Source organism: Glycine soja, chromosome 17 (assembly GCF_004193775.1).
Source record: "Glycine soja cultivar W05 chromosome 17, ASM419377v2, whole genome shotgun sequence".
Classification (NCBI taxonomy): Eukaryota; Viridiplantae; Streptophyta; class Magnoliopsida; order Fabales; family Fabaceae; genus Glycine; species Glycine soja.
Window position 1 is genome coordinate 39970677 of NC_041018.1, and position 56812 is coordinate 40027488.

At 31.9% G+C, this 56812-nt stretch overlaps 4 protein-coding genes across 8 annotated transcripts; all 4 read left to right on the forward strand.

Annotated features, from left to right (window-relative positions):
• The first annotated feature begins 6379 nt into the window (after positions 1-6379).
• On the forward strand, positions 6380-9684 carry LOC114391947 (NAC domain-containing protein 104-like). 4 transcript variants are annotated; one of them, XM_028352971.1, is made up of 5 exons: positions 6380-7119; positions 7421-7693; positions 8314-8398; positions 8901-9234; positions 9319-9684. In XM_028352971.1, the coding sequence occupies exons 1-4, from the start codon at positions 6676-6678 to the stop codon at positions 8918-8920; spliced, it is 822 nt and encodes a 273-aa protein (XP_028208772.1). In that variant the 5' UTR covers positions 6380-6675; the 3' UTR covers positions 8921-9234; positions 9319-9684. The 4 variants fall into 4 exon arrangements, with proteins under 4 accessions (XP_028208772.1, XP_028208769.1, XP_028208770.1 ...); XM_028352968.1 differs by having other exon boundaries at positions 6381-7119; positions 8314-8452; XM_028352969.1 differs by lacking the exon at positions 8314-8398 and having other exon boundaries at positions 6391-7119.
• Positions 9685-17953: 8269 nt separating this feature from the next.
• Positions 17954-23095, forward strand: LOC114392856 (probable E3 ubiquitin-protein ligase RHG1A). The gene is made up of 6 exons (XM_028354102.1): positions 17954-18224; positions 19377-21147; positions 21674-21724; positions 22032-22130; positions 22308-22448; positions 22640-23095. Exons 2-6 carry the CDS (start codon positions 19471-19473, stop codon positions 22769-22771), a joined length of 2100 nt encoding a protein of 699 aa, XP_028209903.1. The 5' UTR covers positions 17954-18224; positions 19377-19470; the 3' UTR covers positions 22772-23095.
• A 6111-nt stretch (positions 23096-29206) lies between these two features.
• LOC114392903 (transcription factor ALC-like) lies at positions 29207-32843 on the forward strand. 2 transcript variants are annotated; one of them, XM_028354156.1, is made up of 6 exons: positions 29207-29651; positions 30117-30206; positions 30285-30350; positions 30475-30540; positions 31784-32062; positions 32320-32843. In XM_028354156.1, the coding sequence occupies exons 1-6, from the start codon at positions 29331-29333 to the stop codon at positions 32395-32397; spliced, it is 900 nt and encodes a 299-aa protein (XP_028209957.1). In that variant the 5' UTR covers positions 29207-29330; the 3' UTR covers positions 32398-32843. The 2 variants fall into 2 exon arrangements, with proteins under 2 accessions (XP_028209957.1, XP_028209956.1); XM_028354155.1 differs by having other exon boundaries at positions 29208-29651; positions 30114-30206.
• Positions 32844-34607: 1764 nt separating this feature from the next.
• Positions 34608-37776, forward strand: LOC114391393 (probable BOI-related E3 ubiquitin-protein ligase 3). Its single transcript, XM_028352394.1, has 4 exons — positions 34608-34783; positions 34971-35071; positions 35400-35722; positions 37016-37776. The coding sequence occupies exons 1-4, from the start codon at positions 34707-34709 to the stop codon at positions 37541-37543; spliced, it is 1029 nt and encodes a 342-aa protein (XP_028208195.1). The 5' UTR covers positions 34608-34706; the 3' UTR covers positions 37544-37776.
• Positions 37777-56812: the final 19036 nt, after the last annotated feature.

Consider the following 56812-nt stretch of genomic DNA (forward strand, 5'->3'; position numbering starts at 1 on the left):
ATACTAAACATGTTGTTTGCCACCACTCCTATTAGCACTAGTATTTTGTTACAATTTTTGTTATAAGAATATTCTAGTATCTTTCTGTTAGTGTTACACTGTTGCCATCATCCAAGTTCTATATATATAGGGTGATGTGTATAATTTAGATTATTGAAAAATAATACTTAGTTTTTATTCATTTGTTTTGGGAGGTTCTTTCTGGTCATCGAATTCCAAGAACCACAGTTACTAAAATTCAGAGAACGTAACAATTTGGTGCTTTCATTGAGCTCCAATGGCTACCCTCCATGGTTGCCATGTCGGCCCAAACCACCTCTTCCCACGACAACCTTTTCACACAGCCGCCCACCAGCAACCATTTCTACAACACTCATCCCTTTCGTTTACATCCAGCTCAATCCCTTGGGATTGATTTTGAGAACACCCGTAAACGTTTGCTATGCTTGTTTGGTACCGAGGAAACTCTTCCTCCATCATCTCCTACCTTACCCCTGAAAATGGAAAGCAATTTCCATGTAGATGTTGTGGACTCCGACGTGGACTGCATCAAAGCAGCCATCGCAGAACTCCCTCAGTCAACTCAAACTCGTCGCTGTCGTCGACACCATGGCCACCACAATCGATGACCTTCTTCAGCGACTGAGCCTTCATAATCCCACTTCATATTTTCCATCTTCCGTCCCTGCGCAGGCACCGATACCAGCCGTCATCATATCGACTTCACCTCTCATGCCAACTCCACCTCCACGCCCCGCACTCATGCAGCAACATTCCACACCCTTGCCGGCTCTGCTTACCATTGTTGTTGTCCCCCTCCCTACAAACAGTAAGCCTCATGCATCCTCCGACCATCACTGCGCCACCATTTCCCAAATTCGCAAGGAGTACCCCAGCCATCGCATCCTCCCCTCGAACCTCCGCTCATTTCCCCTCGTCACGTTCGTCGCCAAGGTTAGGGACAAGGAGCTCGACCACTCCTTCCTCCTCACCTTTTACGCTGCTATCGACGCCACAAAATGGATCTACTTCCGCAACACTAACCTTCATTCACTCATTCCTTCACCCATTTTAATTTGGGATCCTGGTTCAATTTTTCAAGCTATGGTTTGAAGCCCCAACACCTTGAGGACAAGGTGTTTTTGATGGGGCAGGGAGTGATAGGAAGAAGGACTTATAGTAGGAAGAAGCAGGAGTGTCGAGCTGGCATGAGGGTAGTAGTTGTACCAGACATGTTGTCTGCCACCACTCCTATTAGCACTAGTATTTTGTTAGGATTTCTGTTATAAGAATATTCTAGTATCTTTCTGTTAGTGTTACACTGTTGCCATCATCCAAGTTCTATATATATAGGGTGATGTGTGTAATTCAGATTATGGAAAAATAATACTCAATTTTTATTCATTTGTTTTGGGAGGTTCTTCCTAGTCCTCGAATTCCAAGAACCATAGTTACTAAAATTTAGAGAATGTAACAACATGCCTGCCAAATGAGATGTCTGCATTTGTGCGCTGTATAAACCTTCCATGTTTCTTTCAATTCTACATATGCATAATTTCTTAGAATTGAATGAAATTCCATGAATTCAATTATTGTAATTAAGAGATAACTTGAAATAATTGTATTCGGAATGGATTATTGATCCAACTAAAGGGGAGAAAGATTTATGATATTGATATTTATTTCACTCAAATGAAGAAACATATTGTCACATCGGGTTGAGGCTAGGCAAATATCACGGAATTATCGCTTTGCATGTTAAGGTAGTTACTGTAGATCTTTGTATGTTATATATACTCTTGAGACCTATAGATCTTTGTATGTTATATACACTCTTAAGACCAATTCAGGAAATATCTAGCAGATTTTCTTTATTTTACCAAGGAGATTTAGCTCAATTGTTGTAAACCTCTTGTATTTGTTTTTTATTCTTATGAATATATTTTTTTTTTAAAAAAACTTCTTTGTTTTTTTGGCTTAATGAATAACAAGGAAAAGAGATCTTTTACTTACAAATTTTTTATCTGCTCAACAAAAAATCTAAGATAGAAACACTCCTTTTTGTTTTCTTGTAGCTTTTTTTTTTCTTTTGCTTAAGAGGCAATTTTTTTAACACCTTGACAAAAATTACAATTCATGCTAACGGAGAAAATTCTATGTTGTGTCATCTATCATGTATATATTTAATTGCAGTGATTATATGTTTTTAATTCTCTTTTTCATGCTTATCATATACATACATACATACATACATACATACATACATACATACATACATATATATATAAGTATGTGATCAATTTAGTGAAGCTTGATAGAAAAATAGAAATGTATGAGTTAAATTTGCATTGCGTGCTAAGTCGCAATGTAATTTATCTGTGTAAGTGAACTTTATGTGATGTTTACTCTGAGTACATGTATCTCTAGGGAGGTTAGCACAATAATCTAGGAAGTTAGCACATTAATCTAGATGTTTAAGTTAAGATTTATCGATTTTGACAAAAAGCAATTTTAACCATTTTTGCTTATATCTACTTTAGCCATTTTTGGCTAAAATTTCAAAAGCAATGACACCTATAAAAGGCATTGCTTGGCACGTTCATCATGGTTGTCCAAGTAGTTATTCATGTTGTCAACTAAACTTGTCAATTAGGCATAATCAAATTTCTTTTGGACAAAAGCCTTAGACCTTATCTTCATAAGTCTATAAAAACAAGTTTTTGAGACCTTTCTCCCTCATTTCTCACAAGCTCAGCCAAGGGAGAGAGAAGTCCATTTCTTTCTTCTTCCAAGCTTCATACAAGTGCTCTTGAGGTTTCTTCCATCAAAGCTTGATGAGGAGCTCTTAATCTTCTTTTTCTTTTTCTTTTCCTTAACAAATTCGTGCAAGCTTCTCATTCATGATTCCAAAATTTCATTTTGATTCTTAGAAGTTTGAGAAATCAAGGACCTGAGCTATTTTTTCATCTAAGTCATTTCATGGAAGCTTCATCAAGGTAAGCGGGGTCTTTCCACTTCTTGAATCCTAACCTTGTTGTCATTGAAAGCTAGGCTTCATTGCATCTTGGTTTGATGTTCTAATATTCGTAGTTGTTGCCTTGGCTGGAACTGGAGGATATGTTTTTTTTTTTTAAATTTAAAGTTAAAAATGAATTATTTGGGTGTCTAAACTTAGGGTTAGCCTTAAATTTTACTTAAATCTGAGATTTCTAACAAATGTCATGAATAAACAAGTTTTAGGTCATTTTATAAGGTAAAATCAGTCACAAAATAAAACTGGCAATGAGAATTGTATGGATTCTTTTTCTTAAAGTTTTGATCTCAAAAATGAGTTTGTTAGGTGTGAAAATATAGGGTAGCATATAGGATTCATGAAAAATCGATTCCCAGGACACAAAACACTAGAAATAAGTTAAAAGTGAGACTTTATAAAACTAAGCGACTGAGAAATTTTAGACGATAAATAGCTTAACATTGAAATCCATGTCTCTAGATAAGTTACCTTAGAATTATTTATTTTTTTGGAACTGTTGATTTAACTACTATATTACTACTGAGATAAACTGCAAGATCTGACAATTGATGTATGTTCTAGAATTGTGCTGATTCTCTGCTAATAAAATTTCTAAGATGCATGCATGTATAATTATTATTATTATTGGTGAATGGTAAAACTGACAGAGTTGAATACCGACAAATTATATTTGTAGCGTGCGAATTTACATTCTACTATATACATACATTGTTACTTTATCTGTACGTATTGTGGTTTGGGTTTGGGGGTGTCCGACCCTTGACAAATTATTTGTTAGGATTATTAGATGGTTGTAATCATATTTGTTATGTTGTCTGATTGTTTTGTGTGGCAAGTGGTTTATACCGCTTAAGGAGTCACATTTGGTTCCCTGAGAATAGTACGTAGGTCTAAGTCTTGTCTCTCTTTCTTGTTTGTTTCTTTGCACACATTAGTTGATGCATATGACACAAAGGCTATGCACTTGATATAGTGACAGAAGTCAAGAGGATTGGAGAAAGAGTGAGAAATTGGTGTTTCTATTTTCTTCTATGAGATTATGTTGAGAAGGTGGATGATGGACAAAAATACACTGTGCTATAATGGGCGGAGAGGTTCGAAGAACCTAGGAAAATTAATGGATGATGATTATTTGGCATTTGGTGCACTCATTTGGTGTAAGTAACTTATAAGTCTCACTTTGCTACTCCTGATGGGCTTCAAGACTATGCTTTTTGAATTGGGAACTTGAGGATCAGTGTACACTGTATTCGTATGAAGTTATCAATTCTAACTGTCATTCTACATAAAAGATTTATTGTCTGCAAGAAAAAAGATGATCATCTTCCTAAAAGCTTTGTGTTGCCTCAATCCTCCACCTTTTTGACAGTTTTTGAAGTATGTTGTGAATTTGATGTTTGACGAAGAACCGAATTATGCAAAGTATATATTACTTTTTTATGGAATTGTTAGTTCAAATCTAGACATTAGACCCATAAACACTAATGATGCATAAAAGCTTAAGAGAGGACAATTGCATGTGGAAGAAGAAGAAGATGATAAACAACCAAAGAAGAAGGTCAGAATGGAAATGACAATAATGCAATGGATTAGTGTGTATGATGACCACCAACGTATGAAGCAAGTATACCATTTCAATGTTGATGATGTGCGACTATACCAACACATTGGGAAGGGATATGAGGATGGGTTATTTATCAATAGTGTAGCTTCTTGTTCTAAGCTTTGGGCCTTTATTATGGATGTTGGCATCAGTTTCACTGCACAAGTTCATGAACTCTCATCTAAGTTTCTTAACAAGGAATGAATTATGGAATAGTGGGAAAATAATTATTACATTAGTGTCGTAACAGGATCTAATAATGGTAGTTCATTGATAGTAATGTCTAAAGGGACCCGATACTCACAACAAATTTATAGAATTAGTAAGTCATTCCCACTAAGTGGATCAATAAAAAATGGAGAGAAGGATTTTAAGTCATTGCTATGGCCATTGTTCAGAGTAGATGGACAATTGTAATGTCCTGTGGTGCTGGATTTTATTGTGAAACTTGATTTCTTATATCCTAATGACAACATTCATTGTAAGTGGGACAATGGTTACTACTGCTACATGGGATCAAACTACTTTTGTTCTTAGTGTTCCAAGAAGAAAACTAGCTGATCAAACTCAAAAAATACTATGCACATTTGTCTTTCCTAGTACTCGTCATGTAAAGGGGAAATGGTAAAAAAAAATGTATATATTGCATCTATATGTCATGGGGGAGCAATTTCATGAATTGTGATTTTTTTAACAATTAATTAGGACATATTTCTAAGCAATGATGGAATAAGAAGTAATTGATAATGTCAACTATTCAATTTATTTTAAGAAAAATAGATAATGTCAAATTATTACATGTGATTTACTCTATATTTATATTTTAATAGGCATAAATTTCAAAATTCTAAAAGTACAAATGTAATTTTTTTCCCTTCTACTTGTACTTTTTAGACATTTATCAACTGAATATGTATTTTTATTGGTCAAAATATAATAAAAATTATTTTTATACAATTATACCAAAAGACACATAAACTATTAAAAGTAAATATTTTCTCGTACCAATTAACATTCAATTTATAGTTTCTATAGTTTCTATCTTGACATTCCATGTATTTGAGAATTTGATTATTAATGATATGAGTTGAGTATGGTTTTGTCAAAAAAATAAATTAATATTTAATTTTAATGTTTAATAATGAATAAATTTCAAATCTTACTAATACAAATATGGAAAAAAATATTAAATACTTCTTCCATTTCTATTTATAAAACATAGTTAATAATATTTTTCTTTTTTATTGTAAGATTTTGTTTTATCTCTCTTGTCAAATATTTTTTTTATTAAAATATCCTTATTTGTTTTTTTCCTTCTCGTATGGAAATAAGAGAAAATTAATAGATTCCTAATAAAATTAAAAATATATTATAATTATAAACAAATTTAATTTTAAAAATTAAATCAACTAATTTTGAACTATATCTTCTAGTTAGGACAGAGGAGTATTGCACTATTTATTTCTTTCGAAGAATATTACATTATTAATCAGTAAAATTGTCGGAATTAAGAGAAACAGACACGCACGCAACGCGGCAACGCAAGCGCAAAATGCTAAGCTATGTCGCAGAACAAGCGGCATGCTCCGTCCACCTGAAATGTGTACATACAATTCCCTCCATTATTGGACAGTACCCTACACCTGCAAGCGCCCTGCCCGTACCCGATTCATCCCCACGGTCCAAATAAGGAAAAATTCCTAGAAGGCTTTCACTACGTGCTCCGCAGTCACACTCCGCACACGATGGATCCGCTACTCATCACCCAATGATTCCATCACCCCGCGCTCCACCGTGGCCAACACAATGGCGTCGTCACAGCCAATTAAAACGCGCCATGTCCCCACACTCACAGTCACCGGCGGGAGAGTGAACAAAGCTTGCAAAACACGATTCTCTGATTTCATTTTTTCTCACTACAAAACCACACTCACTCTCCTCCTCTCGCCTCTTTCCTTCTTTCTTTCTCCCATTCTCCTAAATTCCTCCAAAAACCCTAACACTCTCTCATTCTCAGTTTTTCTCAATCTTATGATTAATGGAAGACCACGCGCATGCTGCACTACCTCCCGGTTACCGGTTCTACCCTTCCGAAGAGGTTCTCGTCGGTTACTACTTAACCAAGAAGAACGAGAACCGGGAGGAGGGTTTCTACGGTTCTGATTTGATCAAAGAACTTGACCTCTACGATCACGATCCCTTCGAATTACCGGACGCTGCTGCTTGCTTTTCGTACGGTTACAAAGGGAGGAAGAAGCATTGGTTCTGTTACGCTAAAGAGACCAAACGCAGAAACAGAAGAAAGGTGAAAAGCGGGTTCTGGCTCCGGAAGGGAAAGGTTCGGGATATTTCCGACCACAACGGCGACGACGTCGTTTTGGGCACGAGGACGCGTTTCGTTTTCTACGTCGGCAATTCCCTGAAAAACGCTGCCAGAACCGATTGGATTTTGTACGAATACGCATTGGTTGACCGCTTTCTGGTACGGATTCGCCGATTGAATTCAAATAACACGAATTCGTGTAATAATTAGTGTGCTTTTGGATGAGCCTTTGCTAAAAATTTGGTTAAAATGTGACTAGATTAATGTTTGGATGTTAAGTACGCAAAAGTTACTTAAATTGTTCAAACTCGAAACAGATTTTGAAACTGTAATTAATTCCTCAATCTGAAACTAAATATGTAAACATTTTGCCTAGAATCAAGTTAACTGATATTTCAAACTTGCTACTGATTATTAATTAATTAAATGTGTAGCTAATGTGAACTTTTTTTGTTTGCAGGCTTCGTTTGTGCTTTGTCGTGTGGTGAATAAGCCTCCTCATAAGAATAGTCCGTCGGAGATCGGTCTGAGTTGTTGTGCTGAGGAGAGTGTTGTGGCGGTGGTGCGTCAGGTTGGTGTTCAGTGTGATGGATGTGCCGAAAGTGATGTTGTTGAAGCTAAGGTGTGTGATGAAGGCTTTGTTAATAGAGAGAATGAGATTGCTGAGAATCCAATTAGTGGTGAACATGGTGATCCAGCTGCACCTGTTTCAGTTGCTCAGGGAAGTCAGCCGGTAAGAAATTTAACTCTGATTTGATCTGTTGTCTTTTGTTTCGGCAAATTGCATGACTTAGGAAGCTTATCAATATAACTTATCATACATGATACATGTTTGGAAATGAGACACTGGAACATATCATACGGTTTTATTTCAAGGCAAAACTTAGATGTGGTATTGTTCATCAATCAAAATTGGAGTTTTACCTCAATTGGTGACCTTTACTGATTTTTAATGCAAACTTTTATCTTATAGATTAGCGAGGTGAAACTCTAGTTCTGGTTAAAGAACAACACCTAAAGTAATTAAGGGACTGCATTTATGTTTTGTCATTTATTTTATGTTTGGCATATTGTATGTGGAACATTTTGGCTTTTATAAAAGAGGTGGAACTGTGGAGAATAGAATTGAACCATTCCTTTTCATATTATTATGTGTTGTATGATTCTGTCTCCGTGTTAAATACTACCTTAGTGAGAAACCGTTGTTGCTGCTTGGTTGTGTTTCATTTTATTGTGCTGCATCTATGTTTGACACTATGAAATACTGCTGGGAAGGCTTTGTGTGTTGGTAGTTTTGTGTGTGAAACCAGATAGTTCCATTGCATTCATTTGAATTTTTTTTTTGTTTTGCAGTTGTCAATTGCAAACTTCTGCATCAGCAATTGCCTGAAAAATTTATTCAGAATTAGGGTCATCAATACAGGGAATCAGTCAAAATGTTTGTTGCAAGTACTTTTTTCTTTTAAATTTGGAAAGTTTTGAACTCATTCAGGTGATGGTGTTTTTTTAGATTGCATTTGCATGCATATTTTACTAGTAATATAACTTTTTTCTGTTGGATATAACATCTTAAGCCTTTAATTCTTTTGTCATAGTAAGTCACTAAAATATCAACTGCTTATATATACTCTTGGAAACTGGAAACACATACATGTGTTTTGTTTTATATATGTTTATAGTGATATTCTACTTTTCTGAAGGTGGAAAACACACTGGTTAGCAGAAAGCTCTACATATGCCAATTGAATAGTTATCATTGTTACTTGTTATTCCATCATTACTTAAAACATGTCCTATTTATTTATTCATTCATTCAGTTTTTAGCATATTCTTTTGCCCTTAGCCCCTTACACCCTTTTCAGTTGTCTTTTCATTTCACATGGAGAAAAGAAAGTGTTGCTTAAGCATTAAATTCTTATGTTTGCTATTGTGATTATCAGGTTCAGGAAAGGCTTTCTAAACTTCCCAGTGGCAGTGCATTGTTCGTAGGAGCTATGACATCTCAGCAACTTATGCTTTCCATTCTAGAGGAGGATTTCATAGAATTGGATGATATTGCATGAATTGATTGGTTTTAAGAGATTTTGTGAATTCTAATACTGCTCTGAGGAGTAATTATCACCTGAAACAATTGTATTCAGAATGGATTATTGACCCAGCTAAAGGGGAGAAAGATTTATGATAATGAGTAGCTATTATTCCACTCAAACGAAGAAACATACTGTCGAATGGGGTTGAGGCAAATGTCATGAAATGATCACTTCGCATGTTAAGGTAGTTACTATAGATCTTTGTATGTTACTCTCTTGAGCTACTTGAGAAAATATTCAGCAGTTCTTCTTTGTTTTGGGAATGCAGATTTTCTCCTGTGCCTACTGCAGGGCAATTGGCTCCAGAGGGATAGAGTTAGAGTTAGATATTGGTATTGGTAATTGGAATATGCGATTTACTCTAGTATGCTATGAGCAACTTCACCGTACTTCATGCTTTCATTGTTCCCTTGATCGACCTGTTCCTATTTAAATTTAATTAGCATTCCTGGGATCATCTGAATTTCCTATCTGCACCTTAGTAGCAAGACCTATTTGTTACTGTCTGTGCTACTTTCTTTTTCCTATATTGTTCAAGAGGAGAATCAGATGAATTCCAAATTGTAAGTGTTCCAACATAATGATAGTTTATGAATTGACTTAACCTTTATACTTTTGAGGTTATGCTGACTAATTTTATGTTCTTCATGGTATTTTTGTTTGGATAAATCTCTCCATAAATACTTATGAGAGAAGAAAATAAAAGAAAAAATGAAATTAGATTCTCGATAATTAAAATTAGTTTATGCATAAGTTAAAAATTAGCTTTTGGAGAAGTAATAAGAGAAAGCTTCTACAAATTAGCTTAGGAGAAGTTTTTTTCATTTTTCTTTTTAATTTTCTTCTCCTATTAGTGCTTATAGAGAAGCTTAAGGCCCAACATATATTCTGCAATCTGGTACCGTGCCATGTATACGGTGGTTTTTGACATTTGGATTTGTGTAGTTGTTGTTAATAACAATGATGTCTATGCCTCTGGGCATGGGTTTGGACTAGCTGTATCAAATTATGTTTGTGTATTGGTAGTTTGGGGGAGGATTTCAACTTGCTTACTGCATTTTTATGGGTATATTATGTAACTAGTTTCGATTTATTGCTACATGTGAGGTATAACTATTCTGTTTTTGAAAGTCATTGTATTCCCTTTTTTTTTTTTGGCTGAAAGTTTGAAGTCGGCCCTGAAAGGCATCTGAGTCGGGTTAAAATTCCACTTGATTTCAAGAGTATGTCCTATGGAAAAGTTCTGAAAACTAGGTACCAATGCATCAAGAATCATTTATCCATTGAATCCTGTGTTTTGTTGTGTCTATGACATTATTATGTGTGAGAGCAATGCTAGCAACACGTTCAGTGAATTTAACATGGGTCCCACTTAAAAATCATGACTCTTTTTAGTGGGTCTGACAAAGACAAAATTTTTATCCATGGAGTATACTGTAAATGTAAAGAGTCTGTTGTTAGCTTGTGCCTATATGGAAACTATGTAATTTATATCTGTTGTGCTTTGAAATGTGCAATTAATATACTAACATTTGGAAGTTCATATTTGGTTTGTGATGTGCTCTGTATGCTTTAACTTCAAGTCTCATTCAAAGGTTTCAGAAATCATGGTTCCTGAGATCCATCCGTTTCTCCCTAAATGTGACTTATTTAAATTTAAACATGGGAGTATCTTTGAGCTTCAGTAAAGATGTCAAAATTTTAGGCATACTTTAGATGTTGGACAAACGATTTATATTTTGCAGCAGTTATTCTTTCTTTTACCCAAAGCATTGGGTGTTGCGTTGTGTGCGCCTGCCAAGTTTGGCACCACATATGCAGAAATAATTTTTTTTGTTGGGTGGGTCGATGTAATGCCAAAAAGCATTGTTGTTGTGAACAGATAGATCAACTGGCCTCCTAACTTTTTTGTTATTTGTTTTTATTTTGTGATCCTCCTCAGCTCCTCTTATGCATTTTGGTGTTTCCTCTTTCAAATGTTGTTTAGAGGCATTTGTAGTTTAATGTTAAAATTATCAACAAATATCAGCGTCAGTTTACACATGGAATGAGATTCCAACAAAGCCCAGTTTACAAATGAATCTAGGCTTTTACTTCCTCTTCCTGCACCTTTTTTGCTTACTGCACCCCACAAAAGGCTTCAGACAAAAATACCCCTTTCACCATGGGACTAAAGTGAGAAATCAAGCCCAATAAGGTGATTACTATTTTTTCCCCTTGAAATAAGATATTCTCATAGTAAAAAATTATTATCAACATTATAATATAGAGATCAACGAAGTGAATTTTGTTTCTACCAATAAAGTTTTTTTCATATTAAGATAATTACTCACTAACCGGAATTCACTTCAAGATAATCTAAATAATTTCCAACTTTTTAAAGAAAAAAAGGACTGTGATATTGGAGCCACCGCTTGAAATTGAGATGGGTCAAATTATAAGTTATCTAGATTCTCGAGTAAGAAAGATTTCTAAAGAGTTTTATCTGAAAAAAAAACAAATAATGTTACAATACAAAAAAAAAAACTCTTAAAAATAACGAGTTTTATTTTCCGATATAATTTTTGGAGAAACAACTGTTCCACGTGGAGGAGAAGTGTGATTAAGGAGTAGTGTAATTAGAAGACAAAAAAAAATAACAATTTTTTTTTGTAAGATCTTTACGAGTAACTTTACTTGTGTAATATAAGTACAATAACTATTTAGAGTATTTTTTTGGGGATAAAAAATAGTTAGGCTATTTTCAAGAGATTTATGAACTGAGTCTAAATTGAGCTTGAGGCACATCAAGTTTTTTTAATTATCGATATAGGTTAGGCTAGAACTTTTATTTAAAAATATTGTTTAGTTAAGATCAAGTTTTTGGTCATTTATAAGATATTCTAGGCTTAATAACTCGACCTATTTAATTAAATATAAACAATATAATCATAAAATAATTATATAAACTTACATTATTATTGTTATAAATTTTTAATGTAATGTTACGATATTTTCTGCTGTATTTAAACGCTTAACCTTGCTATCAACATTATGTTGGTTTGACCGTTTGAGTTAAGGGCTTAAGGCTTATTAGTTTATTTAAAAGTAGTTTTTAAACCTTTTATTTTAGAGAAAGTAGTTTTTAAACCTATTTAATGAGTTTTCTCAAACTTTTGAAAAGGGTATGTGCAAGGGGCACGTGTAGCAAAAAATAACCATTAAAAAGGTTATATCTTCTCTTAAAATTTGGTTAAGCTTGAGTTTTAAATTAAAAAATTAGGCTAGACTCAAGTCTTTTGCAAGTTCTATGTGTTAGTTTTGGGCTAATTGCACTTTCTAATGCATGTTGAACATGAGCCTTTGTTTCATTGTGGATTCACGTTTAACATGTTGGAATGTCGATAAAAAAAGATACACCACAAAATAAATATTGGTACATGTAATTTTGATGTCTTATGGGAGTAACAAATTTAAAGCTAAATTTTGCAATTAAGATTTTTAGCTAAGACATTATAATTAAAAATAATGTGTGTAGGCATGGAATTCACAACTAATTAGCCATGGCAACGGCTAAACACCAACTATTTTTTTAAAATAAAATATTTGACTTGATGAAGGGACTATGTTCTTCGATTAGGTTTCTAATCCACTTCATATAATTTTTATTAAGGTTGGGGTACTAAGATTTTTATATTACGTTACTCCTACGATGTGTTGGACAGATGGATTAAAATTTTCAATTTCAAATTTTAGAGACTGAAATTAAACTTGCCTGAATTTGAAGGACTAATAAGCCTAAAAATTTTCATGTTAAAACATGGAATGAAATAGTAATTTTAAGTAATCAATAATCATAAATTTCTACCTAAAAAATCATAAAGTTATTTATCAATTATGTTAAAAATAATGAATGTTTTTACACTTTACCTTAATAATTTACATTTATAGATGCTTACCAAAAAAAATTACATTTATAGGTAGATAGTTTGTTTTGTTATTATAAGGACAATTTTTTCGTATATTTTATCACTTTTTTACAATAATAAGTTGCTTATGAAATCTTAAAACATAATTTAAAATTATTTATATATTTAATATAATTTAATCGTTCAACAAACAACTAATATACTACTGTAATACTGTGATATCTATAATTAGAAGTGCCCAATTGATATTTGTAAAGTTCTTATGTGCTTGTAACCTGTAGGTGCCTCAACATCTTGAATTCATCACCTAACCATTTGTCTCAAGTTTGATCCTTGTTTTGTTTTTTAGTGCCACTTATCAAAACGCATTATGGTCAAAGTTATCGTAACTAGCGCGTCCTCAACACTCTCGTCATGCCTCTATCTATCTCTTTTGTTTCCGTTTTCCCTTTTTTCTTCTTCATTAAATTTCAATGCAGATCCTATTTTGGTTTATAGCTTTGAAATTTTGTTTTGTTTTATTGGGCGTCCATGCCAGATAGTACCATGAATTATTAGATACAAGAATGCTTTCTCAAGCCAACTTGAGTGGTTCGAACTTTACATGTGTCTTCATCTTTGAACTCTCTGATTCTCATTTTTCCAGCGTATTTGGGTGACTTCAACTTTTAACTGGACTTTAATTTTTGGGAAATGTAGTAAATTAGGAAAAGATTCGAATCTATGTTCAAATAAAATTTGTATACATTTAATGTTAGATTGTAATTCAAACATAGTTACATCTAAAAGATGGTCTGAGTGATAAGACAAAGCAATTTCATTTTTTATTTTTGGAAAAAAATGTATTGCTAATTCTTATATTTTCTTTTGTCAATTGTGATCAAGATTATTATATCCTTTCACATGGATGACTTTAATCTTTAAACAACATTGAGTATTAATAAATTATTAATGAAAGTGGTATTAGATTTGGTCTTTTAAAAAGATTTTGTATTTAAAATTTGTGGATAAAAATTTTATTATTTAAATTTTCTTAAAAATAATTATCAATAAAATTGATAGATATTCTGGTAAATAAAACATGAGACTTTTCATTTTTTTTAAAGAATTTATCATGTTTTTTAAAGTTAGAAAAGGCTAAATTTACTTATTTTTAAAGTTTGATAATCAATTTTATTAATATAAAAATACATAAACCTTGAACAGATTTTACCCAAAATATAAGAACAAATCCCCCGTCTTTTCTTTTATAGCTGGGCCAATTAATGATACCCAGTTTCTTTCAAAGAAAGCTCGTTTTTAATTATGCTTGAAATGTGGTTGATGTGAAACAATCTTGGGGTCGAATGCTATTTAATCATCAATCTATTTCTCATTTGTAATTATATAAGCTTTCCCATTATCTCTTTCTCACAGTTTGCTATAGACCAGGGAAAAAATATATTATATATTTTGCTCTCTTTTGGCTATGAGGAGGGGAAAGAGGCCAAGTTAGGCATGAAAAGATGAAAAGCACTAAACCGTGTTTGAAGGCATCAAATTTGAAATTTCAACGAAGGTCTGCTTTGTTGTTAACACTCGAATTGATGCCTAATGATAATGGACTAACAGCTAATGCTTTAACCCTATGTATCGACAATGTAAATATTCTTACGTTATTATTCAATTATATATATATATATATATATATATATATATTATAACTATTATTTCTTGTAATAATTATTTAATTTTTTATTTAAAATAATATTTAATTGATTGATAATATAAAAATATTTATATCAGTATTATATCAAAAGTAATAGTAATACTTTTTTATATTATTATTATTATAATAGTTGGTTAACATTTTGGTCATATGTTTTTTTCTTCTTTTAATTATGTATGTTAACTAGTTTATTTCTTTTTTTTCTTTGGTGTAACCTTTTTACTCCGTATAAGTAATTTAAGGAGTCTAAATCGGTTAAATGTGACATGTGAGAATTATAAACTTTAATATTATATTTAATTTTTATGGATAAAAAGAAATGGATTGAAACATGTGATTATGTGACTAAACATCACTAATCAGATTCATTGGATTTGAGTCCAGCCATACTGTTCCATGTTTTCCCACCATTTCTATACATTTTAACAAAAAAAAATGTGTTTAATACAAATTTCTAAAGTCAATTTTAACTGTTATAATAGTTAATTCTACTGAAATTTGCAGTAAAGTAACCTTTGAAATAAATCCCATTAATTGTTTTAAAAAAGATTTAAAATTAATATTATAACCCTTTTGGGGGGTAAAATTTTAATGTGGTTCACGTTTTTTACGATACATAATCTGTATATAAAAAAAGTATATTTATTTTATGACAAATGAAGTAAAATTTGAAGGAAAAAAAATAATAAGAAACATTGTCAGTTGGCCGAAGTATATACAGTTTTATTTTTTCCTTCATGACCTTAAAGGATATTGGTGAAATCTTGACACTGCTACGAGTCATTATCCAATTTTTAATTATTCATACGAAAGCGTATGCAACAATTACGTAAAATATGTACAGAAACAGCAATATTTAAATAGACATTGTAAAAGCAAATAGCATGCATAGCATAGATATCATTATTTGTCATTTTTATGGTCAGTTGTATATTACAATAATTCGCATAAGGTTCCAGAAAATGTCAGAATCGTGGAAAACTTTAGATATTCGCTTATATAAATGGAGATCCATATTCTATTCATTTTTAATGGTTCTGTTGGTTTTTTCAAAGGGGCCATCACGCGTTGAGCCGTGAATCCAAGAGAACCAAAATGGATAGACAAGAAATCGATTTAATGGCCAAAAACTATATAATAAAAAATTTACATAGTGGTATAGTGGAGACAGATGGAAAGCAAAGTAATAACCCCGTTTAGAAGGGTTAGAGAAGAAAAGAAGTGGGAGAAACTAGAAAGAGGTAGCACACAAAGATGACCAAGTTTCACAAAAAAGAATAAAATAGAATGCCCCACGATAGGAGCAATGTCACACACCGTTTAAACTTTAAAGAAGATCAGAATCCGACACATAGTTCATGGAAAAACAAGAAAATAAATAAATAAATAAATTAAAGACAAAGGAAAGTTCTTTGTGGTGGTGGTGGTGGAACCTTGTGGGGGGGGGGTCTTTAGGTCCATGTCTTCTCACCTCTTTAAAGCAAAGCAAAATTGATAGATAAATTGGTGGTATGCATCCCCAAACACCCAAAAGCTATTGCTAGTACCATATCAACATAACGTTGATAATATTTTTAAGTACATAGCCTGTTATTTTCTATTAAAAATAATTTTGTTCAAATTAAGTAAAATCATTATAATTATTATTTTCTCCTAAATATTTAATACAATTATATATTCAATACTCAAATTTAAAATTTTAAGTCTTGTATATATGAAAAAAATATCGTTTCAAATATATAAATTTTTTAAATAGATTTTATACATTGAGAAATTAATCTTTAATTTCCTGTTGAGAATATCTAAAGAGAAAAAAAAAAAAAAAAAGCTAGAGCTCCCATCATCACAATCCACACAACCACACTAGCTAGGCACACATTAACGCTTTGGCTAAGTTGCACCTAAAATTGTACCGACAAAAAATCTAGTGACCCTAGGATGTTTCACATTTGGTCATTTTTATTTACTATTCATCCCATGTAATTTCTTTCCCCAACCTAAACGAGGGTTATATCATTATCATATGTATGTGGGGAGAAAGACAACACAACAAAAAAAGTCTATAAATAGTTAGTCAAAATTCATCCAAGCAAGCACCAAGATTTTGGGCACAACAAATAGAGAAAAAAAAGGGAAAATGCAAGTCATCCGGTGTGGACCCTCGATATTATAACTAAAGCCACGTGCACTATTATTTAATTTATAAATAAAATGAATCCTAAGTCACAAAGAAGGGGAGAAAATAAAACTAAAAAAGTAAAACAGAAAAAGCAAAGAAAGGGAAGGAGCATGTGAGAGTATAAATGTGAATGGGATGGTAAAAGAGAAATAGTCATAGAGAGGTGGGTGCTTGGCGTGAAGGAGATGTAATGTAACCACAACCAAGAGTATTATTATTACTATTATTATACTACTTTAATGAAAATGTAAAACATGACAATATATAATTAAAGCTGTTGAATTGAAAATAATAGTATAATTGTATAATAATAATGAAATTAAAAGTTTTTTTTTTCCTTCTGTTTCACCTAAAATGACACTACTATTTGAATATATTAAAAATTTCTGGGGAAGTGGGGGCTGTGTTGGCAACACTGGTCATTTATTAGCATTATGTTATTTTGTTGTGTTTGGAGACAGAAGGCAGAGAGAGAGATGATGCATTTCTTAATTTCATGGAGAGAAAAATCAGAAAAAAGAAGGACCCATGCAATGCAAGCATCACCCATTTGGTAAGCTGCCAAACAAGGGCCAACAAGGGCCAACAGGCACACCCTTTCAACCTTTGGTCACATTACCAGTTACCTAAAATACTAGTATAATCACCAAATTACCATCATTAATAATTCACTTAATGCCACCAATAAAATAATGTTATTTGTGAGTGTGAAAAATGTAAATGATAATAATAAATAAACAGTAAATACCAATTAATTAGTTAATGGTTTGAGTGGTTTTTAATTCAATTTTCTTAGGTAATGTTTGGGATTTGAGTTGCGTAAATAAAAAAAAAATTGAAAGAAGAGAATCACACTAAAATTATTAGTCAGATTTTCTGAAAAAATATTAATTTATCACAAAAGTCCAATAAACAAAAAAAAAACAGTAAATATCATTTTGCAATAGAAGCTGGTGTCTCCACCTCCAAGGCTATGACTTTTGCATAAACACCCTCTCTCTCCTATTCGGCTGTTTTTATTTTATTTTATTTTATTTTTCTTAAAATTGAATATTACTCTCTCTTTAATCTCTTCTCTCATCTTTCCTATCTCATATTTTTGATATCATTTTCTTCTTCATCCTCCACCTAGAGTACCCTCTTTTCTCTTCTCTTTTCTTCTTCTTCCCCTTTCCATTTGTCAGTTTTGTTCTCACCTCTCTTTGTTTTTTTTTTCCTCCTCAAGTGTGAAAAGGGGAATAATAAATAAATCCAATAAAAAAAAAGAAAAAAAGCATCCACAACAAAACATGGGATGGGGTGCTTTCTTTGCTTATTCTCTCAGTTAGTCATCCTTTGATATTTTTTCTGATAGATCGGTGTTGTTTCGTTTTGTTCCTGTAAGTTTCCTGCACCCTTTTCTTCATTTTCCATTTGTCTGATCAGTCTATGGTTTTTCAGGATTCAAAACCTATAAAGTTTGAATTTTTTCTGGGTTTTTAATAATTTTCTTGGGGTTTGATTGGAGTATTCATCCTTTTCCTAATGATTTTACATGCTTTTTTGCCCCTGAGAAACTATGCTGGTTTTTGTTGCGTTGAATTGTTTAATCCATCCTGTTTTTGAAACGTTGCAAGAGTTTTGCTGATCTTGGCAAAAAAAAAAACATTTTTTTTGTTCTGTTTTGTTGATTATCTTTTGTAAAAAAGGAGTTGACTTTATTGTTGTGCTTCGTGATAATTGTCTTCTTTCTCTGCTGGGTCTGTATTTTCTTTGGTGTTAATCAATTGGTAATGCTGCATTATTGGGTTTTGTACTGTAGGGTTCCTTAGTTGATAAAAGAGGTGTTTGTGTTGTGATGTTTGTTGCTTGTGGTGTTTGGAAATAGTCTCCTTGTTCTTCATCCTAAGCTTTAGTGTTTAGGAAGCTTAGTTTTACATTGATTTTATTGGTGTATATGATAAAAATGTAGTATTCATTTTATTTGTTTGTGCCATAATCTAAAATTTGTATGGACAACGCATGAAGTTACTCTATTGTCCAAATATTGCTGTTGATGTATAACAATTTCCTGAAACAAATACAGATAATGTTGCTTCAACCTTCCTCCATTATGGTTTCAGCTTTCAACAGATACTGCCTATGTGTCTTGATATTGATGGAAATCTTGTATGCTATCACCTAATAAAGATTTTAATTATTTCTTGTTGCTTTCATGTTATGATCACCAGACTTTGCTTTCAGTGCTAGTTTATAAAGAGAGCCAATATAGAGCTCAAGTCCTGCTTCTACTACAATTCATAGTTTACTAATAGATATGCAATTGAGACTGGTGCATTATAAAGGAAGTGGGAACATTCAAACTTGGGATAACTGTTGCTTTTAGGAGTTTAGAGTTTGAGTGACAATAACATAATGAATTTTGAAATAATTATCCCAAACTGGGTTTCCACAATGATCACTATTTGATGTGACTTACGGTATTTTACTGTTAGTGAATAGGGTATGTGCATTTTCAATGTCTAATATTTAATTTCCTGTTTGTTGGACAGATCTGCTAAGCTGAGTGAGCGTGTTCCTTGCTGCTTTATTGAGGAATTCCTTTCGTATATTTAATTTGAGTTCGGAAACTTTTACATATCTCCAATGCAAGGGCAGAGAGGTACAATTGGTTCCTTGCCAGAAACCATAGAATTTGATTGTGGATCTACATCAAGTGCTGCTACAGTTGAACCACATATATTCTGGAATAATATGCGGAATCCTGCAGAAAATCAATTTGTACTTTCCCCCAGTGATATAAACCCATCTCACATGAATTCTATAAACAATGAATGGCAGAACTTGAGTGGATGGAGCATAGGTGAGCCAAGTTCCAGTAATACACAGAATGGGGTTGCCAACAATGAGCAGAAAAGAGAGCTAGGATTATTGTCTTCATTAAGTTCCGGTGCTATAGCTGGTCCAAGACTTGAAGAAAGGCGCTTTGAATCAAACAATGCCTTTTCATTGGACAACGTCAATACAAGTCCTATGCATATACGCAGCTCCAGTTCTCACTTGGTGCCACAGAACCTCAACTTAAACGCAAGTTTAGCCGATAGTGGTACTGATAACAGCTATCATGTGGAACGACCTCCTAGCTTGATCAAGTCTAGTGGACCGTTAAATGAGCATGTTGCACCAACAGTTGGTTCTGGTCCTTTTCTGCTTCCTTCTGGAACTGCTAATGGCTTTTTAGGTGAGGAAACTGATGGTAGGCCAGGTTGTTCTCTAGACACCCGCCGTGTATCTTGTAAAAGAAAGGCTGTTGAACGAAATGTTGGACAATCTTCAGATGGTGGAAGTTCTAGCTATAGTCAGCATACAGATGGTAGTACTTGGAACACTCTTCCTACTCAGGCTTATGGGGGGATCAGTTTTAACAGATCTGCCCCAACGGATCAGGTAAATGCGAGACTTGGCCTGAGTACGGGGGATGGATCCTCTGAAAGCATTCCTGTGTCAAATGTAGCAAGAAGCTCAGGAAGTTTCCACAGAAATTTTCGTCCGAGGACAAGTCCTTCAAGTCAACAAATTTCTGTTCCTCCCACTGCAATCTCAAGTGGGAATGTTATTAGGAGTTCTGGTGTTTCATCACCCTCTCCTATATTGCAACGATTTCATCCTGTTGATAATTCTTTTGACTTGAGGGCAGTGCCACCTGTTGATACTATGGTTCCTCAAAGTCAGCCCCTTGTTATTCATGTTCCTGCTTTACCAAGGAATGCACAGTCATTCAGGTGGAGTGGTGGTTCCAGTTCAACAAACAACCATTCCTCAAACTCAGTTATGTGTGCAGATAGAAATAATCTACCAAATGAGGAAGCAAGCTCAAGAAGTATGCCTAGAAACATTATAGAATACCCAATGTTTGTGCCTGCAACCAACTTAAGAAACGTTGTTCGGAATCCAGCTAGAACTTCAAATAATGCAAATTTAAGTATTCCAGGAAATGTTGGTTCTTCATCGCGGACAGGCTCAAATCCAGCTGTCAATCCACCACCTGCCTCGGCGTGGGTTTCTCGCCCTAATCCTCAGCAGTATCCGCGCAGATTATCTGAATATGTTCGTCGGTCCTTGTTTTCTCCTGGTTTGGAAGCTGCTGGAAGTTCAAGCAATAGTTATACTCCCTTCCGTGGTCCTCCTACTTCATCTGAATCAAGGGGACTGTCATCTGGGGTAAACCCGTTCGAGAGGCAAGGTGATAGTGAATTTGGAATTCCATATTCGTTACAATCTTTGGTTGTTGCTGGTGAAGGAAGTAGTAGACTTGTATCTGAGGTCTGTATTCAGCTCTTTCTTCTCCTGCATATCATTATTATTGTAGGTGTAACTGCTGGAAAAGATTGATTCTTTAATATGTGTCTTAGATGTAAGCTGGCATGTGTTCTGCTGCTATCAGCCTCGTTTTTTCTTTGAAATAGCACTTTTTTGTTGAAATTATATATTTGATCTTAGGATCAGGAGTTATTTTAAGGAAAACTCCAGGCTGGATGAGGTAAGGTTTTGAATATAACAATTGGTAATGATTTATAGTAAAGTAAGCAAAATAAAAAGTATAGGAGCAAATGTGATTAGACCTTACTCTTATGGTCAATCATCACACTAGGTTTGATTGAATTGCTTGAGTTGCCACTTTGGTTAAATTTTTTAAAACAATTTAACTTTTATTCTGAATATAAGCCAATGATACCTTCTGAAGACAATTTCCAAGCTCTATTACTTTAACACTTTTGGGAGTTGCAATATTTTTATTTTCTTTTATAAATATTGTTCTCTTGGACCTAACACATCTGCTTTTGTGCAGCTGCGCAATGTGTTGGGCCTCATGCGTAGGGGTGGGAACCTGCGATTTGAGGTTAGTTTTATTTCAAATTAATGTTGTATGTTGACAATGCACTGATGTTGAGTAAAGCTTTCTTGGCCCCTTTTTTATCCCCTGATCCGTCTCTCTATGCAAAAAACTGAGGGTGAACTTGAAAGTTTTAAATTTCTATGGATTTTGTTTTGATTTGGGGAAATTGCATCTGCAATCAACATCAACCAGCTTGAAAGTGATATGGGTTGCTATCTGTTTATTTCATCTATTCTTGGTTGCATACGAGCTATTTGAACTGATATATTTATACTAGTATTGTAAGATGTGTGGTTGGATTCTATGACAGGATGTTATGATCCTTGACCCTTCAGTGTTCTCTGGAATTGCTGATATTCATGATCGACACAGGGATATGCGACTTGATGTGGATAACATGTCCTATGAGGTAAAGACTTAAAATTACTTATTTCTACATTTGTATGCATATGCATATGTTTTAACACATTACACATGTGTATATATACTCCTCTGTGTCCTTTTGCCACTTTGCTTGTATTAGAAGTTGATGCTTGATGCTTTATTTTATGAGTTTCTTATTATGTAACGCTTATGGACATAATAGGAGCTATTGGCTCTGGAAGAACGCATTGGAAATGTGAGCACTGGATTAAGTGAGGAGATTGTATCGAAACTTTTGAAAAAGAAGAAGTATTCAGCTGAACCAGATTCTCAGCATGAGGCAGAACCATGCTGTGTTTGTCAGGTAAACTTAGCTAGCTGATTCTTTGTCCTCAGCATGCATGTGCACATAACACATTGGCCTTATTCTTATTATACTTTGAGTTATGATTATTTTGTTCATATACACATTGGTCTTATAACTTGAGTTATGATTAGTTGATTACTTTAACATCTTTCATATTGGTCTTATAAGTTGAGTTATGTTATGTGCAGGAGGAGTATAAAGATGGGGATGATTTAGGATCACTGGATTGTGGGCATGATTACCATAGAGATTGTATTAAACAGTGGCTAATGCATAAGAATTTGTGTCCCATTTGTAAGACAACGGGCTTGGCAACCTGAGACTTGTATCAAAAATATTTTCATATTTTCTCTTAGAAGATGAACATTGAGGTCAAGGAAAGTGGCACAATTTAATCAGAAAATTCTGCTGAATTGTAGCTGAAGTCTCTGGTGCTTTGCTGCTTACTAAATGGCCCATCTTCTTAAGCCTTAGCCAAATTTCTTATTATCAAATTTTTTGTTTACTTGTAGAAGCCAATGATCTCCGGTTAAAGTGACACATGAGATGATTGGTGTGGTGGATAAAGGAACATTTCTTAACTGTAGTTGACAAGGCTTGTTTTACATTTATGAAATTTTTTATACATTGCTCATATTATTTTTGCTCTTGGTCGATTTATGTGTGATTGATCAATGGGTTAAACTGGATTGGTATTTGGTAGTATAGCGCAAGAAAATGGTTTAAATAATGCAAGATTGAAACGGTTAATCATTAATGTAAAATATCTGTCATTCATTGTATTTTCTTTTAAATAATTTATTTGTGACAAATTTAGGCTGTGTTTAAAAAATAGTTTATTTGGATTTATGATGTCTTCATAAGATATTTTAATCTTGTTTCAGAAAGTTCTTTAGGATAGATTATGAAAATAGCCTATAGCTTATATACAAATAGTTTAATTATATTTTCTTTTCTATTGTAGAAATAGTTTATACAAAAAGCATTTCCTTGACTAAGTACAAATTTAATAAATACATAATTAGGTTGTTTAATCAAGGTTTCTTAATGTTAGTTTTATTAATAAAAACGAGTTTTAAGTAAGTTAGTCGATTTTATTTAAAAGGAAAATTCGAGTATTGTATGGATTTCTTAAAATTTAAGCTTTAATATTTTGTTCGGATTAAGAATGAAGTAGGGGAAACTGGGGAAGGGGGTAGGAAGGAAACAAATAAAAATGATAGAAATAAAAGAGAAATAGGGTAAAAAAATATAAAAAGGAGAGGAATGGAAAGATTTCTCTTCACTGATTTGGGTGAGGGGAAAAGAGAGTAAAAATAAATTATATGAAAATATTTTTATATTGATTAACAAATTGTTGTTTTTATTTTATTATTATTTCTAGAAAAAAGTATTTTGATATTATTACTTTTATAGTTTTATGTTATTTTTATTTTTTAGGCAATATTTGTAAAGTAGAATGAAACAGAATATGGTGAGAGTCATGAATATTTGTAACTTTTTCTTCCCAATTCTCCTCCAAACAAAGGAAATAACTAAAATCACTCCTAAATCTTTCCTTCCCAAATCTTTTCCTCCTAAATTAACCAAAACATAGGGTAAGTCTTATTCATTTTCACAAAATTTACATATAAGGTGAAAAAAGTTAAATCTTATAAAGATTATATTGATTATATATTTATTTAATGTATAGTCTCACTACACTTTTATAAGAAATATTACATTGATCATATCTTTAGTTAGTGTATGATCTCAACACACGTTTTTTAATACATGAGACTAAATATTTGAAGTCTGAAACATAATATAATCCCATGACAAGGAATAAACATCTAGAATATAGACAAAGTCAGCATTAGGAGCGGGTGTATGTGTGTTCTTTTGATTTTTTTGAGCTGTTAACCCCTCTAAGTTAACAAAAAAAAATCTAAAAAATAAATTCTGATATTATTTTAAAATTTAAATTCATGACATAACTCAATCCCATAGAACTAATCTATTATATAAGAACTAACTAAGTCCTTCAAGGACTATATCAATCATATTTCAACTTATGTTAGATCTCAACAACATTCTTTGCCATATCATTATTAGATTTTTTTATTCCATCTAGATGCATAAATATTGTTTACATATACCTAAATACACATATTTACATCAGTTTAATGATATGATTGTACAAGATTTTTCTACATAAGGTAAAGTTAATGCATAACTAGTATTGTCCTATCAGTACTTAATTTGTGGTTATGCTTTTCATAACTAGTTTCTAGTGAATCTATGAATAACGGGAAAAAAAAAGCACACAAAACTTATTGGTCAACACACTAGGCAAAGGAGGTGAGTGTCTTTATGACATAAACTCTACCCTCACAAAACCAACCTATTAGACGAGAATTATCCAAGTCCCATAGGAATTATATGGAACATATTTTTCAATTGATGTGAGATCTCAATAACATTCTTCAACATATAATTATTAGATCTTTTATTCCCTCTAGATGCATAAACATTGTTTACATATATACCTAAATACACATATTTACATAGTTTTAATGATATGATTCTACAATATTTTACTAGATTTCATACACAATCTAAAATTAATATGTAACTAACACCATCATATTAAATTTAATGTATGGTTCTGCATTTCGGAACTAGTTTCTAGTGAATTTGAGAATAACAAAGAGAAGTAACCCACCGACACACTAGACAAAGGAGGTGAGTGATGAAGAGAAATACATTGGGCTGCCAAAGGGGAAAGATACACTAAGAATCATTAGAGGTGGGAAATGCATGGTGGAGTTTAATTATCCAAAAAAGGGTGTGAGAATGAGAGTGATGTGCATAAGGGAGAAAGAGGGGTTCACTTTAGGAAGAAGAGATAGGTATTTTAGGTATTATAAAATTGCCAAAAAAAAAAAAGGATTTGAAGAGAAAGATTGAAGAGGTACAAAAAGAAAGAGTTTCCCTCATATTGTAAAAAAGCTCAATTGTATATTAGAATGAAATTAGAAAAGGCTTGTTTAGCAATGTGGGCTTCAAACTTAAAAATTGAATTGGTTCGCAGGCCCAATAATAAAAAAATAAATTAAAAATTGTAAACCAAATAAAAAATTATTAAAATATGATAAAAATAAATTATTTTTAATTAGAAATACAAAATATGTAACATAAGATTAATGAAAAATATAATAAAACATACAATAATTAATGAAATAGTAAAATTTAAAATAAAACTTAATTAATGAAATAGTAAAATTTAAAATAAAACTTTTGTTGCATCACTTAAGCATCAAATAAAATATAATTCTTTAAATATCTTTGTTTTTATATAAAAAAATATAAATATAAAAATTCTAAGAAAGAGGTCAAATATACTAAACACCAAGTATTAGCTATCTAAAATTTTAAGGATCCTAACCACAAGAGGTAGTTTTAAGTAAATAAAAGTGTAAAATATAAAATAATAAATAACATTAAAAAAATATTTAGTGCAAGGGTTGGCTTGTTAACTCGCGAACCAAACTCATCTAACCTGTGAATTAAATGGATCGAGCCAAATAAGCTCACATTTAAATACACAGACGTTTTAACTAGTTCTAATCCGCTTAGTCCCATATATCCATATTATTTATGAAAATACATGTAAGTTTTGCTTGGTAGAATAAGGAACATTAACCCAATTCTTTATTTTTAAATTATTAATGAATATATCAATAACAATGTAACTAATTACAATACAAAAGACGTCTAATTTATCTAAAAAAAGATGTCTAATTTTTTGTTGCTTTAGCAGTAAAAGCATACAGTTGAATGCGTATCGGTCATATTCTTGTAACTTTGCTGATAAAAAAATATTGTAATTTTATTTCATTTAGGATTGCAAATATTTTCATATTACAGACAATTTTATTTGAGGTGAAAATATATAATATAATATTGCAAGACTAGTTTTTCTAGTGAGATTTTTTTATATGCACGAGAGTTGAATCTAAAAATTTCATTTTAAATAAAAATAGAATTGTTCATTCGTACCAAACTGAGTTCGTCAAAGCAAAACAAATACATGTTTCTGTAAAATAAACTTTATATTTTTCTAATTTATTATTCATATTTTTTTAAAAGATAAAAGACAGCTTTTATTTTTTTCGAGAGATAAAAGACAGGCATTCACCCATCAATTGGTAGTTTTTACTTCTTTTTTTTTTTTACAAAACAAAGTAGTTTTTACTTCTTATATAACTGGCTAACATATTTGTAAGAAGAATTAGACATGTACTATCTGAATTAAGTATTTTTTTATCAACCAAAATCCGTTTTTTAGATAAAGGTTTTCAAACCGAATTACTACTTAAGGAGTATCTTACAAGTAGTAATAGTAGTATATTAAAATACAATATTAGTTTTTTTGGGAGTTGGGAGGAGTTAATCAAATACTGCTCACCAGTCACCATAAAGGGAATGGCAAAGGGCCCATTAGTAAACTCATTGGCATTCAAGCCCATTATTTCCTTTATTTCATCCAAATATATTCTCTCTCTAATTTAAAACATATGTGATATTATCCAAAAAAAATACAAATATGAGATGAACAATAATTTGATTCAATTATAAAAAATTCAAATCATAGCATGATAACATCATTTATTTTGTTTTTATTACTCGTTATTAAAGTATCTAAACTACTAGCCAAAGACCAAATCCGAAATTCCTTGCTTGATTTTTTTTTTTTTTGAAAAATTTACAAGTAATAGAGGGGGAAAAAAGTAGTAGGTGTTTTGTATTGGGAAAATTTTTGAGCAAACACGCTACCAAAAGTAGCCTCGGGAATTGCACATTTTGGCTCTATAATAAATTGGTCTCGTTTGGTTGGATAAGACGGTGAAGATTACTATGACGTCTTTTGACTTTTGAATTTTCTTCTTTTCATTTGAGAAAAAATGATTATGTATCAACATTGTAAATTTTTATATATAATTATCTGATCATAATTTATTATATATAATAAATTTATTAATTTTTAAAATAATTATTTTAAAATAATTTAAATAATAATTTATAATTAAATGATAATATAAAATTATTTTTTTACTTAACCGTGTATAAACATTAAATTTTTTTCGATATATTCTTTTATTTATTTCTTCACTTTAATTTCTGAACTTTCTGGCAGGTTAAGGCGTTAAGCATTGGAAATCCATGGTCAAACTAATTATACAACCAACAAAATTCAACACGGCAAGATAAAATACTTAACGCCAATTAACTGTTTCTGACACTGCAATAAATAAGTAGTTTTTTCTGGAAGAAAATAACTTAGCAGACTACCAATGATATTTTTCTTATTCACAATAAATTAACATTTTTGATACGTGAGTTCGTATTTATTTTATTACGAATTCAATCATTGATGCCCATCTTCGTATTGAGATAAAAAAAATCTTTTAAAATAAATCTGCGAATTTTGAGTACGAATTATATATATATGCATCAACATGAATACACGTTTTTTATGAGATACTAAGGTATATAATAGGTTCAACTAAATATGAACAAATTATGATTTTTTGTGCACACTAAAAAAACTTTATGAATTTTGGTTTAAGTGTCTCTTTAATTTACAAGTCGGTAAAATTAGTTTTAATTTAAAAATACCCTAAACACTAATTTTAAATATTTAAATACGATTGATTTGTTTAAATTAATTTCAATAACATGTTTTAAATGAAAAATATGTATCGCGATATCTGAATAACTTTTCTTTTATGTAGAAATCACCGAGCCAAGAATTTTACCATTCGTTTAAGTTTGACTTTGTGCTCTCATGTTACATAACTAAAATTGTTTAGCAGTACATTGATCTTCCCTTTTATAACCACCAACATATAGATACACGACTTTTATTTAGTTTTAAATAAAAGAGAAAGAAAAAAGTTTAATTCTCCATACATTATCAATAAATTAGAAATCATATCAAATGTGATTCTTTTTAAGTAATAATTATAAAAAGTTAATAAACTTGTTATACACCATCTATAAATGAATGATATAAAAAAATGTTTAAATTAGCAATAAGAATCGAAAATGATAATAAAATTATGTTGAAATCCACACAAAAACAACCACTAGTCGTTTCAGAAATTTATAGTGAGTTTGATCTCACCATGTTACCAAATACTATTCATTAAATAGACTTGATTTCTCTAAAGAAAGATAAAATAGATTATCACAGTTATTTAAAAATTATCTGTTAATTTTCTTATTAATAACTAAATCATTTACTATATATTATGGTGAGTAATTTTTTTTGGTGTATATTATGGTGAGCATATTATTATGTAAAGTGAGTTACTCAGTTTAAAAATGCTATTTTAAAAAAATATATATATATTTAATTGAAATTTGATATCAAACATTTTTTTATTGAAGGATATTTTGAGGATAATCTTATTAAATAAGACTTTGTTAATTAAAATTTGCTTATATTAAAAAAAACCCAGAGATTTTTATTATTTATATTAAAAAATGGAAGTGTTACAAGTTCTAATTAAATTTTAAGAGAAACACATGTAAATATGCAGCAAGGGAAGTGATAATAGAGGCGGGAGAGAGAGTAATCAAATTGTAATGACAACAGTAAACGACCTCGTACAAACAAAACAGTGTAATAAAGCCAATTTAAAACGTTAATCCCGCTTACACAAAATCCTCTTGTCCTATTCCTATTTGCTACTATTTGCAAGCTTGCTGAGCAGAGCATAGCATAACAGAGCACACCACCACCAACATCAACATTCTCATTTTCTCTCTCTCTCTCTCTCTCTCGCTCTCTCTCTCTCTCCAAGTTGTTTTTGGTTTGATCTTTCAAGTTCAATGGCTGGTGACGTAGGAAGAGCCTTGCCTCCTCCTGATTCAGAAGAATTCTCAACCTTGTTCAGCCAACTCCTCCATAATTCTCCCCCACTAGGAATGGACCCCAATCATTCACCTCCTGATTTCACCCCACACAACAACACCATCGACATCAACATCAACAACAACATCATCAACAACAACAACAACAACAACAACAACAACCCTGTTCCTTCCTCTCCCTCAAATTTCAATTTGTCTGACCCCCATCATTACATCCCTGCCTCTGATGCCACCACCTTCAAACAACACACCCCTGATTTCACTTCTTTTTCTGTTGAGGTACCACTCCTTAGCCTTTCCAATTCTTTTTATGCTTCCCCACAAAAAAAATGTTTTATCACTTCCACACACCCTTTTAACCCAACTCTTCAATTTAAATATCAAAATTGAAACTTGCTCAACATCAAAATTCTCTATTACTAATAGTCAAGGTTTTAAATTGCGGTCACGCGGTCGCGTTTTTGTGGCGATCCTTAATATTCTAGGAAATTGCAGATAAATATGGCGGATGTCAACGCAATTGCGGTTGTGGAGACTCAGAAAAACCTTGATGTTATGGAGAAAATCGTAGTAGTAGACTATTTTTTAAAACCTTGCTGATAGTTTATATGTTTTTGGCTTCAAAGCTTTAAGGAAACTTAGAACACAGAGTTTGGTAGATCTTTTGAAAATTCAAAAATTGCATTTTTGGATGGCCTTTTTTCTGTTAGTGAGTGGAAATTTCTTTTTTGTTTTTGATAGAAGAGTGTGGAGGCATCGAAACCTGTCCCACCACCACGTTCTTCTTCGTCAAAGAGGAGTAGAGCTGCAGAGTTCCATAATTTGTCTGAAAAGGTTCTGTTTTGATCTTTCAATTTTATGAGAAACCTTCCTATTTTTCTTAGTTCTGATTGATGATTTTGATGTGTGCAGAGAAGGAGGAGTAGGATTAACGAGAAAATGAAAGCCTTGCAGAATTTAATTCCAAATTCTAACAAGGTACAATATCTCTACATATATTTATAATCATTTTCCTCTTCAGTAAGTTGATTAATCTTACATAATATTCTCTATTTTTAGATTTTTTTTTTCTTGACGAGTCCTTTGTGTTTGCTTCCGATAGACAGACAAAGCTTCAATGCTAGATGAGGCCATAGAATATTTAAAGCAGCTTCAGCTTCAAGTGCAAGTAAATTTTCTTTCATTCGGCTTGTGATATTATCTTATCACTCCCTAGTTGGATATGTCTTCTGTTCTATACTTGACTCATGTGCATTCTTTTGTCCTCTGCATTTAGTTACTTATTTCACAATAGGATTTTCCTTTTCATGAATACTTTTGAGCTAACAATACATTCTCTAGCACAACCTTTGGAATACCCTTTCAATTCTTATTTAACGAGCCTTACTCATAATTTTATAGTTTCTAATAAATCTTTACCAATAACAAAGTGTATTAGAGAGGAGAAATTATTTTTTGGTTGAGACTATAGACACATGGTGGTCCTAAACCATAAATTGATTTATGTTAGATAGTGTGTTGTTAGCACTCCTCATACCTTTTTACTATCAACGAAAGAATGGATTTTTCATCGAGATTTTCCAATGAGATGAACAGTTGAGAACTTTAAAACCTGTTTTGGGCAGTGCAATCTACATATCATTCTGCTAGGCTGAGTTACAGAATCAATAAACAACAAATATTATAACTGTTTGTTCGCATGCTCAACCATGATTTGGCATGGAGGGTTTCTTTTGTTAGTCACCAAAAGATAAACTTTACAACAGTGCTACATAACTTGAGAGGGTCAGTTAACTCTTGAATATTTTTGTGCTACACATTGTCCTTAACTACGGCATGTGCCGTTAATGTTAATGAAACAAAAGACTAAATGCCCATTGTGGTCCTTCTAAAGTTGTTTCAATTCTTTTTGGTATATTTTGTGACAAACCAATTTTTCCAAAAACTTAAGTTGTTAGGTGAAGATACGTGTATGATTTTTATATTACAGTTTTAACAAGAGCCCTTGCATTTGAAGTACGAATGATTCTTAGGTCTATTTTACCTTGTACTGAAATTCAATTTTTTATTAGAAGAATATAAACAACAATGATCAAACTCTAGACCACTTGGTAATCGAAGTTTTGATACTAATGCTACGAACCAACTATCCTAAAAGTTGAAGTTGTTAGGCAAAGACACGTGAATGCTTCTTATATTACATCTCGTAACACATTTTAGAGTTGGTAGAACATGTTGAACCTATAACACATGCTCAAGCGGCTTCAATATTAACTGATTCACTTTAGTTAATTGAGGGTGAAAAAAGAAAAGAAAAGGCTTTGAAGTTGTCATGCTACATTTAGGTTATTTGGTTCCATTACTCTTTCAATGACTAATTGTCACTTTAGTACTTGTGATTGATTCTGCAGATGTTAATGATGAGAAATGGTTTGAGCTTGCATCCAATGTCTTTGCCAGGAGGACTAAGACCTATGATAATGTCTCAGACTGGATTGAACCTTGATGGGAGTAATGGATTTCATAATTCTACCAGTGCAATTGCCTCATCTTCAAATGATGAAAGCTTAGTGCGGCATGCTTTTAGTTTTCCAAAGCAATGCAGCATCTCAAATCAGTCTATTGGTGTACCCTCAGTGACAAACATAGCAACTTCGGATACCTCATCCACTTTTCATCCCTCTATTAAGGTTTGTGTTCAATACTTCAACCTTTCAATATCATATTACGTAGTTGTAATGATGGAAAAATTATTATATGATCTAGGATCATTATGAATCTATAGTTTTGACCAATCTTGATATGACACATAGCTGAGTTTATTTATTTTTAACTCTATCATAAATTGAAAAACTCAACTATATATCACGTGCAAATTCGTCATTATGAGTACTTTATTTTTCTTAATATGTCAAGCTTAACGACTCTTCTTTGTGCAATTTTGAAGGATGCACTCTACGGCAACATGCCACAACTGTTTATGGATACAACAACGATGGGAAAACCCTCTCCAGATGTGTCTTAAACGGCTTGATTTCATTGAGGGATAAAAGGATTTTTTTAGATGGCAAGTCACCTCGTAAAAGGGTAGCTTTGTTCAGGCATTATAATCTACATTTAAATCTGCTCCCTACATGACACTCCATTGGGTTGTTCCTGGTGCAGTTTAATTTGTAGCAGTTTGACACAATCTTTGTGCCATTGTTGACACTTGCATAAAAATGTACAAGTATTTTATAACTTCATCAATTGCAAAATGCAGCTAATGAAACATTCTGCAACAAGTTGCGACTGACTTGTGATAATTTTAGATCTGTTATATTCTTGGATGATTAGATATATTTAACAAACTGCATATCGATGTACAATATGCTAGAGCGGAGAAAACAATATTGTGATCTTTGCCACTACTTTCTAGGTTCAAGAATGACCCTACCTTATAATATCAGTTAATGTGTTGCATGGACTGTATACTGATTAATTTCCATTTAAAGTTGACACAACTACACAGGGCCTCTCTAATGCAACTAGAACAAAGCCAAATGTTAAAAAACTATTAGTTTCGGTTATCCTTTAAGTTGTTAGGCTTGTTATAATCTGTGTGTGTTTGGATACCACAAGAAATCGATTTCGGGAGCAAAAACCGTGGTGTCACTGTAAATTTTGAGAAGCAACAATGTGTTGCTTTAGCTTCAACGTGGGATCGGCCACGATTTTGTTTTGCCGTGCCACCACCCCAATTGTACAATCTCAAAAGAGTTGGTGGATAATTTTTTTTATCCACAAATGTTAGTTTAGTTTTGTCAGAAATGTCAGTTGATAGGCTGCAACCTCTCCTCCCTCTCTTCTCCCTTCACTCTTTTTCAACCACCGGATCAATCTTATATCTCCAGAATTTTCAAATAATCATTATAAAATTAGCATGGAGGGAGGGAAGGAATGAAATTACTACCATCTAAAGTTGTCATTGTCATAAACAAAAGAACATCAAGAGAAAGAAGAGAAGAAGCATGTGACCTTACAATGAAAAGCATGAACTGTTGGCAACAAATAATACTATAATGGAAGAAAAAAACATGCAATGAGTAACCCTCTTACCTAGCTAGGAAGGAGTTTGTGTAGTGTCGGGAATGAAAAAGACTTGGAGCATGAGATGAAGATTTAAGGCACGCATGCATGTTGAAGAAAAGACACAGAAGGTAGAGGTTAAATTCCTTCTATGGTAGTAATCACTTTACACTAATGATCAATAATCATGTTCCATCATCACTACCTCTACCTCTAAGTTCAGACGCGGTCCTCACCCTACAGTAAGATGTGTTGTGAACGAGTTTATCGATTTGTTCACAATTCTGAAACCCGAGCTTTCCCTTAAGCATGTGGGCTATACATTGTTCATTTTTTTGTGTGAATTATTTTACAACACTCAAAGTAAACTAACTTTTGTAAATGCATTTTACTATCTTACGGAGCTGAATTTTATTGTAAATGTATATATATCTTAAGGTGGTGTTTGAAAAAGTTCATTTTAATTTATGAGAATGACTGATATATGTGTTTGAAATCGCGGTGAGTAGTAAGAAATTACGTTTGAAATGTAAAAATGATAAATTATTAGCTTTTCAGTAAATGTAAAAAATCACATTTATGATGTGAAACCAAACATGCCATATAACTTTTCCGTTAATTTTTGCTAGCTTATTTTAATAACTCTTGAATGGATATTGCTCATGTTTGTTTTAACAAATGAACAATGATATCAAACTGGGTCGTACCATTAGAGCTAGCTGAAGTGATACTTACGTAAATGGGATAGTTGCATTTAAGGGACAGATACATAATAATCAGAAAAGAAAAGATGTATATGGGATTCATCAGAATTAGAATTTCATCATTTAAAAAAAATGACTGCCCAAGTTTAATGAAGTTACAAAAAAACTGATGTGTCACACTAAGAATCATATAAAAATTATAAATAATAAAGTTGATGAGTTGCCCCATAACTTTAGAGATTCTCTAAGCTTTATAAAGAGTTTATCAAAATAAACTATTTTTAACTTAACTTATGATTAAGCTCTTATTTAATAAAAAAAAATATCAAACAAATATTTAATTAATATTTACCTAAACGTGTCTAAGAAGCACATGTTGTTCGGTTTTTATTTTGGGCCAGATTCTCAAAGTTGGGTTAATTCAAACGTTTTATTTTATGAGTGAATAATAAAAAAAAGAAGCATGAGGGGCAAGTGTGGAAATTAAAAGAAACTTCTGCGTCGACCACCTCGTCATTTCTTCCTTTCCATTTTCATTTCTCGGTGTTGTTGTTCTTCATCCATGGCTTTTCCTCAGCACCACTTCCAACAGCACTACCAAACCCAACAGCAACAACAGCCACAAAACAAATCCTTCAGGTTATTAATCTAAGTACCCTCTCAATTTTTTTTATTATTGAAATCCCAAACCATTTCCCTTCCTTTCCACCCTTCATTTTACCAACCCTTTTTGATATTTTGTTTATTTTTACAATTTCTCTTTGCAATTGAATCTTCTTTGCTTTTCTTTATATTTACCCCCTTTATTGTTTTCTTTTGCTTTCAGAAATCTGCAAACAATCGATGGTCAGATGTCACAGCAGGTGGCGTTTTACAACCCTACTGATTTGCAAGATCAATCCCAACATCCACCCTACATTCCTCCATGTATGTAAATTCTTCATCTTTACCCTCCCTTTGTTCAATTTTGGTTCTTTTGTTTTTTTTTTTTTTACATGGGTTCAATGCTCTCGAAAATCTCAACTCTTAGGGAAATGACCCTAGCTAGGTTTGTTGGTGGTACCCTTTTGGTCATTTTGAGTCAAAGTTGTATCTTTTGTGTCGTATGATGATTCAACCCCTGGAAAGTTTAGATTTTTGAAGTATTTTGTGTGTTTTTCCTCAACATTTCTTATGGGGTTGTTGTGGGGTTGACATAGTAAGTTAAGTCCTAGATTTTATGTGTGATGTTTTTTTTTTGTTTCTGTTTGTTTAGTTCATGTTGTTGGGTTTGCTCCGGGTCCTGTTCCTCCTGCTGATGGCAGTGATGGTGGAGTTGATTTGCAATTGCAATGGAATTATGGTTTGGAGCCAGAGAGGAAGAGACTAAAAGAACAGGATTTTTTGGAGAACAATTCTCAGATATCTTCTGTTGATTTCCTTCAACCACGATCAGTGTCGACTGGGTTGGGCTTGTCACTAGACAATACTCGCCTGACATCCACTGGAGACTCAGCTTTGTTGTCACTCATCGGTGATGACATCGAGCGTGAGTTGCAGCAGCAGGATGCAGAGATAGATAGATTTCTCAAAGTGCAGGTAAGCTTTGGTTTTGATGTCTAGTTTGCCATTTTATTGGTTACTTGTTCAAGCCTTCAAGGTAAACTATTATAAGTTAAACCCATTTATTACGAGATTTGATAGACTCCTCCATGATTAGAGTATAGAACTCATTATTTATGCACACCTGATGTATCTTCTATTGTTGATACTTGATAATTGGATCTCTTAAGTGTTTGATTGCACTAGACTAATGTAAGTATTTCTTCTGTCGCTAATATTGTGTAATTTGTATGAAGCATGCACTTTCTGTTTTCTCCTTATATGATTAAAGGAGATACGTATTAGAGTGGGATGTAAGTTATATGGAAATGGAAGCCTGAGAGAATTCTCATTCATAATTCTCATTACATGGTGCTGAATTATCATGATCAAATGAAGAATCTGCCTGCATCCATTCTAGGCATTATACACCTTAAGTAAGATCTATTCTAAGACGCCGGCTACAGTGGGAGAGTTGCACATGTCTCCCACCGTGTGCAAGTTTATTAACACCACTAGATCTCTGTCTTCTAAATTGATGGCTAATATTCATTTCTTTTTTAATTTCTTCCCTCCCTTTTCCCTATTTACCCTCTGCCTCATCTTTCTCTTTCATACGCCCATTGCCGCGGACCGCCATGTGCGGGCAGTGGCATTTCGTTTTCCCTGACAGCATTCCACCTCCCCTTTCTTTCTCTCTTCTTCCTCCCTCTTCTCCAGATCTACAAATTTTACTTACCAAACCAACTCGCAAAGCCATTCAAGAAATCAGCCGCATTTTGTTTTTTTTTTCGGCAGCGTTCTGCCCCCTTCTCTTCACCACTTTCCTTGATTTTCCTCTTTTAAATCCAACCGCTTCCCTCTCAGGTGCCACTTCTCTGATAACATTTTATAAAAATATTTATGATTAGTGAGGTTGATTCATGCTATCAAAAAGATGTGCATCATATGTGACATGCTCAATTTTTTACTCATGCTGGAGAGTAATCTCCCTTTTTCTTGCCTCTTGCTGTTATTGAATAATGTGTATCATATGTATGCATCACTGGTTGAATTATTAAAGAAATCTGATCAAGCTTCATCATTTTCTCTTATTCTGCACTGAGTTTATGACAGTATCAATAAACTGTTTTTCTTTTCAGTAATTGCTTCAATGTTCAAATATAAATGCCTTTTTTTACTGTGTTGGAACTTGTATTTTTAGCCTGATTTGGCATCTGTATAACTGAGAAAAAAAAACTTTCTCTACTTTGAAGATGCAACACTAATTAATATTCTCCTTTCTAATAGGGTGGACGTTTGCGGCAAGCAGTCTTGGAGAAGGTTCAGGCAACACAGCTTCAGAGTGTCTCACTAATTGAAGACAAAGTCCTTCAGAAACTTCGCGAGAAAGAAGCTATGGTAGAAAGCATCAACAAGAGGAACATTGAACTCGAAGATCAAATGGAGCAGTTGACTGTGGAAGCTGGTTCGTGGCAACAGCGAGCAAGATATAATGAAAATATGATTGCTGCTCTCAAGTTCAACCTTCAGCAAGCATATGTCCAAAGCAGAGATAGTAAAGAAGGATGTGGTGACAGTGAGGTCGACGATACAGCTTCTTGCTGCAACGGCCGTTCCCTCGATTTTCATCTGCTTTCGAGGGAGAACACCGACATGAAAGAGATGATGACATGCAAGGCTTGCAGAGTCAATGAAGTGACCATGGTTTTGTTACCTTGTAAGCATCTTTGCCTCTGTAAAGATTGTGAAAGTAAGCTTAGTTTCTGTCCTCTATGTCAATCCTCCAAATTTATCGGCATGGAGGTCTACATGTAACTGCAAAGTATACTTCTACTTGTGAAATCTCTAATTTCATGTTTTTATTATGTGTCCTTTCATGTAGCTTGTGTCTCAAGGACCATGACACCTTGTAACTAGTTTTTAAGATGTATTTGACCATAATGAATTTCACTTGCTTGAGAACAGTGAATTTTGAAAGGATGTCTAATAAAAACCATCAATGCATCGAAGCACGTGGTTGTAACACCACATGCATATTTGCTCGAACATTTACTACACATTCGTCAAATTTATTTAGCGTCGAGAGTGTATTTGGATAATACAGAACTGATTCTACCTTACTAAATCATGGTAATACCATGAAAAATTAATGTTTTTTCTGAAGCTATTTCAAACACTATAAATTTACGTGCAAGTTAGAAAGAATTGTTTTCATTTGATGTTTTTTTGTTTACAATCTGTGCGACTGAGTTTAAGGGGAGAATTATTTTTTTATATTTTATTTTTCTATTTTGCCCGTATTATATTTTTTAAATTTATTTATTTAAAACGTGATACTTGAGCAATTTAATCATACGTGTCATTAAGCCAAATTTAAAATGCATAATAATTAATTTTAAGTTAAATCTTAATGTGATCATTATTCTCCATAGTATTTGAAATTTGTTTAATTCAAGTGAGTTAAAATTTCTTAAATGTAACCAATGTATGTTTAGTTTAAGTGGTATATATTTAATTTTCTTTGAAAAAATATTTTGTATTAGAACTTCGTGTCTGAAAAAGAATTTGATAGAAGAGCTAATCTTTATTTTTTCGGGAAGGGGGTGAATTTAGAAGAAGTTTAGTTAGAAGAGTTAATCTTGTACTATTGTTAATCTTGTACTATTGTTAATCTTATTATGCCGTATTAATCTTACTATGCTATAAATATTTTTCACTCAATAGAATTGTCTCCCGGGACATTTTTTTTCTTCTGAATGTCATAGTCAGCTATATGCTTTCTGTGTGGATATGTTGTGGGCTATTGCTTCATGCACTCTTTATAGGCTTCAGGATTGACTAATCCAAAATATAAAATTACATTTCAGATTTGATACACCTTTTACATTTCGGATTGATCAATTTGAAAGGTAAAAAAACATTCCAAAGAGGTACAAGAACCATTTTTTGAGGTGCAGAAAGCAACAACCATAGAGATTCAACTCTAGTTGATAGCTGATATGATATTTCAGTAGTTAGGTTTTCTTGTGGTTCTAGTTTGGGCTTTTTAGCAGATGCTATTAGAGCTGCTCCCATATGAACTAAAGCCCACAAGTCATTCCACTCAACACTTTTCTTAACCCACTTAATTTCTAGCTCCTTCGTGTGTGAATGGTTTTTACTTTTTAGTCCCAACACACATTCTTTTTTTTCTTTTCAAGGAGAGCTTTTAGATTTCTCAAAGTATGAAGTTAGCTTCACAGCTACAAAACTGACTATAACAGAGCTGACGCATCGAACCAGGCTGCAAAAGATTTCTCAAAGCTTTGTTCTGCTGCCTAATTTTCTCACCTTTCAAATCATGTTCAGACTTTATCAGTGCATCTTATTCTTGCGTGTTGCCTCTCATTAAGCCCTTCACAGCTACAAAGCTGAATAGCAGAGCATGGAACAGTGAACCATTGGACGGTGTGTACTTTTTATTATTAATAGTATTCTAAAATAACAATAAAAATATTCAGTTTGATGTATTAAAGCGTGAAAAATGATAAATTAATCTTTCAAAAATTTTAATTTAATTATTATAAAAATATAAATAATTTAATGATAAATTAATTTTTAAATTTTATAATTTAATATTAAAATAATCTTGAAAAAATATATTTTATTATTAAATTAATTTTTAAATATTATAATTTAATGACAATTTATTTTCATAAATTTAATAACAATATCAATTTATTTTACTTTTATATATTTAAAAATTAAATTTAAATTTTTATCTTTTAAAATTAATTTATGACTGTCTCAATGAGTATTTAATTTCACATAATATTAAGAATGGAACACATCTGAGTCGTTGAGACTTGAGATTTGGTTCTCTCCTTCCTCGTGTTCTCTTGGCCTCTTGCTTGTGTTAGTTAAAATCCAAAAAACCAAATCTTATATCTCTCTCCTCTACTCGAAACTATTGCGCAGCAACATTCTCACTCCCTAGCCTTCACACGACGTCCACTCTGCAAACAAGAACGAAGAAAACCTCATATTGCCATTGACGAAGCTGCATGCAACCGTCACTTCTCTCATCGCTCCTCAAGGAACTCGAAAGACAATGGTGCTCGGTGGAATTGCATGTGTTGTATCTTCTTTCTACTCATATAGGTACTATATGTTACTGCTATTTTCTTTTTGTTTTCTTGTCATCTTTTCTTTTTTCTTTCTAAAATTTGTATGGTCTTGTTTCCTCTAGATGCATGAGCGAGGCAGCTGACCATGTCCTATATTTCAAATTTTCAATGGTCGGTACAGATCTTCAAACTACGACTGGGATTTCCTTGATTTAGGGACAAAAAATATATGTATTTGAATGTTTATATACAATTCAATGTATGTAAGATTTTTATGTTAGTGAGCAACAAAAATCATACATTTAACGTCTTCATCGTCAAAAGTTGCATTGTTATAAACTTGCATTTCGCGTCCTACTAATTGTGGAATGAAATATCACAAACTTGATCCAGTGATTGAAGTTGGATCCTTTGACGGATTTTTCTTTTTGAGACTTCAGGTGTGAGACCTTGTTTTGTTTAAAAGAACGTTACATGAGAACATTAAAACATATTTTCTTCATCTATTTTGATTATTTGATCATTTTAGTATACTAACCAATTGATAGATAAGAAAGACATGTTGTGTATTGAGTTTTCAAAGTTGGAAGAAAGTAGTAGAAAAATAAAATGTGTGAATGTGTTAAATGGAGTTGAATATGACTTCTATATATAGGATACAAGGTTTAGGGTTTACGACTTTGGGTTAGGATTTAAAGCATTGAATTTCTTAGTGTAAAGTAAAAATGTGTCTAATGCATCGAGGTAAAGTAAAGGGTTTCTGATGTCATGACATAAAGCAAAAATGTCTTTGATGCCTTAGTGTAATACTGATGTAAAACAAAAGTGTTTCTTATCTAGGGTTAGTAGCCATGGTTCAGTTAATATATTAGGGTTAGGGATTGTGTGACAAACGTATGGTCCAGGGTCCAAAATTAGGGTCAAGGTTAAGATTCAGATTTAGTATAAATGGTATATAATTAGAGTTTAGGTTAGGTTTCATTGTTTAGCGTATTCATGCATTAAATTGCTTAACAAAAACACCCATGTGCATTGTTTATATCAAGAAAAAAACACTTAATAATCCATGAGGATAATTTCTGACACTTAGATTATTATATATATCGGTTGTTTTGATTAAAATAATGTTTCATTATTGTAGTTTTTATGTCAACGAAGTCATTAAGACAACTTTTGAGTCTCGATTCGGTCCTAAAACGCATTAATGGAGTGACCAACAACAAAAAAAATCACTGAAACTTTAAGATTTTATTTCATGAGGACAATTAAGCCATTAAGACAATTTTTGAGTCTCGATTCGGTCCTAAAACACATTAACAAAGTGGTCAAAAAAAGAAAAAATCACTTAAACTTCAAGTGATGCATCGACTGTCTTAATATATACTATATTTATAATGTTTAATGACTTGTCACATGCACTTCAAAAAGAATGACCAAGACCATTGCTTAGATAACACCTGTCAGACCTTAATTTCGTCCGAGAATTATCATTCGCTAATGTTTTAATTCTTGCTAATCGAAAGGTGTTGTTCGATACCAATTTCTGCACAAGGCATGAGATCGTTTGACGTTTTGGTCAAGGATGCAGAAAATACTCAAGGGGGGGGGGCAAAATGATCATTTCAAGCAATTTTCTAGACCCTGGCTCGCCTGGGTCCCCAAATTGCTCAGGGCTGTGAAGGAACCAACTCGCCTGAGCGAGCCAATTTCTTTAAGACTAAGCTCCAGCTCGCCTGGTGTTATATCAGTATCGCTTGTCTATCTCATTGCAGTGTCAGGTGACCCTTCAAAAGAGGATGAGAAAAGCAAATTAAAAAGTCAAATATCATTAGAGTCCATATGTTTTTTAATAGGAAAAATAAAATAAAAATGAATAAGTTACCTCTATTCGTTACATCATTAGAAACTTTATGAGAAGCCTGTTGAGGAGTGGTATCATGTAGAGGAGAATAATGAGTAGGTTAAGGATTAATATCATTTACATCGTATGATTCAAATGTCAAATCATTTACATCATCCAATGGATGCAAGGTTGATCCAACAGTGAGTGAGATCTAAAACAAAATTTAAGAGAAATATTTTGGGAGTTACTATTGGCTCCTACCTCCCTATGAAAAACTCATTCTTCCCTTCTATTTAAAAAATTTCACCCCTCCCGTTTTGCTCTACCCCACCCCCTTTTAGCACCCCACTTCACCCTTTTTCTTTTTTCCTTTTCTTTTTTCCCCAATCTTAACCATTTTCCTTCCTCCTCCCCGACCCAAACCTTTTCTTCCCAACCCAAAGCAACACTAATGATTGACCAAGACCCAATAAAATCTAAGGTGTATGGGGGTTATGGTTTATTTTGGACAGTTAGAGAAATTTAAAAGTATATTTTTGAAGCCACTTGATTTATTCGTTTGATTTTGATTGATGACACCATGATTTGATTGTCCTTCTCTATTCCTGACCAAAATGCATTTGAAGTTTTTGAACTGCTTAAAAAACTCTTCTTTTGATGCCACATAAACTCATTTACCACTTCACCAAACCTGATTAAGGTCTCAAATGCATACTTCTTTTTCTCACATCACTCACAACTCCAACTTTATCTTCGCCATGGATGCTGGCTACACAAATGCATGGTTTGATGTCGTCGTGTACGAGAATCAAGTGAGCCATTCTTGGATGCTAGGGAATTTGGAATCTCTAAAGGTAGGTTATCCTTCATTTTAATATATATTGCATTTACAAATTAAAATTTCAGCCAATATTGTTGTTACTTTAATTTTTTTGATGGGTATAATATCAAGTCTCAATATATGTTAAGTCATTTATATTGTTATGTAGGAAAAAATATGATGTTTCTCCTCGGGTTAACTCTATTCGTCTAAATCCTCTGTCCTCAAATCAAATAGTTTTTTTTAATCTTTATTGTGGTTGGTAGGTTGCATTAATCTAAAATAATTGTTTATATTTTATAGAATTTTGCATATCCATAATAAATGTTTCTAATTTGATAATCCTTCATGATTACTTTTCTTTAATATTTTTCATGCAGGTATGACATTTTGAATATTTATAATGTTTTCCATTTGACACACATTCATTGCCAACCTTATACTTAGGGTAAATTTGTTAGTTGTGGTATCTAAAGTTGCTATGTTGATAATTGCAAAAGCTTTATAAAATATGTAAACAATATGTTGTTTTTCTTTTATGTTGGTTATGAAAGATATGTTGTGCTTTAGTGTTGCTACCTATACATTAAACCACATGCTATTCTGCTTGTTAACTAATGTGTTTTACTCATTACAGAAGTTGGGGATAGACATTTTATCAATCTTGGCCAATAGACATTGTTACTGAAAATATTTGTAAAACAATTTTAATTTGACTAACCTTTGTTATATTGACTTAGTAAACAAATCTTGAGATATAACTTAGCGGCTACAAATGAAATCGGTTGGTAAGGGTATGAATATGTTTGGTGAGAATTATTTCTTTTTTGCTCATATTTTTTTGCTACATAACAATATGAATGACTTAGCATATCTTCAGTCACATGCATCCAATACCTCTACATGCTTCACGTTTTTGGAAAATCGTCACTAAAAAAGTTTTTTGCAATCAATAATCAATCAATAATCACTAAAATTAGTAAATATTTTTATAGAAATAATTATTTGTAAAGGAAAAAAAATCTCTATTGCCCGGGCCTCCTCCACATCAACTGATCAATATAATTGTTTTTGGCCCGAACAAAATTAGTGAAATGTAATTTAGATAATCATGTCTTATAATGAGGGACAAATGAAGTAACTCTTCTTGACCAGTCAAAATTAGTGAAACGCAATGTAAATAATCATAATCATGTTTGCCAACTTGACTTGATGTCTTGTGATTTAGCTGATTGATCATTGTTTTCAGGACACTTCTTTAATAATGATTTCCCAAACATGAAGCATGTAGAGGTGATTGAATGTTGGTCATTGGTCCCATGAGCTTCAAACTTTGGTTCTTGTAACTATTATAGACTTTTCAAGGAATATATATATATTTTAAAACTTCACCTATTCATTTTGAAGATTTGACTTCTAAATCTAGTCAAGAGAATTGCAATTCAATTGATGATTCTAACTAAAGGTTATAAAGATTTGCAACTAATTGAAGAACTAAAATTGGTAAAATTGTTTCTAGGATTTTCACAAACACTTAGAATTAGAAATTGACTTTTAACAAAATAATGAAAAACATTGAGGTTTGACTTCATCACACCATACTCTCATGTGTCAACTGTGATAAAACTCTAATTATAGCATTAATATTACCATTAACCCACAATTTTATTCTATCCCTAATTCCTTAGAGTTTAAGTTCCTTGACTAGACTATCAATTCTTTGAATTAGTTTAGCCAATAAACTTGCTTTAAGTAAAGAGGTTCTTAGATAGTTAATATATCTTACTCCATTCTTAGAATATAAGGTCTATTAGTTGTATTTTTTAATTCAAGGGATAAACATTAATTTTTATAATAATATTCACAGCAAAACAACAAACAATGGGAGACCAATCTAAAGAAAACATTAAGCATAAAAAAGACAATTATATTGAACTATAAACTTGAATAAGTAACTTAGGATGTTACATGAGAGTTGACTAGTTATATCAAATCCCAACAAGGGAAAATTTAGCTATTCATAGAAGTAAAAAGAAGTGAAAACGGTGAAGGGAGGATAAAACATGATGGAGAACCTATGATCAAGAGCTTCAAGTAGGCACACTCTTCCAAGTTGATGCTTCTCACATCCAAGTTAGGTTAGGTCAGACTCAATCTTTGGGTCTTAAACAATCTCTCTTAAAAACCTCTAAAATTGTGTCACATCAAGATATCTCTCGGTTAAGTGTAGTTTATTGCTCACTTAAGCAAGACAACAATCTTCAAAGATTTGCATTAGGAATATATGTCCCGTAGGTTGTAGTCTATTTAAGCAAGCTTTTGTTCCATCACTAAGATATTTCTAGAATCCTCACTTAAGCGCCAACCAGGCTTGCTTAAGAGAGACTTGATCTTCAAATTTGGGAGACTAGTGAAAAACTCTCTTAAGCGAGACTCTAACTTCACCATTGCCTTTGTTTTGAGTCCCACCACCAACATGATTGAAACATACTTTTGTTGTATTGATGACGTGCAAAAAAGAAAAATAGAAAGAGTGTGGGAACGGGAAACCAGAGAATGGGAGGGGAAGGGGTGCGAAAGAAAGAGATAGAACAGGACTTTTAAATGATGGGTGTGAGAATAGAAAAAACAGGTGACAATAACAATTCCCACAATATTTTATGATCGCACACCATGGTTTGTAATAGCCTAGATTAGTAGTATTGGGCCTTCTGTATAAATTAATGTATAGAAGTTAAAAGCGGACTAAGGATTCATTCGGCTCATTTTGTTTTTTTTTTTTTTACTTTAAAATTACTATTAAGTTAAAGTTTTAAGATTAAGAATTTAAAGAAAACTTTGAACAACTTTGAGCGTATTATTGTTTGCCTTTTCCCCCCTCTTTAATGCAATATATATCTGGGAAGTTTTTCCTCTTATTTTATTTTGGTCTAATAGGGCGGAGAAAGTAACGCTTTTCTTATAAGGAGGAGATGATTGATGAACTTTTTTCTAATCATGCCTTTAAAAGAGATGACAAAGGAAAGCGATATTCTTCGCCCATGATTATAACTATTAATCTCTATATCTTGCAATCTATTATTTTTATTATAATTATTCCCACCATTTCTTCTCCATTTTCACACCGCAAAATCCAGCTGATCTTACCCCTGTCATATTCATGCCGCATTGCCTTTTATTTTCCCTTTCTCTTTTGTTTTGTGCATGCTCTCTACCTCTCTTTTACCTTTTCTTCTCGTAAAAGGAAAATAATCATTTCATCTAATTCCTACATAATTTTTTTTAACAAATTCCTACATATAATTAAAAAATATTATAAAAAGTGGTGTTATTATTATTAAACAAAATAGAAATAAATCAAACGACACCACAACACATTCTCCCCATATCCATTTTTCCCATAAATTAAAAATATAAAACGCGTTTGTAAAAATATAATGTGTAAGAATAAAATATCTGTTTTTAGTCAAATTTAGATAGAATAATGATTTAGTAATTAAAACTAAGAAATATATTTCATGGACGTACAATTGGGTGCTAATTGACACCTAAAGAGAGAAAAAATAGAAAAATATAGTGATTATATGTCATTACTCTAAAATTAAGTTTGGGTATGTTTGGATATCCATTTAAATACCTCAAACATACTTTTGGAATATCTTAAACTCAGATATGTATCTTGTTTGGATTTTTCTAAAATTAATTCTGGATTAGAAGTAACAAATGGGTTGCTTTTAAAGTAAAAGTATTTTTGATTTGTATATTTACATTAAGTAAAAAAAATTGATTGGTATTATCTAAATAAATTTTATTTTATTAACATATTTATGAAAAAAATCCAAACATAAATCATGTTATAATTTACTTGTTTTTATACATGATTTAAACTTATATTTTCAAGTTTTAATCCAATCAAAGCATTTAATATATGTGTGCATGCCTAGAGGTTGTGTAAAACTTAAATGGATCTGATGAGTGAGGAGTGTACTTAAGTTCAATCATGCAATCTCATCCTTATTCCCTATAAAGCTGTTTACATATACTTTCTTTTTTGCTTCTTTCTCTTTGTGGGGTCTGTGGTCACAGCCTTCTATAGGCCTGCTTCCTTCCACTTTGTATCACTTTCTTTCTTTCTTTTTTTTTAGCACTGATATTATTATTATTATTATTATTATTATTATTATTATTATTATTCACCAGCTAGCTAAGTGAATTTATCTGTTCTTTTACAGTCAAAGTTATTCCTTCTTTAAGCTGAACGATGTAGCAACTTATGCCCACAGGCCACAGCTTCTGCTTTTGATGCATGGATATTACGTTCTGATGCAAAGCTTTCCTCAACCTAAATGGAACATTTGTTCTTTTGCAGGATGTATGTGTATAATTATTGATTAATGAGTGGCTTTATAATAGCTTCTGAAATTATGCACAAATTAATACTATAAGTTAGAATAATAAAGTACTCGTACCCAAAGGGAGTTGATCCAGTAGTCACCAATTTAGTCTATAGGATAAAAATGTGTGCATGCAGGAATATTCTCAAATGAGAAGTACCAAGTTCGAATTTAGTGGAAAAAAATAATAAGTTTTGGGAGGACGTAAATTGGTATAAACTGCGTTATTAAGAATTTCTTTGACCTTCAGTAACTCTAACGCTAACACGTTGTTGTACTAATTAAATAGTAAACAAAAGAAATAGAAGTATATTTCTGCATAATTTCCGTTAACTTACCTAATCTGCGGGTACGTATAATGCATTCCACATTCAGTTGCTTATCTATACTATATGCATACGAAAATAATTTCTAAAAGAAAATTTTACTCATGACATTTTATAGGGTTCTAAATAATTAATTGTTTTTAGTTTAAAATTTCTTTGGTACGGGTTAGACACTCTAGTAAGTTAGTTATACACCAGTTCAAACCCTGCGAACATGTTTTCTTTGGTACATATATATAGTTCTGAATCTTCTGATAATTTCAATTTCTTTTGTTATTTTCGTGACATTGCGTTTACCGTTTAATTATTAGCATAAGATTTGATTATTTTTTTAATTTTAAATTAAAGCTGAAACACTGATAACAATATTCACCGTGTATCTCTAGCTAACTTTCTTGTGTTGTGTCCACCGTCTAAAACTAGACCTATCAGCTTTCTTAGATATCCTTCTAATTAAGTTGTAGTTGTAGCCATTTATGCATTTATATATATATATATATATATATATATATATATATGCTTTTTTGGGTGGGACATGCATGAAAACAGCTTCATCTTTTGTTCTGCAAATAAAGCCAACTCCAAGCAAGCCCCGGGCGACAATAAGGTGTTGGTTTGGTTCCACTTTCTGCAATATTTATGCAGTCCTTGTCTAATATAATTAAGGAGAGGTATCATATTTACTACTAGCTACAAATCCACAATTTTTTAACACTGAAGCCCACTTTAATTGAGTTCGTGTGTTCCTCAAACACTAAAATTACAAAAAATGTTACATAGTATTTATGGAATTGATCAGGCAAACCGTCAATTAATCCCCTTGGTGGATCGTACGAGCGAGACCCGTCTCAGTTGGCAAAGAGAACTTTACATCAGACATGATTGACTTAGCCAGATGGCAAAGAGAATTGATCAGACATGTAAACAAAAAATATAAATGTATTTATGTTCTCCTAATTGATTAAAAATATTAATAAAAGTTATATTATCTATATAATATGTTTTACACACAGTTTTTTTTAATTAATTCCTTTTAAGAGTTTTAATTCATTTTATACGTTCCATATAAACATATAGACCTAAATAGTAAGGAAGCAGTTTTTATGTTAGAATGAAAATAAATAAATAAATTTGAGTCATATAATCATTATGATTGATCAAGATTTGAAATCAGATTAGTAATGATAAATAAACACTTTATGTCTTTATCATTATAAACACTCTTTCAACACTTTTTATTTTTATTTTTTATCTTTCTTCTTATAATATCATAAATCTCATTATATTTATATATATTTTTTTTCCTTTTCTTTCTCTCTAGACGTTAAATATTTTTTAAATCACATAAGCATATAGTTATATAACTTTAAAGAAACACTCACATAGCTTGTAAATGATTTTGCCATCAAAACATAATAATAAAACTCAATGCAATGCGATTTAGGATTTTCTTTGTTTCTTTTACGGAGAATCGATGATACGAAGATAATGAGAGTGATCAGTACTGCATGCATTTAGATAAACATGCAGATCAATGCAGCCATGCATGCATTATTGGATGGCATGCATCAGAAGAAAAAAAATGCACTTTAAGCAAATGCATGCTTTACAAAGTTATGGTGGTGAGAGAGATGGGTCATTCAACTACACGCAAGAAATGATGACGGGGACCCAGAACCTGAAGGAGGAGGATGGAATATCCCTTCAATTGAGGAGGAGCTTGCAGCATATCGATCACTTCAGTTGAAACAGTGGAATATACATGTGGATGTACGTGGAATATTTAGCTAGCAATCCCCTTTCTTCTTATTCTTCCTTTTCATTTTTGTTGGTTAGTAATCAACTTTATTGTGTTTTTTCTCTCTCTTTAAACATTCATCACCCACATTATCAAAAGAAGAGAAGGAGAAGAAGATTGTGAAATGCATGTGATCCAACAGACTTTATGTTCCCCGTTATTACCTCCTCCCAGCTATATATATAAACTTACAAGTCATGTTATTTTGAATCAAATTATAAGATTAATTTTGGTCGTTTAGGGTTTAATAACACTCAAAGTTCTTCATCTCCTTCTAAAGATATGTTGGTGGGAGTTGAACCTAGCTATATTCTCTGCCACAAGCTTGATTGTGCTAATATTTGAGTTACATTATTATCCCAAAAAATGTAAAATGTTATATCAGTCTCTCTAAAATTAAAAAAATTCAAAACAAGTTTTTAGTATGTCAAAAAAATCCTTAAATTTAATTATTTATTATCATTTTAATCTTTAAATATATATTAATATTATATTATTTAAGTCATATAACTTTTTAAATTTTAGATTAAAATTATTGATAAATTATATTTTTAAAGATTAATGTGATAATGTTATACACTTTTATAGATCCGAATGATGTTTTCACTACTAGAAAAATTGGATTTTAAGTCGGTTCTTATGGCCATGTCACGACGGTTTTCAACCGTCGTTAATGCCAACGTCGTAAAATGTATAAGCTATTTTACGACGGTTATGGGAACCGTCTTAGTATGTGCTAAATATTACAACGTTTCTTCCATAACCGTCTTAAAGTCTACAGATAAATTTGCGATATGAAGACGGTTACCATGACCGTCTTAATAGGTGCCAATTTAAGACGGTTTTTATGACCGTCTTAGATAGCATGTCAAGATTGCATACTAAGACGTTTTATGGGAAACGTCTTTGTATGTTATGCAAATTTACGACGGTTATGGGAAGCGTCTTTGTAGGTCTATATTACGTTGTCATTTTATGACGTTTTCGGAAACCGTCTTTGTATGTCTAAGTTTTTTTTTTTATTTTCTTCGTTTTATTGATGCATTTTTTTTACATTGATCTCTGGTACCTATAAATTAAATCAGACCATGCAAATTAAATAATAACATCAAATGAAATCTGAACAATAGCATCAAATGACATGCATCCTACATATATAAGTCCATGCAAATTGAATATCCTTTTTTGAATTAATGATCCTCTAATGTATCCAACATACAAAGTTGTAGCCATAATTGTTCTAAAAAAAGAAAAAAAATTAAAGGATGACAGCAAAGGCCTTACTTGGGTTAGTGCTAATGATGACAGCCGTTCCACCCAAATTGCAGCTATTTGGAACAAAATTCTTTTGATAATACTTCAAAAAACTTCTATGAATTTACACTGAAATACTAACCTCATACTCCAAAAAACTTTCTTTTAAGTGATCAGCATCAACAAAAGTGTCTGTGAAATCTACTGTCTCCAATAGATCAGGCATATTAGTAATAACAAATAATGTTCGAAAGCCACTTGTAAAAAAAAGAATTTACACTGAATCTTAGGTACATGTTGAATATTTTGAATGACTAACAAAAATATTCATTATTAAAAGTCTTATTCTCTTCTTTATCTTTTGTATTAATTTAACAATGAATAAAAAATTAAATTACTTTAAAAAATATACATATATAAAAAGTAAAATTTTAAGTAACCATATCTCTATCACATAGCCTTCTGCAAAATTACCAGGTTTCAGATATGACTGCAATTGCGTCACTGCACCAGTTACAAATAATAAAACACATCACTCATTTAAAACTTCATACTCTACTATCAAAATATGATTTACAGAGGAAAGCATAGTATATAATAAACTCAAGGATACTCATAATTTACAAAGCAACTCTTGTTTAATAAGCCAGTAGAAAGAAATAGAGTACACTACTTGCAATAAATATTGTTAGAGAAAAAAATAAGTGAAAAGAAATAGATCAATACATTGCTTAAAGGTATTCTGTATACATTTAGAACAAACTTGAGTCTATAACTCCCCCACAAGAGGGCAATACATGAATTAATAAAAACTAATGCAATTGGTTGTAATTTTTATTTAATGATTAAAAACTCAATATTCATTCAGCAGCACAATAACAACAATCAATATATACACTAATAAAAAAGATAAGTGAGGACTGATTGATGCTTACTCAGAAGTGCCACACTGTGGCTAGCCACTTCCCGATACAAGAAGAACACGACGTGGAGCAGCCACTTCACTCATCTAGCCACTTCCCGATACAAGAAGAACACGACGTGGAGCAGCCACTTCACTCATCACTTCATCTTCCATCAGCAAGATATATATATATATATATATATATATATATATATATATATATATATATATATATATATATATATATATATATATATGACCTGATTTAAAATGTATTTTATAATAAAATCTTAAAATATAACAATTACATATATTTATAAATAATAATCATCACCTAAGAAGAATAAATAATCAAGTTGATCCAGAAAGAGTTTTTCTTAATGGTATATAAAATCTAGTATTTTTAATTAAATAAATGTATAATGTTAGACAAAAATATATATTATAATGTCAGACAACATTTTTTATATAATTAATTTTTTTCTATTTTAAATTAATCTTAATTATCAAAATTAAGACATATATATGTGTGGATAATAATTAATTTAATTATTTCAAATCAGAATATATAATTATTCAAATTACCTCAATTATTATATTTAAATAATTCTATGAATTAAAAATATAAAAAGTTTCTCAAAAATTTTCTTGCTCAATTGCATAAAATGTCCCTATAATTTTATTATAATAAAAAATTTAAAATAATCTTAATTACCTTAATTAAAACATACTTATTCTAATTAGAAAATATACTTATTCTAATTACCTTAATTACTATATTTATATAAAAAATTTAAAACCATCTTAATAACGTTAACTAAAACATATACCTGAGTTACTAACAATTGATTAAATTATTTCAAATTAGAAGATGATTTTGATTACCTTAATTACTATATTAATATAATTCTATGAATTAACAAATAAAGAATAAAATCTCTAAAAATGAACAATTTAATTGCATAAGTTTTCCCTCTCAAACTTATTTATTTTTATTATTATTATAAAGATAAAGATAAAAATATTCCTAATCATACCATAAGATTACAATCGGTGCATAAAAAACTCATTATAAAATTATGATTAGCAAGTGTACATATAAATTGCTTGACTAACCAAATCAAGAAAGAAGATCCGAATCAGATCCAAGCATGGGAATATTAAGAACACCTGAAAGTGTTTCCACACCAAAGAATATGCCAACAAAAGCAGACAAGATAATAATCAGATCAAAATTAACACACATGAGACTGCTGTTGATTGAGAAAAAATAGTGGAGTTCTAACTATAGTGTACTAAGTCAAGATTTAGTACAAGTGAAGGATGCTCTACAACAAGCAAAAGGCCATCACAATACATTTTTAAAAAAAAATCCTAAAGAGTGCTATTAATAAATTAGAAAATACATTTTAATATCTTAAAAGATTTCATTAAAAGTATTATCAAATACCTAAAATCACGTATAGGAAATAATATTATAAAATTATTATATTTATATATTAAAATCTTAATTACCTAAAATCACGTATAGGAAATAATATTATAAAAATATTTTATTTATATATATTATAATCTTAATTACCTAAAATCACGTATAGGAAATAATATTATAAAAATATTATATTATAATACTTAATATTGAAATCAAATATTATAAATTAAAAGTTTCTATAATTTGTTTAGATGTAATAACATAATATTAGAGGGGAAGTTTTCTCAGATGGTTTGACAGAATTACTCGTGAAAAATTAACCAGAAGTTCAAAAAATTAACTTTTGAGCAACCAGCAGACTACAACATATGGCACTAAAGACAGGACAAAAGCATATGTGAGGAGAGTATGTAGAAGCAAACTTCAAAAAACTAGCCACATTAAAATGACTTTCTGGACAAGATACCTTGGCAGGTGTCTCTATAGATGCTTTCCCAAGAGATTTGCTAGGGAATGACTTTCTGGTTCTCTTTTTACCTTTCTGTTAACATAGAAGCAAACTTCAAAAAACTAGCCACATTAATATAAAATTAAAATCCTAATACAAGGCATATTTGTATTAACTTCATTGGGAGTAATTATTTTCATCAATCCATCTGTTGAATCAAAGTCTACAACCCAACCTCACATGTTAAATATAAGGATGAGAATAAGGATTGAACTCCATGAAGCATTTAATCAAAGGTGATTTTCTCAATTCTCATGTGTTTCTCATTAGAAAACAATCTCAAACTAACAAAAAAAATGGACAATCTGTGAGAGGTGCTTTCAATTTCAATGAAGTAGTTCAACAATGAAATGATATACAACAAAGCAAATTTACTAATGTTATAATTAGCAAAAGCATCAATTGATTAAAATAATCTATAAAGAATAAACCTGCTCTTTATCAACAAGTAGAATCTTAGTTGTAGCACGTGGGGACTCCAAATATTCCAACAACTTTGTAGACCCCTCCTCCTGAAAGCATGTTTCATTTAATAATTTAATTTTAAAAAGTACTAAAACTCTATTCTCAAATGGAGTTATATTATAACAAACTTACCTTCTTCACATTGGTCTTGTTTATTTGAATATTAAGAACATCACAGAAGTCCAATAACTTTTCTTTGACAAATTTGTCAATCTAACTGTGGGTTAATTATAGCAGCAGACACTCACATTTACAAAAGCAGAAATTTTTGTCATGCATCACTTCAAACACTTAAAATCTGTAAGTTATAGGACAAAGGACAACCAAATAAAAAGACCAATGTAAGGAAAGCAAGAAGGAACTAGGAAACTAATAACAATTAAAACTTATAATGTTTTCATGTTTTCTCTCTGCTGCAATCAAGACTCACTCACTTCAGCAATCAAATCCAACATGTAATAAACATAAACAGGCCTCCAAATACCAATCACGTGAAAACACTACCTAGGTCAGATCTACCCAAATTTAAACCAAGAACAACAGCCCCCTACATCTAAGAAACACCTTATTGAGGAAGCAATAATCTAAATTCTAAAACCTTATGGCTATGCACAATAAAATAATTGAAACAGAAGCCAACATAATCATTGTAAAACATAACAAAATCATGAAAGGCAAAAAAAATGGTAATAGAATAACAATATCTTCTTCTGAAATGCTTCTACTACTACCTCTTGAGCTTTAAACTGTGGCATGCCCATCCTACCAATTAGACAAACTTACTCAAAGAAAGCGAGGACGAAGGCCTTTTCGAGGTTCTAGAGTGGATCCAGATAGGGTTCATGAGGCTAATTTTGCGTTCGGAGAAGGCCTTTTTGAGGAGGAAGGCACTGGAGTGAGTGAAGAGGGCTCGAACATCGGTGCCGAGAGTGAAGGCGGCGTCATTCTTGTCGTCGAGCGAAGGCATGGACTACGGAGTAATGTCGAGCATGTCGCGGGCGTTGTCGGAGTAACCGAGGATGCGGAAGGAGGGCTCGTCGATGGCGATCATGGAGCCGAAGGGCTGGATGAAGCCGCCGAACTGGATTTTGACAAGGTAAGCCATTATCTGCTGCTCAGGGACAGAGTAGTTGAAGGACCTCCCGAACTCACCGGACTGCTCGAAGATGGCGTAGAGCCGCGCGTCCACCGTGTACTGCGCGATGGGCTTGCTCCCAGACTCTTTGTTCTCTGTTTCTCTAGCATAAACCCTAATTGCAGCATCTCTCTATCTCTACTCTCTAACCAGAAACGAGAATGCCAAAGGTCCACACCCATTTGGTTTTGATTTTTGTTGTTTACAATTACGACGGTTATAGTTAAAAAACCGGCGTAAATGTTATAGTACATAACATTCTAAGGCGGTTTTTAATAACCGCCTTAGATTGTGCGTAGTAAAATGTGATTTATTTCACAATAATTACAAAAATACCATGTTCTACTTTTTAAAGCGGTCCCTATATAACCGACGTAGATTCAGTGTCGTAAAAAACCTTTTTTTTAGTAGTGTTTATCCACTATTTTATTATAATATCATGACATGCATGGAATTAATTTGAATAATAATAATGCTATAGATGAGACTCTCCTGAATTTTAGAGCAATTATGCTTTCAAAAGATTGGAACTCAATCCCTGGTTTAATTAAAACAAGTCTGTGGACTGATTTGAGAGGTAGTCTTCGCTTCTCTATATATATAACTTATGAACATTCGGTGACTATACTTTTTGGTTAATTATGTTGAAGTCAAGCAAAAACGTTAAGACTTAATTGTACTGAAAACACAATTCAGGGTCCCACTATTAGACATGCGAGGTCGGCCATGCATGCGTGAGAATTAATGTTCTTAATCATGCATCAAATTTAAGTTTGCTTTATATCAAATATTGGAGTTCTTAGCCCAATATCAAATCAAATGGACAACCTAACGCTTCTCTTAGCTTTTCTTTAAGTTAAATCAGGGAAAAAGGTAAGTGTTTGGTGTGTGATTAGTCAGATATAGAATATATATGAATACACTTCGCGATCGTTCTATTCTCATTCTGTGATACAAGCCCTATCTCGTCTTCTCACATAAATAGAAGGATGTCTTTTCTTTCTTTCTTTTTCACGTAGAAGTCGTATGGATGACTTTAAGAAAGATAAAGAAAGAAACAACAAATAAAAGGAAAAGGAAGGGAAAAGAGAGATAAAAGAAGAAAAAAAAAGGTGATTAAAGATAGAGAGGAAAGCTCTCTCGTGTTCTCTCCTTTTAACGTTAACTATATATAGAACGCATGCTAAATGATTTTTTTAGTGATAAGATGCGAGGAATGTCTCGAAAATCAAATATTTCGATTGGGGAGATATAAACATTATTCCAAGAAGATGCTTTTCAACATTTACAAGACAATTCAACTTAACATGCAAATAATACATCAACATTATTTATTTATTATTATTATCATTATTACTATTATTATAATAGCGGCGGTGGTCGTGAAAAGAAATATTTATAAAGACAGGAGTTCAAAGAAATAAATTCAACCCACAATATGTATAGATAGCATTAAAATTATTAACTCAAATAGACCTAATCTTTATGTATATTAAATAAATTCAACCCTTTTATATATATATTACATAAATTCCATCTAATCTAGATTGTACTAATCCAGATTTTTTTTTATAAAAAAAACACAACTCAAACCAACTTGATAGGACATTACTAGAAAATAAACTTTTAGTATTGGTTATTTAAGATTTTCAACATGGGTTATTAACTAATGTTGAAACCACCAACGTTAAAAACATCAATGTTAACATGGATTTTTGAAAATTGATGTTAAACTAAACTATACAACATCAGTTTTCTAAAAAATCAATATCTTATAGTAAGAAATAAAAAAAATGTAAAATATGTACAAATCAATATCGATTTTTAAAAAAATCGATATTGTGGTTGATTGACAGCATTGATTTTTCTAAAAATCGATGTTGTTTTTTGGAATTTTTATTAATATCTTGTCTATTTTTTTAATTACACAAAATTAACCTACAAATTAAAAAACAGAACCAATCCAAGTAGTTTTCAGACATTTTTTATCATATAATTCAAATTTTGTCCATAATAATTGAATGTCTACTATCAATTAAAAGAAATATTTAAAGTAAAAAAAGTCAATACATAAAATTATTTGTAACCTAATAATCTAA

Coding starts and splice junctions, on each gene's coding strand:
- LOC114391947 (XM_028352968.1), top strand. CDS start 6,676: ATGGAAGACCACGCGCATGCTGCACTACCTCCCGGTTACCGGTTCTAC. Junction 7,120..7,420: donor CATTGGTTGACCGCTTTCTG/GTACGGATTCGC, acceptor TTTTGTTTGCAG/GCTTCGTTTGTGCTTTGTCG. Junction 7,694..8,313: donor TTGCTCAGGGAAGTCAGCCG/GTAAGAAATTTA, acceptor TTTGTTTTGCAG/TTGTCAATTGCAAACTTCTG.
- LOC114392856 (XM_028354102.1), top strand. CDS start 19,471: ATGCAAGGGCAGAGAGGTACAATTGGTTCCTTGCCAGAAACCATAGAA. Junction 21,148..21,673: donor GTAGTAGACTTGTATCTGAG/GTCTGTATTCAG, acceptor GCTTTTGTGCAG/CTGCGCAATGTGTTGGGCCT. Junction 22,131..22,307: donor TGGATAACATGTCCTATGAG/GTAAAGACTTAA, acceptor TGGACATAATAG/GAGCTATTGGCTCTGGAAGA.
- LOC114392903 (XM_028354155.1), top strand. CDS start 29,331: ATGGCTGGTGACGTAGGAAGAGCCTTGCCTCCTCCTGATTCAGAAGAA. Junction 30,541..31,783: donor AGCTTCAGCTTCAAGTGCAA/GTAAATTTTCTT, acceptor TTGATTCTGCAG/ATGTTAATGATGAGAAATGG. Junction 32,063..32,319: donor CTTTTCATCCCTCTATTAAG/GTTTGTGTTCAA, acceptor GCAATTTTGAAG/GATGCACTCTACGGCAACAT.
- LOC114391393 (XM_028352394.1), top strand. CDS start 34,707: ATGGCTTTTCCTCAGCACCACTTCCAACAGCACTACCAAACCCAACAG. Junction 34,784..34,970: donor CCACAAAACAAATCCTTCAG/GTTATTAATCTA, acceptor TTTTGCTTTCAG/AAATCTGCAAACAATCGATG. Junction 35,723..37,015: donor ATAGATTTCTCAAAGTGCAG/GTAAGCTTTGGT, acceptor CCTTTCTAATAG/GGTGGACGTTTGCGGCAAGC.